The following is a 72,089-nucleotide window of genomic DNA, read 5'->3' on the forward strand; positions in this document are numbered from 1 at the left end:
GTAGAGAAAAAACTTTGATACTCTGGCGGAGTGTGATGTATCATGCACTTGCACTTAAAAGTTGCATGTGGCATACAAGAAAGTTAAATTAAACCGTCCAACTACGATTCAATAGGCTTACGTATTTATCCATCTTTTTGATTGGAGGACATTTATTGGACAGTTAAAAATGAAAAATAAAAAATAAAATAAAATCCTGTGGTCCTGTTTTGAACAAGTTTCTGATAATCAAAGGTTAAGATTGTTCAAACAATGTGGATGTGGTAAAGTGAATGTGAGTTACGACAGTAGATTACATAGTGGTAGACTTACAAGAGTTTCAACACAAGGTCTGTAAAATCCCACTTATCCAAAACTTCCATGGATTTGTGGGGACCATGGATTGGTGATCTATACCGTTGATCTGATGGGTCACGCTGTGGATTAGGGACAACCTAAGATCCACTTGATTGAACTGCCCTAACCCTTTTAAACGCAGGCCCAGAGAAGATAGCAATGAGCCACATTCATTGCTACACGAGTTCCTTCTAGGTAGATTTTTGAGAATGGCCTTTCCAAGTGGACACCCATTTCCTACACTGGTTGCAGGGAACCTGTGTAACAAAAAGCTGTGGGGCCCATCGTTATGTCTGTGTGACATCCACTCGGTCCATCAGTTGCGCGAGATCCACTCGGTCCATCAGTTGCGCGAGCTGATGTTAGGATGTGAGACCAAGAATCAAACAGATCCACGGCTCTGAGTGGCCCACACTACAGGAAACAGTGGGGACGGAGATGCCCACCATTGAAACCTACCTAGGACCCAAATTGATGTTTATGTGCCATCCAAACCGCTAAAAAGGTGAGTTCCACCTGGATGAAGAGAAAACACAAAAATATCGGCCTGGTGACAAAAAGGTTTCTGTTGATGGCACTCTCATCTCCACTGTTTCATGTGGTGTGGCCCACTTAAGTTTTGGATCTGTCCGATGTTTGGGCTTACATCCTAACATCAGCTGGTGCAACTGATAGATGGATCGGATTTCACACGGATATCAGTGGTTCCCACAGTTTTTTGTTGCACGGGCAGGAGATTAACATCCTTTCCAAGTCTTCATATCAATTAGGATCAAGGAGCTGTGGGTCCCACCTACTTGAGGCTGGAGGATATGGAGCATACGCTCTTTGTTAGAAAGAGAGCGGATTAGGACCCCGGCCTCACCCAATATGGTGCGGCCCTTAGCGTGGGGCCCACCTTGATGTATGTATTATATATCCACGCAGTCCATCCGTTTTTCCAGATCATTTCAGGGCATTATCCCAAAAATGAAGCAGATCCAATTATCAGGTGGACCATACCATCAGAAACAATGGTGATCGACTGTCCTACCATTAAAAACTTCTTAAGGCACACCTTAATGTTTCCGTAGTGTTTATTTACCATCCAATCCGTTGATAAGGTCACATAAGCCTGGATGAAGGAAAAAAATATATTTATATCAGCTTGATCCAAAACTTGTGACCCATCAATGGTCAATCGCTACTGTTTCTTATGGCATGGTCCACCTGATAATTGGATCTGCTTCATTTTTGGGATTATAACCTAAATTGATCAGGAAAAACAGATGGACAGTGTGGATACATACTAGATATATCAAGGTGGGCCCCATGGTAACCCCACGGTAAGGACCGCACGTCATGGGTGAGGCCAGGGTCTCATCTAATCCACTCTCTGCTAGAAACTAGCGTCCTGATGGATCAGGGCGTATAGCATCCTGATGCTCCCAGTATGTAAAATGTAGTCCCCTGGTTTACTCATCCACACCTCTCATCTGATTGGCTGCACTATATAAGTGTGACCCAATTTCTTCCCCATTGAAGATCTCAACCTTTCAATCAACGGTCAACAAACAGATGATTCATTATCATCATCTAAGCCTCATTCCAATTAATTGGGATCTGCCTCAAATAAGAATAGACTGTTGGAAAAAAAAAAAAAAAAAAAAACAAGAAGTCAGGCGCCAATTTGGTATTGGTTAGCTAGGATTTTCCAATCTAGATTATTTCCGGCGCTAGGGCCAAGCTGAGGTTGGCCATGGCTAGATCCCAGAGCCCTAAGCTCTAGCCCTGGCCCAGCCCCAGAGCCCTAATGGGCTAAAGAGGCCCCGGCCTAGAGCTGGGTCAAGGCCAAGAGAGGTCAAAGAAGGCCCCGTTAAAGATAAGTTACATGTACAATTGGTGAGTGCGTGCTTATGAACCATCATGCTCTTCTACTGAATCTAAGTTTTTTCTGTAGCAAATCTGTCAAAATAAGATCATTCATCAACCAAGTGTATATACCCCACCCAACTATCCATTATGTGCATAAACTTAAAATAAGTACATGAATATATTGTTCACCATTTTGGATCCTTACTCTTGCTCGGGTGGTAGACTCTCAGGAGTTTCAACACCCGGTCAAGGGTTCGAGTATCCATAGGTGGTGAAATTCCACTAGTGTGAGTGTGTGGGGTGTGTGTGCATGTAAAAAAAAAAAAAGTAGTAACATTTAAAAATATATATATATATATATATATATATATATATATATATATATATATATATATATATATATATATATATTGTTCACCATTTTAAAAAATGAGGCCCACAAGTTGAACAGTTTATAAGTGCCTGGATATCATCCATCACACTCTACCCTACTTATGTGTTATATAGTACATAGGTACAAAAAAGTATAACTATGCACTATACTAGTAAACAAACTCCATAGTCTATACCTGTCCTATACTAGTATATGAACTCCATTGTCTATGTCAGTAATACCTATGTACTATGTATACACGAAACAGGCAGGCTGGGTGGGGCAGGCTAGGCTATTTATTATTAGCCTTAGCCCAGCCTGGCCTGAACACGAGGCCTAAATTTCAACCCTTGGCCCTTCAGGGCTGAGTCACCCAGGCTGGGTCGGGCAGCCTGGCCTATCGCCGCCTCAAATCCCAATGGATCAACATCCTGGACCATTGATGCTCATCAGGACTGTATAAGGCATCGTGTATTGTACTCTGGAATACAGGTGCTTGTCTTTTATTTCCAGACAAGACTAACCATAATGTGGTTGTGCTTCCCAACAGCCCGGGCCTCTACTACATCAAAACGGTTGCTGCTGTCTAATTGGGTTAAGGGTGGGTCATTAGCACAAGAGATTCACATTGGGCATTGATTAGTATCATATTCCAAACACCATTAGAACACAAATTTTCTCTTTTGACTTTTTTTTATTTTTTTCAACCAAGTGGGTCTAGCAAATGTCAATAGTCATTGAGACAAAGCACATGATTGCATCACCTAGTTATAATTTTGATGGTTGTTGATCAAAGGTTGGATCAATGCACACGACAACCTGCATGTTTATACATTGACAGAAGGAAAAGTTCAGAGGAAGCAATTTCTAAAACATAAGAGATCAATAAGAAGATTGTTCTTTCAAAATCATCAGCATTACCTTGCCTTGGCTTCTACCAGAATGGAGATATTCGACTGCATCTGCAACAGAACTGATGCCCGAGAATTTCCGGGGATCTAAGGACACCTGTTTCGAGAAAGATAATGTTTAATTAAGAATTTCAATAAGCAATATGTTCTACCGTTGACATCTATATGAATTTTATAAAAAAATTTAAGAACTCCAGACGAGCTTTTAGAAGAACGGAAGGACAGATCGCACGACTATTTTATAGATGATAGGACATCTCTTTTGTTATATTAATGGCAAGCCTTTTTACCTTGAGTTTTCCTGAAGAGTACAGATCGAAAAGCCTATCCAGATGCTCTTTCCAAAGGTGACTATATTGGACCAGGAAAAATCCCGCCTGAAAATAATGACTTGTAAAACAACAATAACATATCGAAATCCTTCAATAAATTGAACGGATGAGTATAGCCATATCAGGATTGGGTTCTGCAATTTGGGCAGAAACCATCTGGTTGGGGTTTGGAGCTGGGGTGGCAAGGAAAATGGAAACCACAATAAGCGGGATTCTGTCTTCCCACTCACTCCCCCAAATCTCAGGTAGGATAAGAATGGGTGTGGAGAGAGTCCCAACCGATGCTAAAGGTGGGAGCTACCAAAAGCACCGTAAATGAAAGAAATTCATAAAATCTAATGATATGTTTTACATGATAAGTAATGACATTAGGTTTCTCTATATCAGTCGATTCATATAAAGACTACATACCACAGTTTGGCTTTTTGCCAGAATCTTTTCACACAGTCCAGTATAGTTCGAAGGCTGCCACCCATGCTCTCCTTGATACTGAAACCAAAACATATTAGTTGTTGGAACTAATAATGATATTCCGAAATAATAATAATCTTGAATCATCTGATCATTTCCATGATGGAAGGGAGAAACATCCTTGAGGCTTCAAGATTTGAACGCCTACATCAACCTAATCCAGCTCAGGCCACATCAGGCAGTCAAGTATTTAAAAGCAACAGACATTTCTTATAAGAAGTCCATCACTCAAACAAGCATTCCCATTCAACCATCTGAGAATTGCCAAGGCCAGCTTTCGTTGTTCAGGTGCAACAGCACATTCTATCTGACCGCGCAAACATGCCTCAGAATAAGCATTTCAGACTGACAGCATGTTTTCACCGAATCTCTGCAGATGTTCTTTCCGACAAAACAAATGGCACAGACTAGTTTCACTGTTCCCTTGCATGACTGTTCCGCAATATTATCATGCAAAGCAAGAGCACATAAAATTAGAAACACACACATCTTAAGCTGCATCAGCTAAGACTATAAAAGTATCATATGTGGATTTTATATTCCAGAAATTATCCTACTCTACATGGAATCCAAGGCAAAAGAAAAGGGGAAAAAACAATAATTAATGATGATTTCCCTGAGAACTATTGAAACATGGATTCCAATTTTGAGTTATTGTTTGGATAGCAAGTGGAAGTCTAAATTCCCCTCACAATACTCACTTAACTTCTTGTGCCATGAATCCAAATTATGGGAAAATTATAACAATTGCTTGGTGGAATCCACCCCTTCTCTGGGCTCCGCCATGCAGGAGGAATTTAGCAGATGAAGAGGTTGGGGAATTTGTTAAATTGTTGTCCCTTCTTGCTCTCGTGAGGTCGGTGGTTTCAGAATCGGACTCGATGGTGTGGATGAAAGAGAGATTCAGAAAATTTTCTGTTAGATCCTTTCGTAAGTTTTTGGAGGGAGGTGATACGAGTGATGGGATAAGTCCGACGGCGTTTGTATGGCATTATGGAGCGCCTTCAAAGGTGGCGGCCTTTGCATGGCTAGTAAGATGTAGCAAGGTCTTTATACTTGATAATCTCAGGAAAAGGAAGATGATTCTCCCGAATGTCTGTGTGATGTGCTTCCAAGATGAGGAGTCGGTGGATCACCTTTTCATTCATTGTGCTTTTGCGAGGCAGTTGTGGCAAAAAAATTTCAACCTTTTCGGTGTTCTGTGGGTCTCGCCAAAATCCATTGGACAGTTCTTCCTCTTGTGGCATGATGGTATGCATATGAAGGCCTGTCGAAAAGTGTGGTGACTGGTAATGCTGGCCTGTCTATGGTTTCTATGGAGGGAAAGGAATCATAGATGCTTCAGGAATTGTACGGGGCGAGTAGAGGAGGTCTTGCAGACAGTGAAATGGCATGTAATAGAATGGGCAGTGGCCTCGAAGGCTGTAGTTTGGTTCCTGGCAAGCTGGGTTGAGTTGTAAAGGCTTTTAGGTTTTGTATAGTTTTCCTGCTGCTGTATATTCTGGCTTTGGCCTTTTCTTAATAAAATTTTCTCATCGTTAAAAAAGAAAAGAAAAAGAATCCATCATTTCTTTGCAATCCAAACAACACAAATCATCATATCAAAGGAATCCTTCTCCTTTTTGGTGTTTGGCAAGGAATCCATGGTTTCCAAACATGGGCGTAGTGTTTCGGTACTTGACTAACTATAGTTAAATTGGACCGCAAGCCATGAAAATGATGCGTTATCAACTAAATCATATGAATATAAAAATATTTTCAATTTTTGGATTCTCTTTCTCAGAATTTGATTTGATGGCTCTTTTCAAAGAATCTAACATACCAGGCATGAAGTAGCAGTTTCAAAGTGCTACTCACATAGGGACAAACAGGTATGCCTCACCTGGACACAGCCCACCACGGTTCACTGATATGACTTGGACCATACTGAGTCATATCAGAGGATTTTTTGAACCACGATAACAGGACAACATTTGTGCAATTCTCTGACACTAGATTAGATATATTTGAGGATGCAGGGAAAACCATAACAAGCATGGCTGTAACACGAAATGAAATACTTGGTTTGGGTACAAGAAATGAATGCATCTGAAATCCATAAAATAACCTGAGAAATCATCCCAATGACAATGAGGCGTCCATAGACAGCCAATGCATTTAAGCATAGGTCAAACATTTCTCCACCAACAGATTCGTAGATGATATCCACACCTTTTGGAAATTCCTTCTTCAAAACCTGGAGTGATCAAAATTTACAACCATAAATCTCATATCTTGGAAAAGGGAAACACATCTAGTCAGTAGATACATTTTACTGGCTTCTGCCAAAAGATCCAAACTAGCAGCAATTCATGTAGATCCATATTTTTGAGTAGTGCCCATAGCTTAATTCACAGATATGGGTCAATACCACACTAAGCTATGGCAGTGCTAGGAAGATGTGGGGCCCATATGAGTCAGAGTATGTTACCCCCAGGGCCCTAAAATCAGGCTAATCAGGCTAATCCGTGCGTTAGCTGGGGCACACCTAGAGGTGGGCATTTTTTAACCGATCCGGTGAATCCGACTCGATCAGACCCGATCAGACCCGTTCCGAACAGAACCGACGGCCTGGATCGGGTAGGATCGGGTAAGATCATTTAGATCCGACTAGTTTTCGGATCGAGATCGGATAGTGGTTAATCCGGACCGTTCCGATCCGAAAACCCGATCCGAATAGATCCGGACTGTTCCGATCCGGCCAGATCCGGAGTAAAAAATAATATTTTTACTTTTTCTTATGGTGTGGTCCACTTGAGCTTTGAATATTCATCAATTTTGGGTTCAACAGCTAAAATAATCTGAAAAAACAAATGGACAGCATGGATACACCACATGCATTCATGGTGGGCCCCAACAGAGTTCACTGAGATATGAAAATGGGTTACTTGCACGGCACGTCAACAGGCGGGAGTAAGCCAGTCCGTTTCTGTGCAAGGACGAGACCGGCGCTCCTCGTGCTCCGAGTTGTACAAACGGTTCAAAGGAGATTAAAGGTATATGGGCCTCACAGTGATGTATTTATTATATCTACACCGTTCATATGTTTTTAGAGATCATCTTAGTATATTATTTAAAAAATTATTAATATCCAAAGATCATGTGGACCACACCACAAGTAGCAGCCTCAAATGATTTTCACCATTAAATATTTCGTGTGGTCCACTTGATAGTTATATCTGTGTTATTTTTCATTGTAAGCCTTATAACGAGCTTACCAAATAGATGAACGGTTTAGATATAACACATACCCCATGATAAGACCCACATAACTTGCTAAGTTCATTACAGCAAGTCCCACTCACTGTACATATATAAAAAAGAAGCTGGGTGCTTTCGTGCAGTGCACGTTATTTTATACGTTCGGTAAAAACATAAACACAAAAACGGATAGTTTTTGTATAGCTATGTGGGGCCCACCTTGATGTATATGTTTTATCTAAACCGTTTATCCATTTTGACATATCAATTAAGGTATTGAGAAAAAAAATAACATATATTAAAGGTTGAAGTGGGCCACATTATATGAAAAATTAAATTAAATTCATACGAATCCGAATCGTACCCAACTCGATCAGACTCGGTTTCTCTGACCGAGTTGGACTCTGTTCGGGTCAGACGAATTATGTATCGGATCTGTTCGGGTCAAGTGACCCGGATTTGATTCCGGATCTGATCGAGTCCGGGTCCATCCATGGCCATTTCGGATCTGATCGGGTTGAACCCAATCCGCTCCGATCAGGACCGATGCCCACCTCTAGGCACACCACAGGGAACAAGATGGAAGAGAAACTTCCCCCCTTGATCTTCATGGAGGACCCACCAAGTTGTGTGTATAAAATCCAGGCCATTTAGGCACCTTCATCTGGTCTGGATGAAGGGTGAAAATCAGGCTGTTTTACTTGTGTAAATCAAGGGTTGCCACACCATCTCACACTGTTCCCTGTTTTGTGGCTCACTTAGGCACACCATCTCACACTGTTCCCTGTTTTGTGGCTCACTTGAGTGTTGGATCAGGATGATTTTCGGCACCTGAAGGTAATATGAGGTGAGGCATCTGATGGATGGGTTGATGGCCTCCATTCATCACATGGGGCCCACATCTTCTTGGTATCATGATAATCTTACGGTGGTAGGTACCAGTAGCACTCAAGCACACACCTTGAATGAAATAATATAATCATGTCTCATGGCGTCCTAGAAGGAGACATCCAATGTGATCATAGTAAGTTCATAACCTCAACATGAAAATTTTGCTCATTGATAATGGAAATATGAAATATGCAAAAGCTTGTGATTTCAACATGAAAACTTTGCTCATTGATAATGGAAATATGAAATATGCAAAAGCTTGTGACTTCAACATGAAAATTTTGCTCATTGATAATGGAAATATTAAATATTCAAAAGCTCGTGACTTCAACAAGAAAATTTCTTATATTTAAAAAGGAAAAAGTTCTTGATACATTTGGTCTATTACTTGGAAAATAAGGAAATGGCATGAACATTAGACCTAATGTGCAAAATACACATACATCAGCGTTGATAAACAGAGTGTAGATAGGATCTCAACAAAGATGAGTGTTGAGCAAGAACTTTCATATTCGCTATGTATTTCAGCATTAGGACATGGTAACCAAGGTGTTCCAAAACGGTAATGGTGGCCGTAACGGCCACCACCGTTACCATTATGATACAGGCCGTTACGGCCCTTTTTTTTTGCTTTTTGAAAAAACTGTTATAGGACCGTTACGGCCTTTTTTTCTGTAACGGCCGTTTTGACCCCGTAACGTGTAACGGTTATGACCATTACCGTTACAGCCGGTACATAACCAGTTTTGAATACCTTGATAGTAACATCAGAATGGATGCATACCAATGCAGCATACGCACTCCAATTTCATTGGGATCATCTCTTTATGATGTAAATTCAGGCTAGTGGACCATGTATTATTCTTTTAATATCTGAAGAAATTTCATTAATGGATTGCTCACTAATGTTACATTTCTTGATAATATTTCTTTGTTGATATTTTTTTTTTAATTAGAAATGAGACGCATAGCAAGATACAACTCACAAGAGGAAGCAATTAAGCAATAACAAGAAAAACCACGTCCAATCCCTAATAATCATCGTTTCCAAAACCCAAGAGTTCCTTCAAAGACACATCTGAAAACTAATAACACAACTCACTCTATTAATCACCAGGATGACCATTTTGTAATAATAAATTCATCATAGTAAACAGGGGAACAGGAAACTTAAATGGGAAAATATCATGAAAAAGCACTGGGTGAATGGTAGGGCCATACAGATTTGACATCTTCCTTCCTATAATCTATGACACGATCGACTCCCAATGCCTTCAAAAGTGCAGCCTTTTGTTCACCTCCACAAGTGGCAACCACCTTATTTCCTGCTAATTTTGCAAGCTGCGTTCACGATATCTCAGTATTAGAAACTCTCATACAAAACATTAATGGAATAAAGGATTGGTTATGATTAACACTAGCAGTGGCATTCATTCATGACAGTTATCAAAAGGTTTAAAAAATTGAAATACAATAAAATTGTCAATATGATAAATAGGTTACATATCAAATGTATAAAACTGTAAAAAATACAAAAGCATTAAACTAGGAAAAGATACAACAACTTTGACTGTTTAGAATCTCCGATCCGCAAAAGAAGTTCGCAGCACCAACAACACTAGTCTCTATCCACGGCCATATCAAATGATGCAATATCAGACAATGAAATCATTTTTAAAAAGGTGGATATCTCAATACATCTTCCAGTGGATAAAATGATAACCTTTTCACCTTACTCAACAACAACAGTCTTTGTCCGCTACTAGGAAATAGATAATTCTGGGAGAAGTAAAATATAAGATGAAAGAACTTGCAAAGTACAATCATCATAATCATCATCATAACCTTGTCCCAACTATATTTCGGGTCGGCTTAAAAAATAATGTTCCACAACAATTTGAAACAGGAAATCTTGATTGCTTGGCAAAAGTTCAATGACTGGCTGCCTACCAGCCACCTGACATCTATCTTCAAAATACTTGTGAATTTGTCATTCTTGACTAGCCCCTCCAACTAAATATGACTTAAGGTGTTTTGGACCTTCAAAAGATAATCAAAATATTTCAGAAAGATGAGCAAAAATGTGATTAACCATGATTCAAATCCGTTAATGGTCTTTGCATGAGGAAGATGGTCATTAAAGACAGTGAAGAGAATTTGTTGACAAAAGGCCCAGGATGTTAGTGATCAAGAAAAAACCAGAGATTCCTCTACTTCCTCTCCTCCTTCCTCTAGCTCCTGCTCAAGCTTCTTCCCCTTCTCCTTCTGCTGTTTCTCCTTCTCCTTCCTCATGCTTCTCCTCCGCCTGCTGCATTAAAATGGATCCATGGGATACAATGAAGAATGCTTCTGGTTGCTTTAAGATACTCTCGAACATAAAGATCACAAGATATCTGCTTTCTTGGATGTATGAACTTTGTGATATGTTCTCATAACATAAGAGAATTTGTATGCAAACTACAGAAGGCATTTTTCTAGGATATCCAGATCACCAAAAGGTTGGTTAGCGATGCTATGATCCAATGAAGAACCATCATTCTAAGTCTAAGCATCCATTCACTTTTGAATTCACTCCATTTTACTTCTCATGCTGGTGAACTCCTACAGAATCAAATACATCTTTTGGACAAATGTTAAGGGATGGTGTACCACACAGCAACTCAACCAGATGATGCTCATGTCGAACCCTATCATGAATCAGTATGTCTTTTTTTCCTTGTTGATAAACTCTGAAGGTGGTGTTGACTTCCTCAAAGATGACATGACAGTAGTTAGCCTGCAGGGCACTGCAGTCCATGCACTCCAATGAATTTATCTTGACAATAGAAGTGGTTGTCCAATGAGGAACCTTTGAGTTAAAAGATGAAAAGTTGAATGAACCAGCTAAAAAGCTGCTAAAAAAAGCAATCAAACCCGACATTATTGCATAACATTAACAGGCTAGTGCTTTATGAAGAATGGTAGAGAAAGTTAACAATTTCACAGTATTCCCAAGCCCTCATTGAAATTGACGGCAACACTTGCAGATCAAAACAGCTGACATCATGTATATGCATTTAATTTCTTCTCTTTTTGTTCTTGGTACTCCTATCACCACTTTTTTCGCAAATGATTCAAGTTTCTCTTGTGATTTAGTAATAGAAATACCAAGATGGCCTAGGATGTGCATTCCAGGTCTAGCTATCATCCCAAACCATGGCAATGCTTCCTTGGCCTAATGCAAACCAGTTTAAGAATGACAGCGTGATCTGCTTTCACCATTTAGCCAAACCTTACCAAGAACATGTCAAGAGTAAAAAGGAATAATATATATGGAAAATGTGATGGAAACAAATACAAACACCCAAAAGATCTGATCACTAATAGATCTTGCTGATTAAAACAGACCTGAACTGCAAATTGTCCTGTCCCCCCTGCGGTGGAAACAAATACAAACACCCAAAAGATCTGATCACTAATAGATCTTGCTGATTAAAACAGACCTGAACTGCAAATTGTCCTGTCCCCCCTGCGGCAGCTGTAACAAGAACTACCTTTCCAGAATCCATCAGTGCTGCCTACAAGTTGCACAGATTACATAGTCAGAAACAAGTATTATTGCATACTAAAGACGCAGAGCAGTTAAATGAGGAGATATATGATGGAGAAAGCTGCCAACAGTGAAAATTTTAATGAAATTTGGGACATCTCTTCTAGTACAAACATTTTGTTCTCCATGTTGGTACAGCGGCTAAGATCTTGCTAATGTTTTAGTAAACGAAAGTGTTAGCCAGCCAGCCGTGTATTGGGATTCATTCCTAACCTCTTTAAGCAAAAAAGAAAAAAGAAAAAAAAAGGTCCTCTAAGAAAAAAAAAATTGCAACAAAAAAGAAAACAAGAAACTACTGTAAGCATAGCAGGTGCTTCTGTACAAACAAATATCATGCACTTTTTTTTTTTTGTTAGCTTGTTAGTACACAGCACTGTCAGTTCACACATCACTGTTAGCCACCCCCACTAGGGATCAATACCAAGACCTCAGTGTTGAAACGAGGTATCTTTCACTCAGTCTGCCACTTGAGCTATGGATCTGGGTGTAACAAATATCATGCACTTAATGACTGTTTAAACCAGTAAAAGTGACTATCTTACTGAAGACAACATACCTTCTCCAAAGCAATAGATGCTGTCAGTCCAGATGTCAGCATAGCCACAACCTCTGGATCTGGTCTAGCCACCGGAAGAATGTGTTTTTTGTGAACCTACACTTGGATGTACAATATAGCTGTCACTCAAAGAATCTAATAGACCCCCAAACAATGACATGACGGAATTGAACCCCAAAAAAAATGAAATGTATTTTAAAAGGAAACCATGTGGAATATTAAAACGAGATCTGCCGGGAGGCATTTACCATTGTAAATTCAGCATAACTTCCAAAAGTCATGATTGCAACAGGAGTGCCAATTCTCAGGTCATTGACCAAATCCCCTACCGCAGCAATCAAGCCAACAGCCTGCAATACGGTAGTGTAGTGGGCTTCAATTCACTGTAGGCTACAAAGTTGGTATCGAGTCTATCGAATAAAGTCATCTACTACAGAAAGGATTTTATTTTTATGCAGAAAGCTATTTCAAGCTTTATGTAAAGAGACAGCATGGAAGCACTGGCAGGGCTCCGGCCCATGAATGACTTAACCAAGAGTGAAAAAGCATCCAATTCAGCAGAAGGCAGGTTATTAAGTTACGAAAAGGACAGTGACATTCACAAATCTTTTCTTCTGCCATAAATTTTCGAGATGGATGATCATGAAAACAGTTATACTCCCAATCCATTGAAAACAAGCTGAAATGAACTTCAGAATAGGTTACTCTACTAACGAAAATGAGCAAGTGCTATGAATTAGGGAAGCCTTTTCCACACACTACCAGTTTAAGGTGGAGAATCACACCAACAATGCCCAAAAGTCGAGTGATTCCATTTTCAGGATCATAGCTCTTATACTGGTCCCATCCCCTTCAATAAAGGGACATTTCTTTTTTATGAAACAGAGGACCATTAACTATTGCTCACCAATCCTTGAATTCGTGCATTAATGAAAAACATGAGCAGACAGCAGACAGCAGACAGACACAACTCAGGCATCTTAAACACATCAATGGAAAACAATCTGCCACCAGTGCCGAAATTCCACCCTTTTAGCTGCCTAGTCATTTGAACAACAGAAAAGGTCTACAGTAAGTAACACTCCAATCTAATATATGACCGTTTTCTTTTCTTCTTTTTTTTTCTTCTTTTTTTTTTTTTCTTATTTGCTCAATATTAGACTAGATAGAATGAGGGAAATATAAATTCCAATAATATATAACTTTAACTAAAGTTTAGCAGATAAAAGGAACCAAAAACCAAGTTTCAACCATCTATTCTTCGCAAGCAAGCTGTAAGATAGTTTCTTCTTTACTTATCTGCGAATCAAAGAATAAAAGCAAGAAGCAGCAGGAAACAAATATGATTGAGATGGCTCTCAAGCATTGTAGTAAAGAAAAAGAATAACAAATAAAAGTAAAACACTAAACTACTTCTGAGACTGATACAGGAGAAAAGAAATATGACGGTTCAAAAGACTCGTCTAATGCTATTAGCATTAAGTTGGGAACTCAGCATACATATATGGAATTCAAGATGGAAATTACTAGTGCATGATTATTCAATCATTATCACTGCAAAATATCAAACGTATTAAAATGGTAGCTGAATATGAGCAGAATCACAATACGAAGCCGAGGCATTAAAATTTTTCTCGGCACCTCAAAACCAGCATCAAATGGAAGACGTGAGGCTATATCTTTACTCCCGCCACTGAAGTAACGCCCAGATGAAAAATTTACCTGACAGCCGCCACATCTGCCGTGTTACAAAGACTAAAAAATGAAATGTATATATGAACTGAAAAGAAAAAAGTATAATAACAGCATACATGCATCTTGACATTTCAGATCCAGATAAAATGGAAAGTAGATAAACTGAAGCTAATAAGAGTTAGAACTGCAAACTTACATCACTAGCATTGACGCCTGCATATATGATTTTGACAACAACATGATGTGGCTTGATAGGGAGGCTTAATTGTGTATGCACAATTTCAGTAGCATTGCGGAAATTGTGACTGAGGGTATGAACAACTCTGGAACAAGTAACAAAAGATACAACGAAGAAATTAATCAACCAGTCCTTTAAATTGAAAAAAATGCAAAGGCAATGTCAACGTCTATAATATTAAAGAAGAAACTACTGAGAAATTCATGTAATACTAAATGAACAAACTTTTTCAGGGAGGACAGTGCAAAGACTCCAAAAAAAAATGAATAATTGAAGCTGAAAAAAAAAAAAAATTGGACAAAACTAGCAAGATGGTTAACACATCTCATAAAATACAAAATCCCATCAGAGCCTATGGCGAAGTGCACGACAGTACAAAGCAGACAAAATGTACATATTTCCTATTACAACTTAAACCGACCCTGCAAATAGAAAATTAGTAACATATTTAGGATATATTTCTCTGAATTTTATTGAGTCTGATCAGGAACAGCAAAACCTGAGAAAGCAATGAATAATCCATATTGCACATCTTCCAAGGAAGCACCCGAGCATCTTTCTGCTTCCTATCTCATGTGTTAAATCAGTAGCCCATATTGCATCTTCCAACAAAGCAACCAAGTTGAGCTGTTGCACATTAGGTACTTTACTATTCAGTAAATAGTGAAAACCCTACAAACCATTGATTGGTGCACATGGTGATGGATGTGGACATCCAAACAGTAGGCAAACTCTTGGATGGGCCATACCCAAGAACAACACTAATCAGAAGTTCATAATTATTTTACCGAATACCCAATTTTGGACCATCAAAAAACAGTTTGGAGCAGCTGTCAGGAAAAAAGAAACAAAATTTCTATGGGCAGGATGGTTAGACATAGCTGATACCACAATTTTGTAGCATCAATTTCTGAGGTGCCTGACCAATTGGTTGGGTATCAATTTATGAACATATTACCCAATATATGAGTTAATAGGATTTGCACCACTCACTAGATGGTACTCAATGTGCACCAGATCCAGCCCTGAGCAACATATTAGCAAGTCTACTTGCCATCTCAGATTTCCATGTCAAATACAACATCTAGTATCACATCTATTCAGTTCAGTGCACATCTCTGTACATTGACAAATCATCGCAGCCTAATTATTTCTCATTAGACTTGAAAATTTGCATTTCTTCTATGTTTGATTCCTATTTCCTTTAGCAAATGCCTCTAACCTTTAGAGAAAAAGTAATCAGAAACATGCTAGGACATCAAACAAATATCGCCTTGTAGAAGTATCCTCAGAATTGGTGAGAATTTCACATCGTAATGGTACAAGTTAAAGAGCAATTCAAGAACCATACTGAACAAAAGATAAATACAAATACATGCATAATTTTATACAGTAATTCAGCATCAAACCTATTGGAAATATCAATCAAATTTAGGAGCCGGAGTTTACCTTGGAACAACCAAGGAGAATATCTTACGCGTGGAACCTAAAAAGTGATTTAACATAGAAGTATTTTCTTACTCACATTTTTCTGAAAGTGTGGGGTATTTCAAGACTAGATTTTGTAGTATATGAGAAGCGTTGTTTCGCTTGTGATGAAGTTACTAAGTACTTTCTTTCTTCCATGGGTGTGGGCCAGTACTCCATTCCTCTACGTTCTGTAATCCATAAGCACTTGCCAGCCTTGCTTTCATCTTTTATAAGCTCAAAAGCACCTAAAAGGAAAAGACTATTAGGCCATCATCTGAAAGATTATCAACCGCAAAACTAAACCTAATCACCAGATAGTCATTTTGATCGAGATGATCAACAATATTATACTAAAATAAAATAATATTACTATTACAGGTATTTTATATTGATTTTAGTGTGTGTGTGTGTGTGTGTGTGTGTGTTTGTTTTCAAACAAGTGCATGCATGTCCAAGACGGGCACAAATACTTATGTGATCTGATCTTCAACTCTTAGAGATTGACCTCTATGATCAAGAGATCCACAGATGTGTTAAATAACCAAATGGTCTCAACAATCAACCATTGCACTACAACACTAGTCTCATGCAGAACTGGCTGTAAGATAAACCACAATCAAGAAACTCCCAAAGTTTTGTGGTAGACCAGACATTAGGATCACAAAGAACTAGAGGAAGTTTCACTAAACTCAAAAATGAGTAGAACTTGTGAATAAGAATGCAAATTGACACAAGATCCATAAAGAGAACTTCAACAATCATGATTGTATTGGAAAACACTCATCAACAAAAGCAAAAGCTTCATAATTTTCCAGAGAAAATGAAAAACAAGATATCATCCTTCATTTACAATCTTTCATATTTATAAATTACAATTAAGAAGCCTCAAAACCCTAAACTAAATTTAAATCCTGACTTTGATCTAATTTGAATCCCAAGAAACTATCAAAATTCGTAACTCCCTGCAAACCCATAATTCCCACTATCCAAGCAAACTTACATTTTCAAGTCCAAAATAGTCCCCCAATTTTTTTATAGAATATACTAAAATTTTATAAAGAAAAGGCAAAATACCATTAAGGCAATGGATAGTAATTACCAATTACAAGAGGTCTCAAAACCCCATTTTTAGCTACAGTGTCTGCAACAGCTCTAGGTGTAACTTAAAAGAAATAGTTGGGCCCTCATTAGCCCTAGAAATAATTTCATTAACAAGGAAACTTCTCTTACAAGGGGCCCTGAACTATGAAGAGGCCCAAGAAATGGTGCTTTTTGACTCTCCTTCAACCACGACCTTTAAAGGAATCTGGACTGATTGTGGTTGGCTTCCAAAATAGTCCAAAATCAACTTTCCAAAATAGTCGATAGTGGTTGGCTTCCAAAATAGTCCAAAATCAACTTTCCAAAATAGTTGATAGTGGTTGGCTCACAGTTGACGTATTACCATGGGCTGACCATGATGTTCAACTGCCAAGAACCTAGTATTTCATAGGCATGGTCCATCTAGTATTTCATAGGCATGGTTTGATGGACCACCAGCAACTTCTGTACTAAAGCACATGCATGTACACAAGCCCTTGAAACACACCTAACCTGCAACCATCTGTACATACCAGATCTAGTTACCAAATACCAATCCTTCATCCTATTAAGGTAGTTAAGACTCTGCTGCATGTGACGACAGAAGCCATGGGCAAAATCTCCATGCAATTAGTTTTACAGATTTCTAAAACTATGCATTATTTAAGGACATAACAAGGGTTTTAACTCAAGTTAAAGAGCATTTAGGTAATTTGAAGGTGAATCGGTGTGCTTTCAACCAAAAAAACCTATTTTCTAGGACGAAACCTTTGATACTCAGCAGTGTGTGATGACTGATACACAGGCACAAAGAAATTGTGCACTTAGCATACAACTAAAACATTCAAATTTTATGTAAGTAGCTTATTGGTGGATATTTAATAGATGGTACAAAAAAAAAATTTAAAATTAAAATTAAAAACCAAAAAATAAAAAAATCCGATGGCCTGAATTTACCAGTATGGACGATTAAAAAAACGGTAGTATGCCATATTTTCCCTGCCAGAGCATCCAGTATCATACTCCTACCAGAGTATCAAATAACACCATTTTACAATACCATCTCCAACCCTCTCTCCCACATCTCGCAAACTGCTTCCTCTCTCTACATGTGCTATATGTGCCATATCAGCTATTATTAGTTAGTGTTATCAATTGATGGGTACACATGATCGCATGAATAACAATAGACAATACCATGTCAAGTTCTATTCAAATTGGATATTCTTAGCAGCTAAATTGAATCTCAAGATGAGTGAGAGAGTTGCTACAATCTGATCTTCTTTCAAAGGTTGCCTGCCCACAACTTAATATTTCCTGCGATGACATAGTAGATTGGGGTAGAATATAGGAAACTCGTGAAAATCCAGTAGGAGGTAAGCTATAAGGTATTGAACATAGGGCATACAATTGAGTATGAATCTCACTACATATCTAGGGATACGGATACCAATCTTGAATGTGATTCAGTTTTGGATGTTTGTGAATGGTTCAGCCAGTGCATGGTCACCCAGATAGAATGTGTCTCATGACTTGAGTGCACATCTAATAAGGAATGCCTTGTTGTAATATGTAATAGGATGATTTTGTCATTGGTGAAAAGTGTAAAGGGAATTAGTAATAACCCTTAATTTTTGTACACACGCACACATGCTTTAGTTCTTATATTTGTAACTCTATACTTCAACCTGAGTAATTGATTAGCTGAGTGGTTGAGACTCTCTTGGTTGTAGTAAGGATCGATACCCGCTATGCCACTCTTTTGCAAAATTTACCTATCGAGACAACTCAAGGATATGAACACAATTATCCATGTACTCAACTTTCGCCGTATAGTGATTTTTATTTTTTTTAATCATTGTTATAATAGGATTTATGCATGGGGCCCACATGAATAACAGTTCAGATCTACCATGGGTCTAACCCATGCACACTTGTAACAACAAGTGCGCACATACACAATGCACTTTAGAGCACCTTACACATGAAAAAAAATCACATCTTCAACAGAAATGTCTTTTGCTTTTTACTTGGAAAACATGTTGGGCCCACTGGTATGTGTGGGGCCTGATCCGCACGGTTTATTGTTTTTCCAAGGTTGATATTGGGTAGACTTCCAAATATCAGACAAATCGGACGTGCGAGTGGGTCGTATCAGAAGAAACAATATATCTTTATTTTCTATCATTGAAATTCGATTCGGGGCTGGAGTTGGACTTGCCAATGTCCCAAAAGCATCTTTAATGAATTTTCGGATCGGGAATTGATCTGGATCCATGCAGCATCTGTGTGGGGCCCATCTTGATGCATGTGATAAATCCATGCCATCCATCTGTTCTTTCAACCCCTTCCCCCATCCAAAACCCCAAAGAGATCCCTCACCAGGTCTATCAGTAATCGAGAGCTCCAACTTCTGGCGTCAAGTGATGGCACGCATTATCCTGAATCGTCTTATAAGCTCTGTAGACAGAGAAACCGGGGAAGTTCGGTGCCCTAATGAGAGTTATATCTTGGAATGTAAGGGGGGTGGGATCAAAACAGAAAAGAAGATTAATAAAAGATACAGTGGGGAGAAGGAATCCAGACATCCTCTGCATACAGGAATTGAAGGTGTCGCAGCCCAAAGTTGGTTTGCTGGCTTCTTTGTGGAAAGCGTCAGACGCAAAATGGGTGTCCTTAGATGCCAAGGGTAGTTCAGGAGGGATCCTTCTGGGTTGGAAAGCTTCTACGTGGGACCTTCAATCCTCCTCCCTAGGCGACTTCTCGGTGACGGTGATTCTAAAAAACAAAGCATCAAATTTCCGGTGCCTCATCGCCGCCATTTACGGCCCAAATATTGACTCCAATAGGTCAACTTTCTGGGAGGAGCTCTCCTCCATCAGGTTGTCTTTCTTAGGTCCGAGCTGTATAGTAGGGGACTTCAACATCACCAGATTCATCGCGGATCACTCCCGCTCAAGAAGGATCTCGTCTGCTATGAGGTCTTTTTCAGATTGGATTCAAACCCAAAAGATGATAGATCTGCCCCTGCTGGGTGCAAAATTCACTTGGACAGATGGGAGGAGTTCTCCAATTCAGTCCAAGTTGGACAGGTTCCTCCTCTCTCCAGAATGGCTGGAAGCTTTCCCCTCGGTTTCTCAGCAAGCCCTCCCGAGAACAACCTCTGACCACTGTCCGATTATGTTGGCCATGGAAGAAGTCAACTGGGGCCAAAACCATTCAGGTTCAACTCCTCCTGGCTCCTAATCGACGGCTTCAGTCAAATGATTGCTGATTGGTGGGAGGGATTCCACGTGGAGGGGTTTGCAGGACATAGGCTCCTCTGTAAGCTCAGACTTCTAAAAGACAATCTAAAGGGCTGGAAAATCTCCATGCTAGGCAAAAGAGAAGTGGAAATGGAGGCCATGATGTCAGAATTGCAAAAGATTGATATAGAATCCGAAGCCATCCCTCTGTCCTCCGATCATTTGGGCCGCAGAACCAAAATAATTCAGTCCATATCGGCCAGGGCCATGGAAGTTGAGACCTCTTGGAAGCTCAAATCTAGAGCCAAATGGATCAGAGAAGGAGATAAGAACACCAGATATTTTCACAGCATCGCCAACATGCAGGCCCAATCCAAACAAATCGTTAGCATCACAGTTGATGATGTTCGGGTAGAAGATAAAGATCTCATAATAGCGCAGGCCATCCAACACTTCCAATCCCTGCTCTCGGATGAAGGATTAGCTAGACCACAGCTAGATCTTTTGGATTTTAACTCAATCAACGAGGCTGAAGCAGTGGCGCTCGAATCTCCCTTCACGGAGGAAGAAGTTAAGCTGGCGGTTGATTCCCTGGGTGGTGATAAATCTCCTGGCCCGGACGGCTTCCCAACTATCTTCTTCCAAAAATTTTGGGATCTCCTCCGCCAGGATGTGATGGAATTCGTGTTTGAATTTCATCGAAGGGGTGGGCTCTCCAAAGGCCTTGGTGCCTCCTTCATTGCTCTCATTCCAAAAGCGGTAGGAGCAGATTCTTTCTCCGATTTCAGACTGATCAGTTTGATAGGGGGCCCTTACAGAATCCTAGCTAAGGTCCTTAGTTTCCGGTTAAGGATAGTCATGGGCAAGATCATCTCAGCTAATCAAAGCGCATTTATCCAGGGCAGACAAATTATCGAATGTTCTCTCATAGCCAATGAATGCCTCCACACGAGCCACAGATCGGGGTCGAAGAGCATATTCTGCAAACTGGACATCAAAAAAGCATACGACCATGTCCATTGGGGCTTCCTCCAATATATGCTTCGTCCTATGGGTTTTGGAGCTAAGTGGAGAAGCTAGATGGGAGAGTGCATGGGCTCGGCCCATTTCTCAATTCTCCTCAATGGTTCTCCCAAGGGTTTCTTTAAGTCTTCGAGAGGGCTGCATCAAGGAGACCCCTTATCTCCATTTATATTCCTTATAGTGGGGGAAGCGTTATCCAGAATGTTGCACAAAGATCAAGAAGAAGGAATTCTGCGGGGCATCTCTATGCCAGGTCTATCTACCCCCCTCTCACATCTAGTTTGCCGATGACACGTTGATCTTTTCGGAAGCTTCCTCCGAGCTGATGGAAAATCTTCACACATTGATCCGTTGTTTTGAGGTTATTTCGGGGTTGAGAGTAAACTTAGCTAAGTCCAAGATGTTCGGGATCAACACGTCGAAGGAAGAGCTCTCCTCCTATGATGCAATTCTCGGTTGCTCCTCAGCCTCCTTCCCTACCACATTTGTGGGCCTCCCTCTCTCCTTAAGCCGTCCTCCTAAACTCCTTTGGGATAAGATAGTCAACAGATTCGAAACTTATTTAGCCAAGTGGAAATGTCAATACCTCTCTCCGAGGGGCCGCCTCACCCTCATCAAAGTTGCATTGTCCAATCTTCCTCTGTACTACATGTCCCTGTTTAGATGCCCTTCCACTGTTTTGGCATCCATTGATAAATTCAGATGTGACTTCCTGGGGTTTGGCAAGGAAAATCAGAAGAAGATCCATTTCCTTGAATGGAAAGAGGTTTGTAAGCACTTTCGGGATGGAGGCGCTGGAGTCAAAGACCTGAAAAAAATGAATCAGGCCCTCCTAGGTAAGTGGATATGGAGGCTCGGATCTGAAGGAGGTTCGATTTGGAACATCATCATCAAGGGCAAATACGGCTCCTCTCTTGGAGGGTGGTGGACAGGTGACTCTTCTCGCTCGAGGGTTTCTTTCTTATGGAAGGGTGTTCTTCGGCTAAAAGAGCCAGTTCTTAAAGGGATTGCTTTTGAGTTGGGAAACGGTGCTCGAATCATATTCTAAGAAGACCTATGGGTGGGCAAAAGGGTTCTTAAATATCGTTTCCCTAACATCTTCCAGCTTGCTCCAAACAAGTCAGTATTAATTTCCGATTACTTCTCGACGAATGCTGGTCAGGTGGTGTGGAACGTGATATGCAGAAGAAACCTTCAAGATTGGGAGATCGGAGAATATGTGGACCTCATCAGCAGTATTTACTCCTCGTTGCCCAGTCAATCCCCCGATTCGCTGTTATGGAAGTGGGAAAAATCAAGCAAATTCACGGTCAGTTCTCTCTACGCTCAGCTCTCCACGGTAGCTGCTCCTCCCAGGAACGGCTCCCCCCTTATTTGGAAGCTGTCAGCTCCCCCTAAATTCATTTGTTTTGGATGGCTGGTGAGAAAGAAGCGTATCCTTACAGTAGATAATCTCAGGAAGAGGGGGATGCATCTTGTCAATATTTGTTTGTGCTGCATGAAGGAAGAAGAAACGGTAGATCATCTTCTTGTTCATTGTCCGTTCATTGGCTATCTATGGTCGGAATTTTGCAAGCGTTTCAAGATCAGCCAGTGCATGTCCCCTTTGACTTCCTCCCTTCTTTCATCATGGCTAGGGGTCAGGCTAGGCAAGCAAAAGACATGCATTTGGACATTAACCATTTTAGCAGTGTGGTGGGTTGTCTAGGAAGAAAGGAATGGCAGATGCTTCAACAACACATCCAACTCCGCGCTCTCGATGGCTTCTAGGGCTGAATCTCTTCTTATAGAATGGCTAGCAAATGTTTCTTTTATGAAGGATTATAACCTTCTCTTTCTTGGGCCTTAGTTGAGTCTGCTCTCTCAGCAAATTCTTCTTTCTGCTTTTGTATCTTGTCCCCTTTTTTAATACAAACATCGTTACTTCTGGGGAAAAAAAAAATCTATAAGGGACTTGGGGTTGAAAGATCAACTCAAACCAAAACTCAAGTGGACCACGGTGTATCAACCAGTGGAACGGCCACTATTAGGCCTTCGCGTGAGCCACAAAAGTCTTATTTTGGGGTGGTTGTTAGGCTCACCCCTCATGCGAGGGATACCCATCTCATCAATGGCTTAGATCTATATGTGGGACCCATTTTAAAAAAAAGAAAATTTTCAAATCTCGGTTCAAATGTTGGAAACGGAGTGTAATTTCCAGCGTCTGGAAATCGTCTTGGGTTTGGGGTCGTGGACCCCACAATGATGTATGTGTTGTATCCACCCCGTCCATTTGGTTTGGGAGGCCACTTTGGCTTGAGGTGTAAATTCAGGCCAAATCCAAAGTTTGTGTGGCCTACACTGTAAGAAAATAGTGGTGATTGAACGACAATCTTCTAGGATCATTGTAGGTCCCATAGATTTCAGATTTGCCCAAAATTTCTACCTAGGGTTCACCAGAGTGGCAGTGACCCTATGATCGGTTCAGATTCTTGTGGTGGGACCCACGTTGAAATTTTTTTTAAAATAATATTATATATAATATAATATTAAAAAAATCAAAATTTGGTTTCAATGCTAGTGACCATTCAGACGCTGAAACTGTTGGTTTCCTATTCATTTGGGCCTAGTGTGTGGGCCCCACTTTAATGAATACGTTAGATTTGTGTTGTCTATTGGATAAGCCAGTCGACTAAGGGCCCAAGTCCAAAAGATAATGTAGATTTACCATTTAAGTGGGCCACTTAATCAGGGGGCCCATAACCCACAGGTCCCAGGATCGAAATCCGACTCCTTTGCACCTGTTGTTTCAATTCTAAATCATTCATCTCAATTATAAATAAATATATATATATATATATTACAATAAATAAATATGATATAGTGAATATAGACAAGCAGTTGGTTAAATTAATAGACTATTTTACAACCTTAATCATCTCCAAGAAACGAATAAACCGCTAATAGTCTTAATCTGATCTTGACCATCCTTGACACCCACGATTTAGGTTGTCCAAACTAAAGACCGAAATCAAATACATCTTAACCACATATAAAAATGATTGAACCATTGATCGACAGTCGAGTTGTGTTAAACAAACCATATTTATCCAAAATGACCTTCACTTTCACACCGTCTGTTAATTATAGGTGTTCGTTGATTTCCTCCATCAAATCACACTTTAGTTGTTCTCGCTGAATCTTCAGGTGAGGGATCCCAACTTGACTCCTCGTTGAATCAAGATGGTTTATTTACTGATACATGCCAACTCTTACGCACATGCCTTAGTTTTGATAGCATTATGCAATTTTAAATTCATATCTATTTCAAATATGCTAGATTGATGGTTTATCCTCCTCTTAATTATACTTGCATATATATATTTATATATATATATATATATATATATAGAGAGAGAGAGAGAGAGAGAGAGGAATGCTCACTTGCGCACCAATTCTCACAAGAACTCATGAGAACTTTTTTAGAACTCATCTCCCGTGATATGAGCGTAAAATCTAAACCGTCCACAAGATGCAACACCCCATGAAATTTGAGCCCAACTTTCACCCCGAACCAAAACTTTGGTGGGCCATGGAAAAAGGAAACAGTTTCCTCCCTTGATTTGTTGCGCTCTTTTGCCATAGCCGACCAAAGTTTTGGATCAGGGTGAAAGTTGGGCCCTAGGGGTTTCATGGGGTGCTGTATCACATGGATGGTTCAGATTTTACGCTCATATCACGAGAGATGAGTTCTGAAAAAATTCTCACAAGTTCTTGTGAGAACTGGAGGGTTCTCCCAATAGCCCAATCTCTGGATCACCATTTTCATAACGGGTTTTAAGCGAGTGCTTGCTCCACTTTTCTTTTTGATTTTCTTCTTCTATGTCACCCCAGTAATAGTCATCACAATCACACACATCCCACCAGATATGTTTGTTGTTTTGGCGACATAAGTTAGTGTAGGAAACACTAAGAGGATGGTCGTCTGTTTTATTTGTAGTGAGTATGAGGTTGCATTCAAGAAGTGGTGTGGAGAACACATGTTCTTCATCAATGGATGTGGGAAAACGAGTTTCCACATACCCATCTTGCCTAAATATGTAGACTGGTTGAGTATTTTGGATAACTTGGGCTACACTCTGAAGTTGTTCATAAGTTGTTATCCATCTGGAAGGAAGGATAGCATTGAATTGGTCATTTGCAAGCTGCCTAGGGACAAAAGTACACTTAGGAACACTATCCGGGCCATCAACTTTAAGGAGGAGAGCATCCGGTGACTAGCCAAGTCCATTGAAAGGAAGACAAGCATGACTTTGGAGTCGGAATGCCATTTGATAATGAAGAGTGGTGATGTGGTTGTCATCACTCATTTCTATTCTAACAATCTGAACTTGAGCTTTTAGAGCTTGGAGGAGGAACAGATCATCATGCATACATGGCACTATCATGTTGATCCCGGTAACATCGCTTCCAAATGGTTGATTCTAGTAGTATTACTTCCGGATGTGGGCAAACGTTTTTCCTACTCATGTCTACCGATATGGTGGATGCGAGCAAATGCATTTCCTGCTCATGTGGGTAAATTCATTCCCTACCCATATTGCACAAATATATCCATCCAATCAAGATTACTATGTATGCATTTTTGGTTGCCTATCTATGATTTAATGAGGTGGAACCTCGGTGGGGACTACTCACTGGGCCTAGCCAGTTCACCCTCTATTTGTGGGAACCAAACAAGTGTAGCCGAGGAAGAACCGACAGCGCAAGATCAAGAATACGCGACCGAGCATGTGGATGACTAATGCAGGGGCATTTTCACATCGGGCTTGAGTGGGGTGGCCTATAGGATGCAGGGGCACACTGGGGGTGAGCGGCCCATGTGAGGGGGGTGGCTCATGTGAGGCTAGCCCCATTCGTGTGAAGTAGAACCCATGTGAAGTGGGGCCCACGATGAGGGTTCGGCCAAGGTCCTAACCTATGTGATGTAGAGCCTGGGCTATGACATAAAGGGATTGATTCGCCACTCTCTATCAGTTCGAGCTTTTAGAGCAAGTGGTTAATTATCCTAAATCGAAGTGGTATCAAAATGGGAGGTCTTGTGTTCGAGACTCCTCACCGGAGGTGATTAATGCAGGGGCATTTTCACACCGAGCTCGAGTGGGGTGGCCTGTGGGATGCAGGGCACACTCGGGGTGGGCGGCTCGCATCAATAAACCCCGTGATAGGTGGCCATACCTATCGGAAGATGAATTAAATGCTTTGGAGTAGCCTTGCATTTATTTTATTTTATTATTATTTTTGGCATATTCATTGTGGTTTGTAATAAGACCTGATGGATGAGTCATTTAACAATTTACTATGTTTTGGTTGTTATTAATCGTTTATTTGTCAAAACTTAGCAAAATTCACCCTTGTTATAATAATGCTTGTGGTTTCACTTTGAAGGTGACTAATTCGACTGTTTATGCACACACGTATGTGTATAAGTCACACCTCAGAGCTCGGGTCTAGAGTGATGTACTCGGTTCCTGAATATTGGGTCATGACAGAATTTGTCTTCTTCTTTTTTCTACTATTGTATATATGTGAAGTGATTTTATTGGGAAAAGTGTGAAAACAGAAATAACCCATTTTTTACCACCGTTTCCATCTTCTCCTCTTCCTTTTCTTTCCCTCTTTCTCCTCCTTCCTACTCAAGGAACCTCAATCGCAACATGCCTCTTGTGATCAGAGTTCCCTGATGATTTTTCATGGTATTGATAATAAGACATTTCTTCACATGTATCTCCAGATTTATGCACCAATGGGATAAGCAAAGACACAGGGATGCAACCTGCTAGATGTTGAAAAAGAAAAGAAAAAGAAAAAACAAGCAAAGAAGCATAGTTACGTACCATCCACAACCATTTCCATAGGTATGAATCCCCCACTTGATTGGATAAATTTGGGATCTACTTTCGCTGACAATTCAGTGTCGACAAACTGCAAGTAGCTCATATGTTCAGATGAGTGATCATTCAAATTTTTTTCTTTTGAAAGGCAGTGATCATTCAAATGTTGCGAGATTTTAATCAAGAAATAATTAATTTCAGTTGCATGAATCACAGAAATGCAAGCAGAACATCATATTGCTTGCAAAAATAGATGAAAGATGTGCCACTGTGGAGGCTTAATGTGCAGAATACAGCTTAACAAAGCCCCCTCATGAACAAAAGACGGGAATAAATTGGAAATGAATGAAATCCAGCTTGAGAAAGTGAAACAATAAATTGCCTGCAAAAAAAAAAGAAAGAGAGAGACATTTTAATTGAACAAAGACCAAGTCTTGCACATGTGAACCGAACAAATACTAGTATTACCTCAGGGCAAAGCACATTGATGCGAATTCCTTGACGCCTATAGGGGTAAAGTGATCTGGTAAATAAAACGACACCGCCTGTGAAATATACGCTCATGATTACCAAAAACTCAATACGGTAAACAGAGCAAAGAAATATCAGGTAGCAAAAACCGAGAAGAAATCCATGAATGATGGATGCTTTAGGATTTGAGTAAAATAATATACTAAGCGTAGAATAGCACTTTAGACAAAGAAAACTGGCAATAAGGAGCTGAAAGAAATCACAAACCTTTGGTAGCAGAGTATATAGGGTCACCGTACATTGGATAAAGACCTGAAGCAGACCCAATGTTTATGATTACACCAGGCTTTCCTGCAGTTTGCATAGTTTGAATCTGAAAGACATTACATCAATGATTTAACAATTCTCAAATGGAACACTCAAATGCAGGAAAGGATATAAAAGTTCGAAGACTTGCTAGGAAACAGCAAGTGCAACAACCAACTGATTTGGAATAAACATGTCTTGATAGAAACTCTTTATACAAAACAATTTTGAGAAGTGCGATGGGCCAAAATAAGCAATTAGAAGAATATAACAAGCTCATACATATCTAAAGATTATCTGATTACTTGAAAATGGAGTGTAATGCATTGGCATAAATTGACAAATTCAATGCCTGAAAATTCCAACCCCTTTGTCCAGTAGCACAAGAAACTCATGCAATAATCTACTTGGGCAGAAACAACACTGATTTGCAAAACATGCTGAATGTTGAGTTACAGGCTTACATCAACCAATGAACAGTTTGAAACAAGAGCCAAAAACAACAATAAAAATCACAAACTGAAGGAAGAACTGACCATATTGACTAACAACAAGTAAGAAGGAACAGGTTAAATATTATCAGATATTGGAAAACCCATGGACATGATACAATCAAGACCAAAGAGGAAACGATCAGGGTCTACTGCAACTTCTGCAGCTTCAATGGGATAGAGAGAGATGGAGATCCTTCAAGGGTCTACAATACAATCAAGCCCGCGGGTTTGAAAAAATTACTCAAACAAGATGGACATGATAGAAAAAATCTATGCTACTATAAACAGAGGGAGCTTCAAAGCATTTTCAATTCCCATTTTACTCCACAACATCTATTATCTACAACACTACTAAAAGAGGGCTATTGGTAAATTTACATGCCCTCTTTTATTATTATTTTACTAAGTATTAAATTTGAGAATTGTGAGGCCCACCTGGTATGTGTATAACATCCAACCCGTCCAACATATTGAATCCAATCATAAGGTGGGTCACACCATAAAAACAAATATACATCACTCAAAAACATCCAAATTCACATGTAACTCATTTGATGATTTGATTGGCCAGATTTTTGGTTCATTTGATCAACATAGTGGGCCGAATATGTTGGACATGTTTGGACATTATACACATGTTAGGTGAGCCCCACAATTCTCAACTTTACTACTTCTTAAATAATAGAGAGAGAGAGAGAGAGAGAGAGAGAGAGAGAGAGAGAGAGGACATTTTGATAATTTGTTACCCAAATATTTTCTTCACCTTTCCCTCATTCAATAGGAAGTTTATCTTCATATTCAAATTATTTAAATTTTAAACATTTTAAAATATGGATCTCTTAAATTTTAAATATTAAATGTCAGCATTCCTCTCAGGCTTCTCCATCTCTCCATTCCTCTTCCTCTATGTAAGTTCACGCCCCACTGCATGAACTTAGAAGTTTTAGGCATAATTTTACATGGTCCCCTCCCCATTGGTGTGGCCCATCTGAGTTTTTCATCAGGATGATCTTTTGTATGTACAGTGTAAGTAAGGTTCTCACCTGATGGACAGAGTGAACTTTACATATACATGTCATCATAGTAGGCCCCACAAAGCTTGGTGTTAAACGCGCTCGTAAAACAGGTGCTGTCGATCATTCTGGTCCTTTCTCCTTCAAAAATGAATCAGAATCCACTGCAACACCTGTTCTATGTATATGTAAAATCAACTCCGGTCATGGTGTGTTCCTTGATGCTATGTACTGGGGTCCAAGAATAATCCAAATCCACAACTCAGGTGGGCCACATCACAGGGAACAACAGAGATGGGATGCCAACCATAGGTTTTTGTGTATGGCCACCATTTTGTATATTTTTCATCAAACCTATTCATCAGGTGTAACTCACCAGGATGAAAGGAATATACAAACTCAGCCTGATCCAAAACTCACTCAGGCCACAAGGATTGAACTTACAGGGTTTATGCACAATTTTACAATTTTTCCTATTGATGTGGGCCATGTGGCCCATCTAAGTTTTTTATTGGGCTGATCTTCTGTATTTGCAGTGAACAAACGGGTAGTCACCTGATGGACAGAATGGATTTCACATATACAACATGTTTGCCCAAAAAGCTGCGGTGTTTTAGTGCTGCGTTAAACAAATTCTGATCCCTAAAAATCACCAATACAGTGGACCAAAATCCTCTACACCATCTGTTTACACAGAGTGTAAAACAACCAAGCAGGTGGGTCCACCATGTTGGATATAAAATCACTAGGTCTATCAGGTTCTATGTTGATTGTAGAACCTGGGAAAAAATCACCAAGATCCATGACTCAGGTGGGCCACATCATAGGGTACAAAGGAGATGGGATGCCAAACATAGGTTTGTGTGTGGGACCACCATGGTGTGTATCTTCGATCAAACCCATTAAACTGGTGTAACTCACCAGGATGAAGGGAAAAGACAGAGATCAGCCTGATCCAAATATCATGCGGGCCACAAGGTGTGAACTTAAGAGGTTTAGGGAGCAATTTTACATTGTTCCCTTTGGTGTGGCCCATCCAAGCTTTCTTATCGGGCTGATATTTTGTATGCACAGTTCAAATAATATTTCTCACCAGATAGAAAATATTTACATTTAAAACATGGTGAGCCCATAGAACTTGGGTGTTTTACACATGGTGAAATCCACTACGTCCATAAGGATATGTTCCATGATGCTTAGGCCTTGAAGCCAAAAATCAGCTAGACCCACAACTCAGGTTGGCCACACAACTCACCAATTTATGCTATTGTGGTTTTTTTTTAATATTTTAATTAAAAAATTAAAAAACTTAATTATGAAAGCTTTAATAAATTTATCTGCGTCAGGGAGCCCACTCCCTGATTAAATTAGAAACCTTAAAAAGAACCCTCCACTCAAAAGACCACTTATTCTCAAAACAACGATTATTCCTCTCGCTCAAAACTGTCCACAATACCACAAGTAACTCCGACTTAGTTACATTAATAATTCAATATATAATAATATAACATTATTATTAGCATTAATGGGTACCCAGTACGTGAGTCAAACCGACTTTTAGATGGATCTAAAATGAAGAATCAACCCATTAAAATTGAGTCAAGTACCTCCAGTACCCATATTCAATGATTCTAGGTACTTGGTGACAATCTTATTTGCATTTCTGTTTTCCACAAACTCACATCATGGCAGAAGGAATCATAGTCCAAATAATGACATCCTGACTGTGAGGGGCTTGTGATGCTCGAGCAACCCTTTATTAACTCCCCCAACGAAGAAATTGAACCCAACTTAGTCCAAAGAAATCAAAGAAGTTGTTCCACACTTCCTTATGCCATCTTACAATGGAATATACACACACACACACACACACACACACACACATACAGAAAATAGTTTCCACTTCCTCCCAACAAAGAAAGAACATACTTTGAAGGCATGGTTCCTTTTCATAAGTTGTCCGAAGTTATGATTTTTACTAGCTGTAACCATCAAAGCAGAAACTTACACTCTTGGACACACCTTTTTGCATGGCTAACGATGTCAGGTGTCAGAAAAGAACGCCGAAATTTTATTTGATGAGTACTCGCTATGCAAAGTGCCCTGCCAAATCCTGCAGTCCTTGTTCATATTGATAGAAACCTCCTTAAGCATGCTCATAATTTCTTTGAGTCTCTTTATTTCCTCATCAGTTCAAATTCTTTTTTTTTTTAATCCATAAAATAGGACCTCGAAATATTCATTAAAAAAATCTTGATCCAGACCCCTTTTTGCATGGATATGGAGTAAAGAGATGGAACAAACTGGTTTACCTTGCCAACCCATAGATCTCCCCAGAAGTGCACTTTGTCACCCAATCCAACTGGAAGTGAATTCTCCTTCTAAGTAACTCTCAATAGCCCTTCTTTTCCCCTTTGATCCAGACCCCTTTTTGCATGGATATGGAGTAAAGAGATGGAACAAACTGGTTTACCTTGCCAACCCATAGATCTCCCCAGAAGTGCACTTTGTCACCCAATCCAACTGGAAGTGAATTCTCCTTCTAAGTAACTCACCATGTCAGAAATATCCCTACCAGTCATCTCAAGAGCTGCCTCCAATTTATTGATAGCTTTACGAAGCTACGAGCCAACCTCTACATGCTAACCTGAGGAATCATCCCCCCTTTGAAACACTGTATTTCTCCCTCCATAAGGCATTTGGCTCCTCTCTGAAGTTGCACCACCATTTGCTAAGAAGGGCCCAATTTCTTTTCACAATCTGGCCACTCTGATTCCCTCTTCTTTGGTTTTTGAACACACCCCCAGTTTATTAAACTGTGTTTGATCCCTCCGCCTAAACAATAGGAGGCTCATTTTGAGACAGACAATCTTAATAGCCACCACAATCAGCATTGTGAATAGGGAAAGAAAATAAATAAGAAGATTAGCCACAGTGGACTTATGAGGGTAATTCTACCACTAAAACAAAGGTAATTTTCTTTCAAGCTACAAGCTACTTTTCCATTCTCTCAATGGTTGGATCCCAAAAGGAGGCCTAGGATTTCCCCCAATAGAAGCCCAAGATATATGAAAGGAAGTTATGCTCACTAACAACCTATCCAACCCACCAACAAATCAATCTCGTCAGGATTTGTAGCAATCCATGTGCACTTTTATAAACATTCAACTTTAGACCCAAGACGAATTCAAAGTCATGAAGAATGCCTTTCATATTCTTCCCTTGATCGAGTGAAGCATCGTATAAAATGAGTGTCATCCACAAATTATAAATTGAAATAGTAACTTTTCCATCTTGAGCCCTTCTTTTCCCCTTTCATCATAGCTTTCTTGCGAGATGGAAGAGTCGATACTTATCTCTAGGCGGTCGTCTTTTCCATCTATAATCTTCCTATTTATTTTATGCCGCTCCTCAAATGTCCCAGCACAGTGTTGGCATCGCTCGAAAAGTGCAGACGCGACTTCTTCTGGCACGGTAATGACATCAGGAAAAAATTTTCATTTGATGAAATAGAAGGATGTGTGTAGGCGTACAGCAGATGGAGGGGCTGGATTAAGGGATCTCAAGACTATGAATCAAGCCTTGCTAGGCAAATGGATCTGGAGATTGGGGGCGGAAAATGGCAGTTTTTGGAACGATGTTATTAAGCGCAAATATGGGAAAGTGAGCGGGGGCTGGTGGACTAAAGAGTCCTCCACTTCTAGGGCGTCTGCTATCTGGAAGGATATTCTAAAAACTAAAAGGGAGGTGCTCAGCAGTATTAGTTTCAAGCTTGGAGATGGGGCGAATATTCGGTTTTGGGAAGATAACTAGGTGGAGGATAGCCTTCTTAAAGACAGATTCCCGCAGATTTTCGCCCTCGCTCCAGCCAAATCGGTTCCCGTGGCAGACTGCTATGAGATAGCTGGCAGCAACATTGTGTGGAGCATCGTTTGCAGTCGTAATTTGCAAGATTGGGAAGTCTTGGAATTCGCCGAGTTACTGGAGTGCATCTCTGTTTTCTTTCCTTCCAAATCAACCCCCGACGAAGCATTGTAAGATGGGCTGTTTCTCGGTATCCTCTTTGTACAGACTCATCTCTTCTATCAGATTTCAAAATCAACCCAGAGGGGAGGCTTCTTTTTGGGAATATGCTGCCCCTCATAGAATTGTGGCTTTTGGTTGGCTGGCGGGGAAAAGGAAGATCCTGACCATTGACAATTTGCAGAAAAAAGGGATGATCCTTCCTAACATTTGCTCGTGCTGTATGCGTCAGGAGGAATCAGTGGAGCACTTACTGGTGCATTGTTCCTTTATTTTCCACATTTGGGCCAATTTCTTACGCTGTTTCAATATCAGCTTATGTTTTCCTCAGAGGGTGGATTCTCTCCTGCAAGCGTGGCATGGTGTGCATATGGGCAAAGAGAGAACAAAGATCTGGAGGATGGCGGTGCTTGCCATCTGGTGGTTTGTTTGGGAAGAACGTAACAACAGATGCTTCAGGGATGCTGCCCATACCGCTCAGTATGTGTCCTCCAAGGCGAAGAAGGCCCTGATAGAGTGGGCCACGCAGGTTGACGCGCTGAAGAACGCTGATCTGCGGTTTTTAGGGGCATGAGCTGAGCTATTCTGATCTGCTATCTCAGCGGATCTTTCATCCTCAGTTTTTTCTATTTTTGCCTTTTCTGTTTTTTCCGTTTTCTGTTTCTTTTGTTTTTCTGTGTTCCAGTTCTTTTCGTTCAATGAAATCACCTTTCATCTTTCAAAAATAAAATAAAATGAGATCAGAGGAACTTTCCCATCTCGAGCCCTTCATAAGCTTAAGATCTGATGCATGACCTAGTAGCAATCTCAAGATTTTGGCCATGAGAAACAGAGAGGGAGATAAAGTGTCTCCTTGATGAAGACCTCTCATCATCGTCGTCGTCTAAGACTTATCCCAATTAATTGGGGTCAACTACATGAATCGTGTTCTGCCATTCCACTCTATCGAGGGCCAAACCTTCAATTGGCCCCCTTCCACTTGGTCTCCTAAATGAAAGCTATGTTAACTCCTCTACGTTTCATCATATCTACTAACTCCATCCTATGATCTATCAATGTTCCTATATTCCAAGAGGCAAGATGAATCCTATTCTTCTATATTAACTTCTTTAACTGTGCGCGTCCAATGTGGTGTGGGAACCCTTGCCTACTTCTCTCAGCAACCGGGCGTTGTTGCAGCACGCCCCTTCTGCGGATGCCCTAGCTAAGCCTTGCCCATTTCTCGCTATACTTGGGTTCCAATGCAGCGCATCACTTACAGGGAACACTCTGGCATGAGTTTGGAATGTCATATTATTTGGATTCATGATTGAAGTAATGGAATAAGTTTGACACCAGCTGCCAACTTAATGTAACCCTCCTTTATCCGGGCTTGGGATCAACAATGAGAGCACAAAACTCCACAGGCCCAATGTAATAGACTATTACATAGGTTGATTGCAGTCAAGAGCTATCTAATAGTCTCGCACATAGGTTGACTACAATCAATGAGTTTGATAAAGACCTCTCAAGCTCTTGAAATAACCAATGGGATAGACATTTATTATAGAAAAAGGTGCCTTTGGGATACATTCCTTTATTAAACCTCTCCACTCACTTCCAAAGCCCTTTCTTTCAAGGGAGCAAGAGATACAGCTCAAACCCAGATCGTAAAGAAGACAAACAAGGAGAATTGTTGTGTCAACTTGCATAAACTTCCGAGTGGTCTAAACTTTTGACCCTCATTTCTTTCTTAATATTGTGAAGGGAAGTAAAGCCCATTTTGGCTCCCTCTATTGATAAATCAGGGGCCCTCCTGCCGGCCAAAATGAAACAATCTTTCAGAAAGTAGTCCCATCGCCCTCGAGCCTGGTGCCTGACAAGAGGAGGCGGGGCTCCTGACCTTCATGCTCTTAACTTTACAATCGATGCACTTATTGACTCTATAATCAATGCATTCATTCACCACAAATAAGGATGGTGATGGGCCAGGTGAACCAGCCCTATAAGGCCAGGGCTAGGGCCTCTAAACTTGGCTCATGGTCGGGCCCAGGCTTGAAATCTAGGCCTGATGTCCAATTCAGGCTAGGCTCGAGCTAATGATGAATGAACAAGTCCAATCATCAAGTGGACCATTATTGTACAAAACACTGGACAATTTAAAGGCACTTTTGAGTGGTTCCCACTCGACATACATGTATAGTTTGAAAGTAGTATTAGATCCAAGGTCATGTTTTAATGATCGAAACCATTTAGACTATGGGACTCATACCTCTAAAACTTTTTAGATTGGACTGTTTCAAGCCTTTGATCATTTCATTCTTTTCCTTGTAGGGCCAGCTCTAGCCCAACACAAACTTGTTGTGCAAACTTGTTTGTGATATTCCAAGTTCTAAGTGTGTAGTCATGTCTCTTTCAACATATCCTAAAGTTCTATTGAAAAAACCCATCATTTTCCCAATGTTTCCCTCAAATAACAATACATGCCATTTCCCATGTGATACATTACCAATAGTTTCAATATCCCAACAGTTTGATACATGCATCGATAACGATATTTAAATCACTGCTTGGTAGTATGATAACAAATCACATTACTCCAACTTGCCCTTGCTCTTGCACTTCCAAATGAGGAAGAATATGCCTCCTCTAAACTTGACATGGTTAAATATGAGGTTCCACTTTTTCTAGATCAACTACTACACCTTCAGCAACAAGAGCCGCCACCTCCATATGTATAACAAAGGGGCTTCTCCCCAAAAGACCATTGTGACAAATATTGCAGAGATTATAAAAATACTGCAATATTTTCATAATAAATAAACTAAATGATATTGATAAATAAGAGGAAGATGATGAACAAGAACATGAGAGGAGAACATGAGAGGAGAGTTAACTTTCCCCTATCCTTAATGCTGTATTAATGGAGATGATTACAAGAGGAATAGAAGTTGAATTACAATAGAAGACTAATAGATAAAAACGTATTAGGAAAATTAATCTAAATCTTATGTAGTGTTCCACATAAGTACACAAGTCTGTGTACACCACAGGTGTATACTAAACTGTGTACACCAACAGATATTATAGTGTTAATGTCATGCTACTTTTCAAATCCTAGCAGTTTTCAATCTTCTACGATTTTATCACTAGATTTTAATGATATTAATACAAAAGTTATTTAAATTTTCACAAATTTCATTATATTCATACATATATATTTTAAAAATATATATTAATCAATAATAAATAAATTTTAAATAGTTTGTTTTCAGAGAAATTTTCCCAATAATATCCTGAGAAAACCCAGAAATTTTCCGAACTGAGAAATTACCAAGAACGAGATTTGCCACTATTCAAACAGCCCACACTTCTTGAACTGCTATTTTTTTCCACCAACATCTCTACAAATTAGCACTCACAGACCTCAATATAAATCTCTTATAAAGATCAGCCTTGGTGGAATCTCTGATTGACATCATAGTTTTTCAGTCTTTTTATTCTGCTGCCAGTGCCAAGGAAATCATTCACTGCTGCCAGTTCGGCCAGAGAAAAAAAACCAATTTGACTTGCCAGTTGGCAACTACAAGATGTATGGACATGATTTCTTGCAAATTGAATATAGTGATAATCAACTAGTAAAACCGAGTACTATAAATACTTACCGCAAGGCGAGTGCAGTCAATAACCGCAATGAGGTTCACACGAACAGCCCGTCTCCATGAACCTTCGCCATCAGTTTTGTCATTATAAAATACTACAGAGCTAGCAATACCAGCACTATTGATACAGATATCTAATCCTCCATATGTCTGAACGTGCTTCTCAAAAGCAGCAGCCACATCCCCTGCTCAATACAAGTGTGCAAAAGTACGATCAATGGCAAACATTGGAATGGCACCGAGCATGACATATTGGCATTTGTGAAAGCAGAATAAAACATCATGATAAGGGAGGGAGAAACACATAAAAGTAGCAAAGAAAATATGCCCCAATGATATTACAGTGAAATATACCAGCTGACACATGCACGTGCCCTCTTCACAAATATAGTTATTCATATGTTATGGTTTATCATTGAATGACAGCTATACCACACTAACAATGCATAGAAGAGAGGATAACAAGGATAACTTGAGACAGAACAGAACCTAGGACCCAATTTTTTTATGACATAAAATTACTATTTGTCAGTCTACTGCAAAGAAGAGACGGTATTGCAACTTAAAGGAGCACAGCAAAAACTAGGCTGAAAACTGAGAGCTGGTGATACAATTCAAGGATGAGCAGACTACAGATGTTGCTACTGTGTATCCATGTGAAAAGGGAGCAGTTCAGAGGTCAGCTCAACACATTGAGAGTGAATTCTACATCCCATTACAAGGAAGCATTTGTGAGTCAGTCACCATCTAATCTGTCTTCTCTTCATCAAAAACCATCTTGTCCCAACTTTCTTCAGAAGTTTGCAGCATAATATTAAATTCATGCCTTAACAGTGAGAGATCCCAAGCAACAGCACAAAAGAGGTCAACTTGCTTTGGTGCTCCCTGCCTGGTTGGAAATTCAGCTCTTTTCATGGCATTGAGAAAGTGCCATTTTCAGGCATACAGATGCCTATATAACTTCCTACTTTCCTATTCCTTGCCAATAAGGTGCCTATATTCCTTAGGCACCTATTTGCTTAGTTAAAGTGTATTATTGGTATCTTCCCACCATATTCTTCTGATTATCTTTTCCAAAGACGTGCTGAATTTCTGGACATTAAAATGCAATTCAGGGTACTTTTTCTATAACTAATTCAAGAAACATGTTGCTGTCCTGACCGAAACTCCCAGTGTTTTTATTACTTGCGTCCAGCATATTTTACAATAGGAAAATGTAACGCTCTCATGGACAGATCTTTGATTTCACATAAAATTTTGGTAGTGGATTTTATTTTTTTTTTCAGATTCTTCAGAACAGAACCAGGCCATTTGCATAAATAAATAGCAGCTTCTGGCATCTTTTATTTATTTTTCTTTTTTTATACACACACACCCCCTGCATCGGCACTCAAACCCATGACCTCGGTGTTGAAATGCATGCCATCTCCCACTGAGCCATGGGTTGGATCCCAGCATCTGGCATCAAGTATCCTAACAACCAATCTAATACAGAAGGCAAATACTAAGTAAATGAAGTTCTTTACATTAGAATAGAAGTGAACTTACTTGTATTAGTTACATCACATCTAATAAACAGAGCAGAGGGAAATTTTAAATCTGAATGAAACTTTGCATTTTCCTTTTCATTGAGGGAAGCAACTTCTTTCCCCCTTTCTTCAGAGAAATCAACAACAGTCACAAAAATTCCTTTCCTTGCAAGAGCCAAACTAAGAGCTCTACCTGCACATCAACAACCATAAAACATAAAACCATGAACTTCCAATTCCATCAAAATCTTAGGGAGACTTCAAAACTATGGCCCAAGAAATGACAACTAATCAACGTTAATTAGACTGTTTAGTTATCTGTTATGGAAACAAGCTCGGTGATAACATAACAAATTGCTTTTTGCAACAGCAGTAACTAATTCAATATGCACTGACTGCAGAACTATAAACCTGACCATGCTACAACATCTAAAGAACCTTAGTGTAAAAATTCTCAAAAGTGTGGTGTAGCTTACAGCCCATTTCAATGTAACTCACGAGTAAAATGGAATTTATTCTTTTACATGTTTGGAGAAGTGCACAAAAATGTAAACCAAAGTGGGTCGGCTTCTATTTGTCTGCCTTTTCACCACCCCCCCCCCCCCCCCAATCACAACAGAAAAGGTTCCTGCCCTGCCACCCACAATTCCCAAGACAAGAACTAATCACCTACAGGCAATGGTACCAACACTTGTGGCACATAAAATCTTTCCCACCAACTGCAACTTGTGTATGACATCAGTAACACAACGATGATAAGCCCCACCATGAAAATCGTTAATCCACTCACTAAGTGTACCACACTAGTAGGTTGAATCAGACCATGGGTTGTCCATTGATTCCAAACACTTGGCTCATATAATGTGGTGGGCCTACCAATTTCATGGTATGGATGTCCAACAAAAGTTGCATGTTGGTGGTCAAGATGGTATCACACAACCAGTAGGTGATCATCTCTCTCTCTCTCATGTAAGTGACCAGTTCTCTTCCAAGAAGCTAATATACCCCTACATATCCGTTAAAACAAGGTATTGTGAAAACTTATAAGTTGGTTGTATTCAGTGATCAAATCATTCAAGAACCACACCCTCTACCTAGCTTATGCTGTTTGGATTTAGTTCTTGCATAGCGGGTGATTGGACACAAGGGGGAGATAGAGATCATCGTCTTCTTCCTCTATGATAAACCTCAAATCCACAAGGAACCTTGAATCTACAAGGTTGAAAAATCTCTAAAAGAGAATATTGTTGAGAAATATGAATAAAGTCTATTTAAAATACTCATAACATGACTTGTATAAACCCTAGGTTTGTAAATTTCCCAAAATAGTAAACTTCTCAAAAATAATAAACTTACTAAAATAGTAAAGGCATCTAATCTTACGCAAAGTCTCCTAGAAGAATAAAAAGCAAAGATGTCAATGCTTTCTGTTGAAAAGTGTTGAACAATTTATGTCTTTATTTTATTTTATTTTTTGGATGTATTTGGACTTTGGCCCACTTGGGCCCTTCTCTATGTAATGGGCCTTGGGCCCTCTTGTTTAACAAAAGCATGCTGAACGTCTACGATTTCCATAAAAAAATCCTGCTGTCTCTCTTTCAGCATGTTGGACTTTGGTCGCTGATCCAAGGTCCTGTGGTTGATGATCGTGCTTCTCCATGGTGTAGACGCATGATGTAGACATTTCACATGGTATCTGAGAAATGATTCAATCCAAGATAGCTGCTTCATCAGATCTGCTGGACAGTGAAAGTGCTGGATTTTCTCCTCTTCATATGGTTTTATTTGGTAAGGAAATTCCCTTTATCCCTTCGTTCCTTTGCCATTAGAACTAGTTGGGTTCTACCGTAGTCTTGTTGATGTTGTGATCAGCGTGCCATTTCTTTCTTTTCTCATTAGATCAGTTGGATCCGCTGGCCACTTGGGCCATTATCATGAGATGATAATATACGTTAACGATGGCATGTTATCATTTTAAAACCTACTGCTGCTCCACTTCTGTTTGATCAGACATTGACAACTATTTATGATCAGCATGGATTGATCAGTGTTGGACCAGTTCTTTCATTTGAATCTGCAAGATCTGCTGGATGTTGGGCACTTTGAAATGTTTGTGAATTTCCATTCGCTTTCTTTGCTGGAACTTGCCTTCAGGTGTGCTAAGATCAGCAAGTGCTTTGAACAATCCATCTTTGATCAGCATGTTGAAGAGTGTTTAGCTGTGTGAAATCCCGGTTGTTTTGTGTTGTTGTCCTATATTGCTGGCGTTTTTCTCTTCTTTGGGGGGGGGGGGGGAGAGATTGAATTACATAGACTCCAAATCTGATAGTAGGGCAGACAAACAACAAATTGCCTCAATTAAAACCTGAAGGCGTTAATAACTATTTGCCATGGGCCTGTTCAATGCACATAGTTCTCAATTCTAAGAGAAAGTTGAAATACCTTACAGATGTTGGACCCTCAAAGGAGACTAACACCAACTTCTAATGGAAAGAAGACTGCCAGGTCATGAGTTGGCTCTTCCATACTATGGAAGAAAATGTTTATCACAATGTGATGTATGGTGAGACTTCTAAGGAGGTTTCAGATGCCCTGCAACAACTCTACTCCAATAAGAAAAATATTCAACGGCTGTATGAAATTTTCAAAGATTTCCAAACTATGAGGCAAGGAGACAACCTTCATGATCACTGCACAGTCTGCACTACCTTTCAAGGATTATTTGATGTGTAGAAACTACATCATCCATTCACAACTGATATTGCCCAGCGACAATGTCAGTGTGAAGAAATTGGAGTCACCCTTTTCCTCGCCGTAGTTACCCATATCTGGACCCTATCAAAGTTCAGCTTCTTGGGAGCGAACATGTACCTGCACTTTCTGATGTCTTTGCCTGTGTGTTGAGGGTGTCACCTCCCTCCTCATCCATGTTGTCCCCATTCAATGAGAACACCACCTTGAATTCTCATGGTGGGAGCAGCAATGCTCGTGGTGGCCATACTAGAGGTCATGGGGGCTGTACTGGAGAACATGGACATGGCAACACTAGTGGACAGTAGCACTTTTGTGTCTACTGCAAGAAAACAAATCATACGATGGACAAATGTTGGGACCTTCTAAGGAAGACCGGTGCACACTCATCTCTGCATGCCAGTCAAACTCCTAATTCAAGTAACTTTGTGATGATCTCTCACATCGATCTCTACTACTTTGTATCTCATATCTTATATCCCTTATTCAAACCTAATCCTTATCCCGTATCTTATATTTATCCCTAATCTTTCTCCCTTTTATATCTCTAACTCTCCCCGTATCTCCCAACCTCTCAAATGAGTCTTTCCTTTTGTGAAAGGTATTGCAAGAGGAGTTCTACTCCAACTCGGATATTAACAAAAAGGCACCCTACGTACAACTGAGAGGGGGGGAGGGGGGGGATTTTGGAGAGTTTAGATTCAGTAAGTTTATTGTCCTTCTTTCATTTTTATTTTTATTTTTATTTTTTGTGCATTTAGTATAATTTGACTTAATCTATGCAATGAACGGTGTAGATCAGTCACACGTTCATTACATTAATCTGTGGGTAGATATGATGTAAAGACAATGGAAAGCCAAGATTCCATGTCACAGAGATCGACTTGTGTGCATCTGTTCGAATCAAATTAGATATGTACGGATCATACGATCCCTAAAGTCAAAATATACAAAGGCCCCAACTTCCAGATCGATCTAACCATCGGATAGGCCACACTGGTCAGATCTGGAAGTGTTTAATAAGGAAAAGTCATATTTCTGCGCAAGTGTTTGTATCACTTGGCATCGAAGGTCGAGATGTGTCATCGGTATATTTATGGTTAGATCCACGCCATTCATCCAATATGTAGAGGCAAAATATGTCAAGACCTCAAGAATTTGGATAATCCAATCATCGGTGAGCCACCCCGATCAATCATTTGCCATTCAATTTCAGAATCTTTAAATTAAAAAAATAATATATATATATATATATTCTAAATTTTGATAATTGAATTTAATGAACATATTATAAATGAAAATTTCAATTATTTGGTAATTTAGGGTTTGGCTACCTAGGATGTTAATCAAAGGTGGATATAATTGATAGGATTTCTGAATTCAAACCAACCTGATTACCTTGTGAATTCTACACTACAAGAATCATGTGAGTAACCCAACGTGTCTCATGTTTATAGGAATTAAAATGGGATTGCTTGATGTGTTGATTTACTTATATGTGTGGTTTGACTAATGATGATATGTATGAAACTCTATCACATGTTAATTTATATTCTTATATTTAAATTCTAAAAATATGATTTGAAATCACATATTTACATTTTGATTTAAACAAGTGTATATGAACATTTATGAAAATGATAAATTTATATATTATTCACTGCAATTACATAATACATGGTCAATCCTAGGGGCCCTCCCTAGAAGAAATGTCGAGCTTAGTAGATGCGGACCATGCCCATATCTACCGAAAGGTGGAAGCCTACCCAACGGGTGGATGCGAGTTGACGATCTCCAACCTAAGCAGATAGATGATTCCCCTCATCTGGCGCATTCATACATCATGTGTATACATTTTTACATTCAATGCTTTATACTATTTTAATTGTTATGATTATGAATCATGCCAGGTTATTTCACTAAGCATGTCCAACTTATCTTTTTATTGGTAGAAAAATCATATAGATGAGCCGTTAGCAAATGATGTGGCGCGGGAACCGCAAGGAGCCACTGCACTTGAACACGACCCACGTGAAATGTAGCCATACTTGTCTGAAGATGAATTGGCAGCATTAGACCATTCTTGAATATTTGATTTATTTGGTAGGATAGTTTGATTGGTGCACAATGCATATTGGCATCGATTGTGGGGTTTTAAGAAATTGTTTAGATTTATTTGATTGAGACATTGTGAGTCTGGAATAAATATATTTATATTAAAATAATATAACAAATGAATGATGGTTGAGATTTATATATATATAAATATATTTATATTAAAATAATATAACAAATGAATGATGGTTGAGATTTATGTTATTTGAATGATCGTGAAGATTTATATATGCCTAGTTTATTGGTGCTAAGTGTTATATATGCATGATTGGAATTTGATGAAATTGGGTGGAACTTAGAATGAATGTAATTCTCCCCTCTGATTAAACTAATCAACAGATAAAGTTAGTACACTTTGTGTACGAGTTACAAACCGGAAACTCAGGTCTGAGGGTGCACACTCTGTACCCGAATTTTGGCGCATGATAAAAATAGCAGCACTCAATGTTCGTGAACGTGAGAGTATCCCTCTGTTGCGTTGGCATGCACAGTTTGGACACCCGTTTCTAGACTCCCCCAAGAAACTTATTCCTTTCCTATCCAATGTGGACTCAATAAATGGTGAGGCTTGTCAGTTAGCAAAGCACAATAGATTTACTTGTCTAGACCAATTAATCATAGTCATGCCCCTATTTCATTGGTACATTCTAATGCCTGGGGACCCATCCGGGTGTCAATTTTAAATAAATTCCAGTACTTCGTTATGTTTATTGATGATTTCTCACACATGACTTGGGTATTTATTATGCATGATAGGTATGAAGTGTTTGCTATCTTTAGATCTTTTCACGATGAGGTTAAAACACAATTCAAAACTAAAATTCAATGTTTTCAATCGAATAATGCTTTAGAGTATTTGTCAAACACCTTTGCGAGTATTTTACATCGCCAAGTATTACACATCAAACGTCATGTGCCTACACACCCCAATAAAATGAGGTTGCTAAAAGGAATAATCATCACTTCCTCGAGGTGGCGAGGTCTCTGTTGACTCACATGAACATTCCAAAACGTTTTTGAAGCCGTGTTGTCCTTACCACATGTCATCTCATTAACCAGCAGCCGTCTACCATTCTTCATAGCAAAACCCATTTTTCTGTGTTATTTCCAAATGAGTCACCATTTCCTTTACAGGGTCGAGTATTTGGTTACATTGCCTTTGTCCATAAACATGGTCCCTCGTCAAATAAGCTAGATACTCATGCAACCAAGTGTGTTTTTCTAGCTATTCTAGAACAAAGAAAGGTTACAAGTGCTTCAATCCTGTAACAAACAGCTTACACACTAGTGTTGATGTAACCTTTTTCAAATAAACTCTATACTTTCCTATGTCTCGTGAGGGGGAGTGGTTGTTTACTCCCTCTAGTACAAGACCTCGTCCATTGGATTCTATCATCTATGTGCCTTGTACTACTGACACTACTCCAACGGTCCAAGGTGATGGTCCAAGACTGTCAGATTCACATTCTCCACCCCCGCCTTCAAATGAGGTCTTTGCCTCAAGACATTGATCATCTTATCACTCTTCGTAAAGGTACCCACTCTTGCACTCTACATCCTATATCTAACTTCATATTCGACCGTTGTCTCAGCCGTATGTGATATGCCCATGCCTTAGCTCTGTCTCAAGAGGTGGTCCCTACTTTGCACCATGATGCACTAGCTCATCCTGGGTGGCGGAGAGCCATGGAAGAGGAAATTGAGGTTATGCACCGCACAGGCACATGGACCCTTGTCTCTCTGCCCCCTAGAAAGCAAACAATTGGTTGTTCGTGGGTTTACACTATTAAATATCAACCAAATGGCTCAATTAAACGTTTGAGTACGACATCTTAGAGTAGCTTAGTAAGATTCCGGCATAGATTTCCATCTGCGAATTACTCAAGACTAAGGCTACACACAAACTGCTTGATTGGATTATGAAGAAACATTTTCTCCAATCACCAAACTAAATTTGATGCAAGTTTTGATTTCTATGACAACTAATAGGACATGGCCCCTGTACTAGCTAGACGTCAAGAATGCCTTGCTCAATAGCGACTTGATAGAAGAAGTATACATAGAGCAACCTCCTGGGTTTGTTGCTCAAGGGAGGAATGGTAAAGTGTGCAAGCTTCGAAAAGCTATTTATAGACTATAGTAATTTCCTAGAGCACGGTTTGAAAAGTTCAGTCAAGTGTTGATAGATTTTGGATTCCATCGGTACCACATGGACCACTCGATGTTTGTGAAGTAGAGCTCCAAGTGAGTTGTGGTATATCTTCCATGTAAACAATATAATTATTATTGGAAATGATGAGGCAGGTGTTTTGAAAGCCAAGAATCACATCGGGTCATTTTCAGACCAAGGACCTTGGCCCTCTTAAGGTATTTCCCAGGAATTGAAGTTGTCAATCCTTTGTTAGGATCAACTTAAAGGAAATAAACCCTAGAGATGTTGGTAGAAATTGGATTAACGAGGTGCAAACCATGTGACACCCCAATGGATCTAAAAAGAAAACTGTCAAAAGATATAGGTGATTTGCTCGACAATCCAGGAAAGTACAGGAGGCTCGTTGGTAAGCTCATTTACCTAACAGTTACTCGACCCGATATTTCGCTTGCAGTTGGTGTTTTGAGCAGATTTATACATTAGTCAAGGTTCCAATACCAAGACGTTATCTTGCGAATTCTTTGGTATATAAAAAACACCACAGATTAGGGACTCATTTATAGGTCTAATCATTGTTGTGAAATCGTATATGCGATCATGTGCGATCGCATTATTTTAATTTTTTTATTTTTTGAAAAATTTATGTGTGTGTGTGTGGGGGGGGGATTTTCAAAAAATTGTAAAAGAATATAAGAAACTGAGGAGAACTTTTCTAAGTTAATAGATAACTAATTTTACATATTTAAAATATATTTGAGAGAGATAAAATCAATTAAACAGTGAATTAAACATCAAGTCATCCACATTTAACAATATAGTTAACAAGAAGTAACAACAAAATCAACAAGCTATTTATTTATTTTGGTAGAAAATCAACAAGCTATCTTCCTTGAAACTTAAAAGTGCTTGAATCTTGATCTTCCAACTTCCAAGAGAGAGGGAATGTGAGAGAGAGAGAGAGAGAGAGAGAGAGAGAGAGATTAAGATCGCTTGGAAGAAAGAAATACAAGAGAGGGAGATTAAGACCACTTGTAATTAAGAAATGTAAGAAAAAAATAGAGTAAGAGAGTTTTGGAGTGAGAATATTACAAATGGAGGAGATTTGGAAACCTTTTTATAGACAAAATGTTTTTTTTTTTTGCAAAAAAAATAAAAATTCAATGTGTCATGGCCAATATGTGATCGCATATGCTGTATGTGATCGCATATTTTCGCATATGCAACATATGTGATCGCAAATGCGATCTGCATATGGATATGCGCATATGCGATCGCAAATGACAACAATGGGTCTAATGGACATCTCACAATTAAATCCTACGCCAATGCAAATTGGGTCGGTTCGGTGACAGACAGAAAGTCCACATCTAGTTACTGCACTTTCATTGATGAACTTGGTACATGGAAGAGTAAGAAACAGGCAGTGGTTGCCAAATCTAGTGTAGAGTCTAAATACAGGGTTGTGGGCCACACCATCTGTGAACTAATTTGGGTTTGGTCTCTTCTCCAAGAACTTCAGCTCTTCTATGATGGTCTAATGACTTTTTACTATGATAATCAAGCAGCGACTCACATAGTAAGGAATCCGATTTTCAACTAACGGACAAAACTCATAAAGGTGGACTGTCATTTTATTAGAGAGGATCGTTTCCAACGAGATCATCACAAAACATGTTTATTCTAAACCTACTTAGCAGACATCTTCACCAAGCCCTTATCTCATCCACAAATTGTATACAGTAGTGCCAAGTTGGGCTTGATTGATATATACACTCCAGCTTGAGGGGGAGTATTGAAAAGTCCTGAACAATTTATGTATTTATTTAAATTTATTTTTCGGATGTATTTGGACTTTGGCCTACTTGGTCCTTCCTTTATGTAATGGGCCCTGGGCCCTCTTGCATTCTCAATAAAAGCATGCAGGAGGTCTAGGGTTTCCCCTGAGACGTGTAGAAAAGAGTGGACAGAGTGTGTTGTCCACTTATGCCCACAACGTGTTGGACGCTCGCCGCTGATCCAAGGGCCGTGGGTGCTAATCATGACGCCTTCTCCATGGTGTAGGCGTTTCAGATTTTCGAGACACTAAACCCTAAAACAACTAAAAATAGCAAAAACTGTGACTTACTTGAGATAATAAATTTTGACTTAGATTTTACTCCTAAAATGACCTACTTTGGCATAAATGTTTGGCCATGACTAGAGCTTGTCTATAGCTGTCCAAAGACATTACATGCACAAAAGGATAACCAGTTGCAAAGTTATGGCAGTTGGAAGCTTGCATGCTAGACCCTGTATCAAACTTCCTTGCCCAATTTCCTTCGATATTGACCATCCATGAGATAGTCATTGACTTTGTCCTTCATCGGTTCTCATCAAAACAAGAGCTCACAACCTCTCCATGTTTAAATCTTTCAAGTCTAAAGCCTCAAAATAAACATAAATGGATTTAAGGGCCTGTTTGGTACACAGGATTAAATGGTATGGAATTGCATTAGGTGAAATTAACACAATTGTTGCACTATTGCACAATGATTGCATGTCTGGAAATACCATGGTATTTTGACCGTCCAATCCCCCGTTTTTCTTCATTTGGAAAAAACAGATATTAAGTGAAACATGCGTTTGGCAGACCATAGAATTGCAATCAATGGACCAGATTTCACAACTGAAGTTAATCACATGTACGCGTATGCAACTCGAATGTCACATGTAAAGGGCGCATATAGAGGGACGGCATGGATAAAACGCATGCATCAAAGTGGGGCCCACAGATGTAATGGATTTCGAAATCCACTAGAAATCCCGCAGCAGTAACTACTATTGGGACTGGATGATATGATCCCTAGATTAATCCAATCATTCCCGTTGTTTCCAAACACCGAATGGGATTTGCATGGGACCAAATGCAATTCCATCTCACCTAATCCCATGTTCCAAAGAGGTTCTCGCCTTTTAATGGTTTCGGTTTGCCATCAGTTTGTTCAATTAAAGGCATAGATTCAAAAGTTCAGAAACTCGATACAAAGCTTTTGAATCCAATCCATCTTTGTTTGCCGAACTGCACATAAAACATGTGTTCTTTACAATTCTTTTCGTGCCCAGACTTCTGATCCGTTTCTTGAACTCAAGTCATGTGAGATCTAAACTAAGCAAATTTCAGTGAATTTCATGACTCCCATAGCAGTCGACAACAACTGAATTTCATGACTCCCACTTTTATGGCCCACCTGATAATTAGTTTGGCCTAAAAATTAGCTTAAATATTCATCTTGATGGTCTTAATAAAATTACATATTTGATCCCATGCATTTTTATATGATCATAACATTTTGAAACAATTCCCTAATCCAAGTTCTGCTCGATGTGAATATGCAATTTTTTACCTGTAAGTAACTTACAAGATACCCAAACAGAAAAACTAACTTACCTGTAAGTGACTTACAGCTTACATCCAAACAGGTTACCCGTTAGTAACTTTCACCTGTAAGTGACTTACGGGTAAGTCACTTACAGCTTAAAAGAACTTACAGGCATCCAAACAAGCCCTTAGTGAATCCAACCGTTTCAAATTCATAAATACGGTATACCCCAATCCGACCAAAACACAAACAAATGCTAGATGAGAAGCGAATCGATCCAAACCACCCAGTTCAGAGAAAAACTCCACAATAACCGACCAAAATTGCATTCGACTGACGCAATTACACGTGTGTGGCCTAATTATGCCAACCAATGGGACCCACGTAAACTGATAGTCCAGCGGACTACTGTCCTTTTCCCCTTTCCATCATTACTATCACAAATCGCATAACATAGCTTCTTCAAGCTCTCCCGCGGATTTCCACGCAAAGTAAAGAACCATATGGATTGCGAACAATATAAATAATGAAATCCAACATTCCGAACAATCGGATCCTTGAAAAATCAGACACATGAAGAAACGTGAATCTATTGCAAGTGATACAGATCAAATGCTGTGGATTTACCGATTCCAGAGGCTCCGCCTGTGATCAGAGCTGATAGTCCAGGTCTGAGCTCCATCTCTCTCTCTCTCTCTGGGGTTTCAAGCGTCCTGCAAAATGAAGAAGAAAAGATAATTCCATATACTTCAAAATGGTAGTATATTCGTCATTTGCTTTGCACTGTCCGTCATTTCAATCAGGAAACGACGCCGATTGCATACGTACTTGAGTAAATCCTATTGGTCCCACCGTGACATGTCTTTTATTTATCCATGCTGTCCATACGTTTTCCAGCTCATTTAGAGCATAAAACCCACAATTGAAGCATATCCAGAGCTAAGTGGGCCACACCACATAAAACAATATGAATTGAATGCCTTCTGTTTGAAAACTCTCACAGGGTGAAAGAAGTTTTGGGTCAGTTGATATTTGTGTTTTCCATGTCTATGTAACCTCATGAATGGATTGAATGACAATTAAACATCTTTGTAACCTTATACACAGGTGGTGACAACTAAGCATCACTGAAAACTATGGGAAGGTCTCAAAAATGGATTTCATTATTCCTACTAATTCCAGTAGTGTGGTCCACTTAAGTTTTTTATATGCTTCAATATTGGATTTGTGCTTTGAAATGAGTTGGAAAAATGAATTGACATAATGAATAAGATACATGCGAAATTGAATTGTGCTCTCACCGAACCGAATAAACTCAATTGGGGCCACCTTGAATGTATGTTGTCTATCCATGCCATCCATCTATTTTTTTCATCTAATTTAAGGGGATGAGCCCAAAATTAAAGCATATCCAAAGATCAAGTGGATCATACCACTATATATGGTGGGGATAATGATTTCCACAGTTGAAACGTTCTAAGCCCCATGGTGATGTTTATTTGTCATCCAACATATTCATAATATTATATAAACATGGATGAAGGGAAAACACAAATATAAGCTTGACCTAAAACTTCTGTGACCCCAAGAATTTTTCAACAGTAAATATTCAATTCAAATGTTTCCCACGATGTGAACCATTTGAATATTGTATATACCTTATTTTTTGCCTAAGGATGTAAACTTATTTTGGTGCACCAATGGACGGAGCATATAAAATACATAAATCATGGTAGACTCCATAGAGTTTACTTAGTACACTAAGCATAGACAGTTACTCACTACACACAATCCAATTCAGATACATACATCTAACGAGGGCCGATAGAGATTCCTCATTATGCAATCCACTTCTCAAGTGCCCTTCAACGCAACTTACCTACAACCAATAACAAGCAACGTGGGTGGGACCCTAAGTGTGGGGCCACCTCAACATATGCATTGTATACCTATCCACACTATCATTCTATTTTGCCATATTATCTCAAGCATGATCCTAAAATATAGCATATACAAATTTCAAGTGGAACACATTATAAGAAATGGTGAGGATAATGACAGGGCCAACCATAATTTTTACTTTCCATTCAATCCGTTCATAAAGTTACACATATCTAGATGAAGAGGAAAAACAAATATCATTTTGATCAAAAACTTCTATGATCCCAAGAGAGTTTCAATGGTAGATGTTCAATCTCCTACTGTTTTTCGCAGTGTGGTTCAACCAATCTGTGGATCTTTCTTATTTTTAGGCTCAAGCCTTATCACGAGTTTCCCAAATGGATGGACGGTTTGGATATAATACATACCACACGTCTCATGATGGGACTCACATAACTTAGTAACGACAACACACTAGCTAAGTCGGTGGTGTATGGTACACCGCACAATCCGTTTCCATCAAAAGCATGATTTACCTAACAATCCGTTTCCATTAAAAGCATGATTTACCTAACAATCTTTGGACGCGGATTGCGTCCTACCCCCACCCGGACAGTAATCCGTCCGGGCAGGGCTCTGTGGGGCCCACCGTGATGTAAATGTTTTATCCACGCCGTTCATGGATTTTCTCAGATAACTTTAAGGTATTAAGAAAAAAATTGAAGCAGGTAAAAGGCTTAAGTGGATCACAAAATGGGGATTGAACGTCCACCATTAAAAACTTCTTGGGAGCTGGAGAAGTTTCGGATCAAGCTGATATTTGTTTTTTCACTTCATCCACATCTACATGACCTTATGAATAGGTTGGATGGTAAAAATAAAAAATAAAAAATCACAGTGGCCCATAGAAAGGTTTCAACGGTGGGTGTCATTGTACCTGCAGCTTCGTTTGGTGTGGTCTACTGGAGCTGTGGACCTGCTTCATCTTAAGGATCATACATCTGATAAAAGCGATGAACGGCATAGATAATTTACTTACATCACTGTGGGCCCCACAGAGCCCTGCCCGGACGGGGGTAGGACGCAATCCGCGTCCACAATCTTTACACCGAGGTGGACTGGGTACTACCCGTGTCTGTACCTAGCTCGGAACAGGTTGGGGCTACGAAGAGTCCACGGTCATGCATGGATTTATCCACACCGTCCATCCATTTTTCCCTATCATTGTGAAATATAATTAAAAAAAATGAAACAAATCATCCAATGCTCAAGTGGAGCACACTAAAGGAAGACGGTGATAATGATATCACCATTGAAATCTTTCTATTTGCCATCCAACCTATTCACAACATCACATGGACCCTAAAAAAATGCATAAAATAAATATCAGCTTGATCCAAAACTTTTATGCCTTCAAGAAGTTTTTAATGGTGAGAGTTTAATCACCATTGTGCCGTCCAAATGAGCCTTGGGCATACCTCATTATGCTCTAAAAGAAGTCTTCGATGATAATTCACCATTGTTTTATATGATATGGTCTACCGTTGATTTGGATATGCTTTTTTTTTTCTTTTTTTTTTGTCTAATTTCGTGAAATGATTTTTTTCAAAACAGATGGACCGTATGGACGTAGAGTACATACATCAAGGTGGGCCCACTGCAGTACCTCAGTGCCTTGGGTAAGGCAGGCCGTACCACCCCACTCACCGATCTGATACTCTGGCAGTGGCAGTGTGCAAAGCTTTGTACGACTGATTTTGTAGTCTGCCGGGAACGCGACTTAGCTGCACGGAAAATCAGTGATGTGAGTGCAACGCTTCCACCCATGTACAGATAAATGGGAGGGGTGGATTGAAGTGGATTGGATTCGTCAGTGACCCCTCTGGCATAAGTGTTGGAAAAGATCCGCAGGTCCTTCTATGTGTTTTATCCACGTTGTCAATTTATTTTTTAACTTATTTTAGGATGTCAGTTTGAAAATGAGATAGATTTGAAAAAACCTAATTATTAGGTGGGGCAGGGATTGGGAAGGATTAAGTGGGTTGTGATTAAAAAAATCTAATTATTAGATACGGCAGGGATTGTACCATGTTACTATGGGATAAGCTTAATTCCATGCTATGTTTGTAATAGGGTAGTACATTAAGTACATATACCTACTATCATTTAAAATTATTGAGAATAGAAGACAAGTTGAAAAACAATGAAGATGTTTAAAAACGTGAACACCTGACAATGGTGATTGTATTCAAGCAATGGTGATACAAATTTCTAATACGGAGGACTGATATTTAAATGTACAAAAAACAGGCTATACGAAATCAGCAATGGGAATTTTCATGAAACCTGTTGATAGCAAGAAATCCGGAACTGCATCTCTTCAAATTTCAAATTTCAAGAAGTCAGGGTGTTGATTGCATGAAGTCTGGGCGCAGCATTTGGATTGCATGAAATCAGGGGATTTGATTGCATGAAGTCTGGGCGCAGCATCTGGATTGTATGAAATCAAGGGATTTTTGAAGTCTGTTGATTGCAAGAAATCCGTTGATTGCATGAAAACTGATTGCAAGAAATCAGGGGATTTCAAATTTCAAACACCACCGTTGACGCCATCCAACGTATTGTCCTGCTGAGTTGTGCTAATACCCTCCCTCAAACGGTGCCGGGGGAGTTTGGTTAGAAACTAACTGAGACGTCCCTTAGACATTGGTTTAGTGAAGAGGTCTGCTACTTGATCATTAGTGGAAATGTGTTGAGTGATGAGAAAGCCAAGTGCAACTCGTTCACGTACAAAATGATAATCCAACTCAATATGTTTACTACGAGCATGAAACATTGAATTAATTGTCATATAAAGAGTACTAAGATTGTCACAGTAGAGGATCGGAGGAGAGGCAAGTGGAATGTGAAGATCTTTTAGAATAAATGTCATCCAAGTGAGTTCAGCTGCAGTGTTGGCCATGGCACGATATTCTGCTTCGATGCTGGATCGAGATATGGTATGCTGTTTTTTTGCGCATCAGGAGATGAGATTTCCTCTAAGAAACGTGCAATATCCAGTGGTGGAGCGCCATGTGGTGGGACAGCCCGCCCAATCTGCATCTGAGAAAGCACATATATCAAGTGTAGTATTGGAAGTAAAGTGTAAACCTATGTCAATAGTCCCTTTGACGTATCTTATGAACTATTTTTAAATGCACGATAGTAGGAGCATGCATGAATTGAGATATATAGTTAATACTGTATGAAAGATCGGAACGTGTGAGAGTTAGATACTGTAAAGCACCGACAAGTCTTCGAAAATAACTTGGATCTTCCAATAAAATGTTATTAGATGAGGTCTTGGTCTTTGCTTCAAGTGGTGTGTTCATGGGCTTACAATCCACCATGTTGGCTCGTTCAAGGATGATAAGGGCAAAGTGTGACTGCGACAAGTGGAAGCCAGCAAGTGTTTGAGAGATCTTGGTCCCAAGAAAGTGATAAACTGGTACCAAGTCCTTCATCACAAATTCGAAACTCAGAGGCTGAATGAAGGTTGTAACGAGGGCAGTAAAGGATCCTATGAGAAATATATCATCTACATAAAGAAGAAGAATTAGTGAACCAAAATCAGAATGAAAAATAAATAAGGATATGTCTGTTAAGCTGTAAAAGAAACCGTATTTAAAAAGAAAAGCACTAAATCGATCAAACCAAGCACGAGGTGCTTGTTTGAGACCATAGAAAGCCTTTTGAAGCTTGCAAACATGTGTTGGATATTGAGGGTCAATCATTCCTGTAGGTTGTTCCATATAGATATCTTCCGAAAGTAGATCATGCAGGAAAGCATTTTTTACGTCAAGTTAACGTATGAACCATTTCTGAACAAGTGCTATAGTGATGACCAAACGGATAGTTACAGGTTTTATTACTGGAGAAAAGGTCTCGGTATAGTCCAACCCACTAACTTGATGATACCCCTTTGCTACAACATGAGCTTTGAGACGATCTATTGAGCCATCTGATTTGAGTTTTGGCTTAAGCACCCATTTAGAGCCAATAACATGCATGTCAGGAGTGCGAGGAACTAGTTGCTAAGTCTAATTTTTATGAAGAGCCTCAAGTTCCTCATCTATTGCAGCCTTCCAGCCAGGGTGAGCTAAGGCGGATCGAATATTATGAGGTTCACGAGGGATATTGGATGAAGATGTGGAGAAAGTCAAGGCATATTTTGAATTGGATTTAATAATTCCTCTATGTGAGCGAGTAATCATGGAATGTGAGAGGGGTACTTGTACATGTGGAGCTTGAATTATTTCAATTTGGGGCTGTGAGACTGTTTGAGAGGGCTCAGACTCAGGCTGTGAAGAATGTGTGGGTTGCTCATGCATCTCGGACTCGAGTTGGAGTGACTCATGCTCAAGGGGTGCCAACTGCATCTCGAATTCAGGTTCAGACCTGAGCTGCTGGGTCCCATGTTGACTTGTATTTTCAGTTGGAGAGAGAGAACGTGCAGAGGATTTTGAATCTGGAGGGGATATTGACACTGCCGGTAAAGGATTCAAACATGGTGTTGTAAGGGTTGACAATTGAGTCTTTACAACAAGATTGAAATCAGTAGAAGGTAAACATGAATCAAAGATGCTAATGACATGTGGTGTAGGAAGAGTAATGCTTTGATTCTGAGTACGTTTATAAGGAAAAAATAACTTATCAAAAACCACATGATGAAAGATTAAAAAAAAAATTTGCTAGAAGGATGAAAACACTTGTATCATTTATGTTTATCAGTATAGCCGGCAAAGATGCAAAGTACGATTTTTGGATCAAACTTGTGTCGCCGTGTATCCCAGGTGTAAGGAAAACATTTAGACCCAAAGACACGAAGTGAAGAATAATCAAGATGAGTGTCATACAGTGCAAAGTATGAAGTTTCAAAATTAAGAGTAGACGAAGGTAACCGATTAATAAGGTAGACAACGGTAGTGAAAGCTTTAACCCATAAAAATAAATGGGCACCACTGTGAAATAACATCAACATACCTAGTTCCCGTATTATCCTATGTCGCCTTTCAACCATACCTGTTTGCTCTGGAGTATATGGGCATGATACTTGATGAATGATACCTGTGGAAAGAAAATGAGATGATAACTTGGAGTTTATGAATTCTCCTCCTCCATCAGAGTGAAAAATCTTGATTTGTTTATTGAATTTTCTGATAACATATTGTTCAAAGACTAAATAAGCATTAGCAAAATCAGATTTATATTGTAAGGGAATGATCCAAGTATACTTAGAAAAGTCATCTGTCAAACATGCATAATATCTGAATTTTCCAATTGATAAAATAGGAGCAGGTCCCCACAAGTCACAATGAATTTTTTTTAAAATACCAGAACTAGAATGTTCAGAACAGGAAAACGGTAATCTACTAAGCTTTCATAATTGACAACTATCACAAATGTGTTCAGGTTTTACAGCGCTTATAACATCAATCAATCCTTTATTCCTAATAACTGTAAAGCAAAAAACTGAGGATGTCCTAAGCGTTGATGCCAAATGTCAGTTGAGTCAGATTTGAATCAATGAGAAAAATAGAGCTCTGGCAAAGTGGGAAGAACATAGAGATCACCCTTGCGCCTCCTTGTGATCACCGGTTGTCCGGTTTGTCGTTCTTTAACACAAAAGTCAATATTAGAGAATTTACAATTAATAGGAAATTGAGCTGTTAGCTGACTTACATAGAGCAATTTTTTTTAAAGTCAAGAACTAGTAGGATATCGTGAAGAGGTAAGGTATTATTTTTTTGCTTAATGTTAGAATCTGTAATACCAAGAATTGGTAGAGAAGATCCATCACCAATAAGAACTAAATCTGCACCAAAGTAGTTGCGAATATTGGTAAACATACCTGGCTTACCTGTCATGTGGTTAGAGGCTCCTGTGTCTGAGGTCCACTCTGTTTTAGTGATGGTGTTATCCAAGGTGAGAGCTGCAAGAGCTTGTGGTATGTCATCATGTTGAGTTGGTTTTTTGGACACCCACCAACATATTTTTGCAATATGTCCCACCGTGCCATAGTACTGGCATTTTTCTTCACGGTAAAGCTCTCGTTCTGCAGGAGTCATACGACGTTCTCCAGGTGGTGGAGGACGTCTTTGTTGAGAGCCCAAAGTGGGGCTAACAAAATAAGCATGGTTTCGTTCTTTTGGTTGTTGTGCCTGAAATCCTCTCCCAGTTGATATGAATTTTTGTTTGTTGTCATGATATCCTGAGGAGGATTGTTGGAAGCGCTGTTGTTGTTGCCCATAAAATGACATTTGAGGAGTGAACGAGTTTGGAACATTTGTATGATTAGAGAACCAACTGCGTCGCTGATCAAAACTTTGAAGTTGTGAGACCAGATCAGCATATGAAGGCCTTGGTGGCTTTAGCATGGTAGTGGTGAAAGTTTCATATTGAGGGCCAAGGCTAGTGAGAAGGGAGAAAACTTTTTCTTTGTCTGGGACAGGTTTCCTGATAGCTGCAAGACTATCGCATAAACCCTTGAAGGTGCGAATATGTTCTCTAATGGGTTTGTCATCTTCTTTGCGAGGATATGTTACCTGTTGTCTGAGTGTGAATTCACGTTCTTGTGAATCTTCCGCATATGCATTCTTGAGTGCATCCCAGACAGCATGGGCTGTGTCTAAGCCAACAACGAGGCCAAATGTTTCTTCAGAGAGTGTTCCAATTATCCACCCACGAAGAAGACAATCTGCCTTTCGCCAGGCAATGTATGCTTCGGTTAATCTTCGTGCAGAACTTTCTGTATCTGTAATGTTATTTGAATCTGATATGGTGTATTTGGTGGGGGCAGGATCTTCATTGGTAAGGTGGCCGACCAGTTCTTGGCTTTCTGCAATAGCCAAGGCTTGTTCATGCCACAAAGGATAATTTTTAGGACTGAGTTTGAGGGTAATAAAGTTGCTAACATTGAGAGATAGTGAAGTCATGGTTGCAAGGAGCTGCTAGGTTGTGCCGTGTGGTCACACAGGGCTTTGACACCAAGAAGAAAAGTTGAAAAACAATGGAGATGTTTAAAAACGTGAACACCCGGCAATGGTAATTGTATTCAAGCAATGGTGATACAAATTTCCAATACAGAGGACTGATATTTAAATGTACAAAAAACGGACTGTATGAAACTAGCAATGGGAATTTTCATAAAATCTGTTGATAGCAAGAAATCTGGCGCTGCATCTCTTCAATTTCAAATTTCAAGAAGTCTGGGTGTTGATTGCATGAAGTCTGGGCGCAGCATCTAGATTGCATGAAATCAGGGGATTTGATTGCACGAAGTCTGGGTGTTGAATGCATGAAGTCTAGGCGCAGCATCTGGATTGAATGAAATCATGGGATTTTTGAAATCTGTTAATTGCAAGAAATCCGTTGATTGCATGAAAATTGATTGCAAGAAATCAAGGGATTTCAATTTTCAAACACCACCGTTGACGCTTGCAAGAAATAAGGGGATTTCAAATTTCAAACACCACCGTTGATGCCATCCAACTTATTGTCCCGCTGAGTTATGCTAATAAAAATAACACATATGTGTTATATCCAAACTATTCATCTATTTTGTAACCTCATTTCATAGCATAAGCTTATAAAAACGAGGTAGATCTAAAACTTATGTGGCCCCAAAAAAGTTTTCAACAGTAGGTATTCAATCCCCATTGCTTTCTATGGTAGGGTCCACTTGAGCTTTAGATCTACCTGATTTTTTGGCCCATGCCCTAAAATGATCTCGAAAAATGAGTGGACGGTGTGGATATAGCCCACACATTATGGTGAGACCTACACAACTTGCTAACATTGAGTGGAATTGTCACAAGACCACTGCCATTCCATCTAATCTAATTCAAAGCTTTTTCGTTATTCCCAAACATTGAGTGGAATTGGTGAAGGACCAAATGCAATTCCATCCCACCTAATCCCATATAATACCATGCGCCAAACGCCCTCTGAAGTTTAATAGGCTACATTATAAGGAGCAGTTAGTAATTAAATGTGAAATCGGATTGCGTGTTGAGTTACTCATCACACTCTTATGGCACTGAGTAAACTCAATTGGGCCCACCTTGAATGTATGTGATTTATCCATAGTCGTCCATTCATTTTTCTATCTAATTTAAGGGCTTGAGCCCAAAATTGAAGCATATGCAAAGATCAAATGGATCATACCACATGAAAGAGTGGGGATAACGATTTCCACCATTAAAAATTTTCTAGGCCCCACAGCTATGTCTATTTATCATCCAACCTATTTATAAGATCATATAGACACGGATGAAGGGAAAACAAAAATATAAGCTTGATCAAAAACGTATTTAGCCCCCAAGAAATTTTCATCGGTAGACATTCAATTCAACTGTTTCCTATTGTGTGGTCCATTTTAATATTCTATATACTTTGTTTTTGGTTTCAAGCCCTAAAATTATCTGCTAAAATGGATGGACGGATCAGATTAAATAAATAAATCATGGTGGACCTCACAAAGTTTACTAGTAGGCTAAACCTAGTGAATTACTCCCTACGCAATCCGCTTCCATTAAATGTTTATTATTAAAAGGTTCTTAAGGGCATGTTTGGGCGGTGGGATTAGATGGGATTAGGTAGGATTTAAAAACATAATTATTACCCATGGCGGGGATTGTTCCCTGTTGCCATGGGATAAGATTAATGTCATGCTTTGTTGGTAATACGATGGTACGTTGAATGGATATACCCACAGTCATTTGAAATTACTAAGAATAACACATGTGTTATATCTAAACCGTTCATTTGTTTTGTAACCTCATTTTATGGCATGGACCTTAAAATGAGGTAGATCCAAAACTTATGTGGCCCCAAAGAATTTTTCAACGGTAAGTATTCAATTTCCGTTGCTTTCTATGGTGGGGTCCACTTGAGCTTTAGATTTACCTGATTTTTTGGCCCATGCTCTAAAATAATCTCAAAAAATCGGTGGATGGTGCGGATATAGGCCACACATCATAGTGGGACCTACACAACTTGCTAACATTGAGTGAAATTGACACGGACCCAATGCAATTCCATCATCTAATTCCAAGCTTTTCCATTCTTCCCAAACATGGAGTGGAATTGGCACAGGACGAGATGAATCCCATCCCACCTAATCCCTTCCAATCCCAATGCCCAAACACGCCCTAATGGCTACGGTGGTTTTTAATCAAACTTTGTGCAACTCTATTAACAGGTTGAATGGCAAAAAAATATTATAATGTATCCTATGGAGTTTTTAACCGTGCGTGTTCATTGTTCAATCACCGCTGTTTCTTGTGACGTGGTTTACTTGAGAATTAAATATACCTAATTTTTGAATTTATGCCTTAAAATGAGCTTGGAAAATTGAATTAATGCATAAAAACACACATCATAGGTAGGCCCACCGACGGGTACCAAAGTAGGTAGGAAGGAGCCACTACTGAATTCCAGTCCAATTCAATGAACCTTAGCCTACACAGACATGGTTTGGGTGGTGACCCCAGCACCGGCCAGCTAGCCCAAACCATGATATATGTGTTTTATCTACACCCCCATCCATTTTGACAGCTCATTCAGGGCATGAGCCTAAAAACGAGGTAGATCCAAAGCACAAGTGGACCACACCACAGGAAAAGTGGAGACCACATGCTTACCATTGAAAACTTATGAGAAATTTGCGACCGTACGACCCATTTATGGCCCATTTACGAGACCAAACCCACCTTATTTTACCTTGCAAAAATAAGCCCCAGCTGTACGGATGGCTTGCCAAAGGTCGAAAATGCCGCCTGCTTTTTCCTTCAACCGGATCGGTGGTGCTCGAAGACGAGCGCTGACACTCCTCGAACTCCGAGTTGTACGAACGGTTCAAAAGATATCAAAGTTACATGGGCCCCACAGTTACTTATTTATTATATCCACGATGTTCATCCATATTTCGATATCATTTGGGAGTATTATCAAAAATAAAATAAAATTCATATCCAAAGATCAACTGGACCACACCACAGAGAGCAATGGGAAAATTGATTTTCACCGTTAAAAATTTTGTAGGGCCCACCATAACATTTATTTTCCAACCAATATATTCATAAGGTCACAAAGTCTTGGATGAAGAGGAATTTTATAATAATCCAAAACTTCTGTGACCCCTGGAAGGGTTTCAATGCTAGACGTTCAATCCTCCATAGCCTTTTATAGTGTGGTCCACTTGATAGCTAAATTTGTCTTATTTTTCATCTCAAGCCTTAATACGAGTTCGTCGAATATATGGGCGGTTTGGATATAACACATTCCTCATAATAGGACCCACAAAAAGCGGTGAGGATTACAACAGTAAAAAAATAAAATAATAATAAATAAATAGGTCAAGAACTTATGGCTTCGGTGTTTTCAATAGCTATGGATTATAACCGTAGCCATAGCCGTAGCCCCTGCCATTTCGATATGTCCTTTTATACGTATCGAAGGTCTTTCAATTAATCGAAAAATGTCCAAAACTATCCAGCAAGTTTGCCTCAAAATTCCTGCAATTTTCAATACATATCGAAGAGTATTCGATATGTATCGAATACTACGGATTATAACCGTAGTCGTAACTGTAGTCTGTGCCAGTTTATGAATTTTTTTTAATTTTTTAATTTTTTATTTTTTATTTTTTATTTTTTACATGGAGAACTTTATTCTACCTACAATTTTCTCTAATACATATTTATATAAATATGTATATATAAGCATATAAAAAAAATTCTCTCTTTCTTTCACTTCTTTCTTTATTCATTTAACAAGAATATCTTCTAAACCAAAATTAGTTACTTGATGTACCCTATATGATTTTGGGGTAGGAGAAGCTACTTTAGCCAACTAACGTAGTTATTTTTCAAGATCCCATCAGGTCGATGGTCGAAAATCCATTTCATTCACTTTGCGGTCAATTTCAATCAGTTCGTGGTCAATTTCATTCATTTCATTTACTTCACGGTCATTTTCATGCATTTCACGATCAATCCCGGCGATTCCGTTTTGATTCATGGTCACCGTGAAATGCATGAAAATGACCGTGAAGTAAAGCGAATCGACCGTAAAATGCAAGGAAATGATCGTGAAATGAAGGGAATTGACCGTGAATCAAAACGGAATCGTCAGGATTGACCATGAAATGCATGGAAATGACCGTGAAGTGAAGCGAATTGACCGTGAAATGCATGAAAATGACCGTGAAGTGAAGGGAATTGACCGTGGAATGCATGGAAATGACCGTGAATCAAAACGGAATCGCCGGGATTGACCATGAAATGCATGAACATGACCGTGAAGTAAATGAAATGAATGAAATTGACTACGATCTGATTAAAATTAACCGCAAAGTGAATGAAATGGATTTTTGACCATCGACCTGATGGGATCTTGAAAAATAACTAGGTTAGTTGGCTAAAGTAGCTTCTCCTACCCCAAAATCATATAGGGTACATCAAGTAACTAATTTTGGTTTAGAAAATATTATTGTTAAATGAATAAAGAAAGAAGTGAAAAGAAGAGAGAATTTTTTTTATATGCTTATATATACATATTTATATAAATATGTATTAGAGAAAATTGTAGGTAGAATAAAGTTCTCCATGTAAAAAATAAAAAATAAAAAAATAAAAAAAATTGCATGGACTTTTACGGACTACAGTCATGGCTACGGCTATAATCCGTAGCTATAGCTCCGATAATATCGAATAGACTTCGATATGTATCGAAAATTGCACGATTTTTATGCAAAGTCGCTGGATAGTTCTGTACCTTTTTCGATTAATCGAAAGACCTTCGATATATCGAAGTATATATCGAAAGACCTTCGATACATAGCAAAGGACATATCGAAAAAGCGTGGGCCTTGGTTATGGCTATGGTTATAATCCGTAGCCATAGATTCCAGGCTTTTTTTTTTTTTCCCTTGTTGTAATCCCCACCGCCTTTGTGGATCCTTTTATGAGGTATGTGTTATATCCAAACTGTCCATCTATTTGGCGAACTCGTTCTAAGCCTTGAGAAGAAAAATAAGACAGATTTAGCTATCAAGTCGACCACACTGTAAAAGGCAGTGGAGGATTGAACGTCTACCATTGAAACCCTTTTAGGGGTCGCAGAAGTTTTGGATCATTACGAAATTTGTTTTTCATCTTCATCCAGGTCTTTGTGACCTTATGAATAGATTGGATGGAAAATAAATGTTATGGTGGGCCCTACAAAAGTTTCAACGGTGAAAATCAATTTTCTGCTGCTCTTTGTGGTGTGGCCCAGTTGATCCTTGGATATGATTTTTTTTTGGATAATGCTCCGAAATGATCTCGAAATATGGATGAACATTATGGATATAATAAATACATAATTGTGGGGCCCGTGTAACGTTGATTTCTTTTGAACCATTCGTATAACTTGGAGTTCGAAGAGCGTCAGCGCTTGTCTTTCGAGCAGCGGCCGATCCGCTTGAAGGAAAAAGCAGGGGCATTTTCGACCTTTGGGAAGGCGTCCGTACAGCCGGGGCTTATTCTTGTAAGGTAAAATAAGGTGGGCTTAGTCTCATAAATGGGCCATAAATGGGTCGTACAGTCGCAAATTTCTCATAACTTATTGCGGCTGCCCCAAAGTTTATTTGCCATACAATCTGTCCCTTGCCATTCAACCTGTTCATAAAAGTCATGTAACATTTTTTTTTTATTATTATTTAAAAACACACGCACACACACCCCCACACACTCACGCCAGTGGAATTTCACCACCTATGGACACTCCTTGATGGGTGTTGAAAGTCCTAAGAGTCTACCACCCGAGCAAGTGTAAGGATCCATAAAAGTCATGTAACTTGGATGAAGGTAAAACACAAATATAGGCTTGATCCAAAACATTTGTGGCCCATTAAGAAATTTTCAACCATCGGCATTCAATTCATACTATTTTTATATTCTAGTTGAGCTTTGTATCTACCTTATTTTGGGGCTCATGCCTTAAATCCAGCCGACGAAATGGATGAACAGTGCGGAGAAAACACATGCATCATAGTGGGGCCTACATAGCTTTGACACCAGCTAGCTGGTTGGTGTTGGGGTCACCAGCCAAACCAGGATTCAACTTACATCAACTGGGATGGACCAACACCCGGTGGTAGACTCTCAGGAGTTTCAACACCCGGTCAAAGGTTCAAGTATCCATAGGGGGTGAAATCCCACTGCGGTGTGAGTGTGTGTGTGGGGGGGGGGGGGGTGTGCGTGCCTGGAAGAAAAAAAAAAAAACAACTGGGATGGACCAACAATGTAGGTCGGACCTTCACCATGAGGCCCACCCTGATTTATATGTTGTATATGCATGTCATCTATCTCTTTTATCATATCATTTTATGGCATGGCCCCAAAAATGAAGTAGATTCATATCTCAGGAGGACCACACCACATTAAACAATGGTGAATCACAAGTAAAAATATTTTGTGGGCCACAAATGTTTTGGATCAAGCTGATATTTGTGTTTTCCCTTCATTCGGGTTTGTGTGACCTTATCAACAAGTTGGATGGCAAATTAACAGGACGATGGACTCAACGACCATTGTTTCTTCTGCCATAGCTCAAAAATAAGATTGATTTTAATGATTCCAATCTCAAATTAGGAGACGTTTGTTTTTTAACACCCATATCCATAGCTCAACTGGCAGACTGTGGGGAGATACCTCGTTTCAACACTGGAGGTCTTCATATCGATCCTCAGCGGGGGTGGCTAACATGAAGTGTGTGTACTGACATGGATGTGTACTAACAAGTTAACCAAAATTTTTTTAAAAAATAAATAAATAAGTAAACAGAAGAAGGAGACGTTTGTTTATTGAATTTGTATGGCTGGACATTTTTCATTTTAACATGGATCATTCTATGATGATGATATGTTCAGTGTATTGTAGATTCATGGCCTATTTTTAGTGGGCCAAATGATTTGAATGGTTTTCTCTAGCATTCACAACCATTGTGTGCACCATGGACCATCACACTGCTCTAACATGTTAATCTTATTTTCATGCACTGGTAACGATGGCCCCATAGCTAACAACTGGCAAGTCATCATGTGGATCATATTTGTCCAACTAGTCCATGCACTGGTAACGATGGCCCCATAGCTAACATGTTAATCTTATTTTCATGCACTGGTAACGATGGCCCCATAGCTAACAACTGGCAAGTCATCATGTGGATCATATTTGTCCAACTAGTCCATGCATTGTCATTTTTAAAAAGCACATGTAGCACTCAATTTAATTGGATCATGCCGCGTGTGTGAGCAGAGACCAAGATTTAATACATGTATGTGTGAGTAGGATGTGTGGGCATGCTAGAGTCAACTTGACTTAAGGGTTGATCGAATTAATGGTGTCCCCTTCACCGAGACGATAGATTGAAGATAGGGATCAAAGATGTAGAGTCATCGACGATAGATTGGAGACTAGGATGAAAGATCTAGAATTCTTTCGACCATGAATATTGTGCCCTGTTCGGGTAATTTGCGAAAGGAAATGAGGTTAATCCTTTCGAATGAGTTCTTTTTACCCCGTAACAATAAACACAAGTTTTATAGACTTGAGGACTCGTTCTTTCACCAACATTTTAAGTTCATAATAATTATTAAATAAATGATACACTTTTAAATTAAACAAGACAAAACGATGCCGATGTTATTAGTATTTAAGAATGATGTTCATTACAATTGATAAGTTGTAAGACAACCAAATGAATAAACAAAGAGAATATAATAAATACCTGTTGCACTTATCGGAATAGGCAATCGAAGTAGGTGTGATCAGCTAAATTGGAACTTAGATGATTGGTTTACAGCTTAAGGTTATAGGAAGATCACTTCTACTTCTAAATTACTGTAGCGGGACCTGCTATTCAGGAGCTATGTAAACTAAGGTAAGCTATGTTAAGAAAAATAAAAAAAAGATAATTAAAAGATAAGTTGATATGTTTGGTATAGAGCCTGAGTATTGTTTATATTGGCTTCTCAGGAGTTAGTAGCTTTCGTAGTCTTTAACATCGTAAAAGAATATGGACGATCAACTGTAGATATCTCTTGAACTCATCGTCATTAAAGTATCCTATCGCGTGTGACCACATATATAAGAGATATATCATCTAATGTGTCAGTTGGAATCCTCATGTCGTGAACTCTCGCATTGAAAAGTTACTAGGGTCCTTATGTCAGTTTGCTTTGGCATCCGTATAGAGTTGCAAGATTCTTACATTTAATACCACATAAAAATATGTTTTTTTTAAAGAAAAATTTACATTTAATGTTGAAAGTAAAACTTGCTTAATCGAAACTCTTACTTAAAAGTATTTTTAATAGACTTCTAGCAGTGCGCTTGCTCTCGTATGAGTGTTTCTAATTCATCACTTGGAGTTATCTATAACTAACATGCACATGGCTGCCATGTGGCATTTTTTTAATCATTTGATTTAACCCCGTTGCAAGTAAATTTTCATAATCAATTAGCGTACATTATCAACATATAGCGGCATCTGATTGGTCAAAGTAGAGCCCTGAATATATGTGTAAACAACAACCAAAACCAATATCGTAGAGCACCCTCGACCGGTCGAGCCGAGCCGAAGCCTTGACCGGTCGAACGGCACCCTTGACCGGTTAAGCCTGACCCTCGACTGGCCGAGCAGTTCAGGACACCCAAAACCTGTGCTCGCTAGACTTCGAGTCGAACAAGCCTCGACTAGTCGAGCAGCTTCCTCGATCGGTCGAGCATACCAAGAAATAAGATTTAAGACACCAAGTGTAACATAAACAGCAACCAAAACCAATGACTTTATAGTAATACTCTCTCATCCAATATCCTTTTTATCTCCACCGTCCATTGAAAGCAACTGTACGCATGGATCCGATTTTTCCGTGTGTTTGATTTTCAATGCATGTATTCATAACAAGGACCCGCTAGATGGACACTGTACTTCATCTGGATGATCCTGACCAACAACGACGGGTGGCATCGAAATGGACGGTGAGAAGCAAAACTCCGCAACGGTCCCGCATTAAAATCCATTTGAGCATATCAATGTGATTTGGACCTTCCCCACTACAGAAAGGCCCAACCAACAAGTGGCTCCAAATCAATGCCTGTGCAGAAAAGTGCAGGTGCTGACGGGATGCCTTATCCACACAACCTTTGACAGATGCCCTGATAAGGGTGGGTTGGATTTGCTAGAGTACATCCGGATGTATTGCAAATGGATACATTCGGATTCTAACTATTGGATCGGTGTTTTTTTTTAAGTGATCCAAACCGTTTATACGGTGGGCCTCATCATGGATAGGGATTTTAAGAAAAGAAATACCTCTGGTGGCACTAAGAGGTTTAAAACCTTTAATTATTCACGATTTTACTAGACTATATATTTAAGGGCCGTTTGGCATTTCTAACGATAAAGCAGGTAGATATTTTTTAGCTCCTTTTGAAACCTATCTTGCACTTTTATCTTTTCTTTACAACGTATCCCTCTGAAGTGAGTCCATATGATGAAGAATCTATATTAAAGGTAAATATATTTGCCAGGACCTATGACTCAAGTGGTAGGCTTACAAGAGTTTCAATATAAGGTAATGGGTTCGAGCACTCATTTTAATATGGGCCTCATATAATGGATGGCCCATGTCAAAATGTGGACTAAAAGTATTGGATGATCCACATCAAGTGGGTCCTAGCTGATGGACAGTCTACCTCAAAAGGTGGAACCCTAATAATGAATGACCTATGACCCACATATAAGGTGGGCCTGCATGATGTACAACCCACTTCAAAGTGCGGCCCACATGATGAACACGTCAAATGTGGACTCCATGTAATGGGCTTTGGATATTGAAGGGCTCTATATGAAGGACAATTAACATTAGTGATGGACCCCACATGATGGATAGCTTACATGAATGTGAGCCGGATGGTCCACATCAAAGGTCGGTCTCTAATAATAAATGGTCCACATCAAAGGTCAGTCCCCAATAATAAATAGTCCACATCCAATGTGAGCCCCACACATTGAACAGTTCACTTTGAAGATTAGACCTACATGATGAACGGTCCACATCAAAGGTGGGCTCCACATGATAGACAATTCACATCCAATTCTCACATGAAGTGGTGCACGTTTGAGATTGAGCTGTTGTAATTTTTTTTTTTTAAAAGGACAACAATTATCCTTTAAAAATACTTTTTATTCAAAAGTTTTTCCAAATGTATTTAAAAAAAAAAAAATAGGCTTCTTTTTTTATTTAAAATTATTTTTTAATCAAAGGAGCTTACTTTAAAACAAAAGCTAGAATAAAAAATATTAATACTCTGACTCTTACTAGAGTGGATAGATTCCAAACAGGCTCTTAAATGGGGAAAAAAACATCAAAAGATTGAACATTATAAATAATCTGATGGTTGAAACTGACCCCATATCTAAAGTTTCAGAGATCTGTTAGATGCCTATATCAAATCGTTAGGTAGTAAAAACTTTATATGTAGATAGTAACGTTCCAAATGCTCATACCCTTTCATGTGGGGGCCCACCATGATAGGCACGGGACATCCGATTACGTCCATCATATGTCGCTTGATTGGGGCCTTTTTTTTAAAAAATCAGGCTATTTGAAAATATATCCTGGACTATGTCATATGAAACCATTTGAATTGCATGCTCACCGTTAAAAACCTTCCCGAATTGACCTATAGTTAAAATTAAAAAATATCCAACGATTCCTTTTTTTTTTTTCACAAACAAGTACCCACAAATCAGAGGTTAGTATTGTTCAATTAAAATGACATGGGGCCAGTGATTTTGTGTCAGTTGGCAGCATGATTTAGTTAGTCTATTTGAGTTAATATCTGCTACACCTGGATTTTGAACTGTTCGAAATGGGTCGAGCCTATTTAAAATTTCAATTTTGTCAGGCCTGAGCCTGGCCCATTGACAGCCATCGAAGGTTGCTGGCTCTACATCCATGGCCACCAGTTAGCCAGCGGCTGCCATCGGAACAAAATAGATTTTTATTTATTCTTCATTTTCAAATGCTGGGACATCATAACTCTAAATCGGTCTCCCACATTGTGTTGATATAGATTGTTTGCTATATGGAGCCTACTTTTTAATTGCACATCCTCCCAAAGTCACTTTGATCGGATAATCCTAGCAAATGGATCAATGGTAAGGATTTAATGAGGCTGTCCACGTTGTGGGGCCAACCTTTAATTGTCAATTCCTTCTAAAAAATTTCTTTAATTGGATAGTAGAACATCATATTAATGAGTTGGGAAATGGATGGTCCGTGTCATTATTATTCTAGAAAAGTGGGGCCCACCTAAGAAAATGAATAAATAGTTCAATATTGACTATGCTACAAAACAAATGGTACAACCATCTATCATATGGGCCATGACCATCTCAAAAGTCAATTCCACATGCCTAAGCAGTGGCTAGGAAAGTGGATGATTTATATTATTTATACTAAAAAAATCTGATCATTGATTTGACCATCAGTGATTCAAGACCCTCTCATATCACTTGAAAAGGATGATTCTAACCACCCTCTTGTTATATTAGAAAAATGTCAATACTTCAAGTTGAATAGTATGATCTTAGCCATCCTATCGCTTGGAATATGGACAATCCATACAAATTATTCGGGAGAAAAAGATCCAATCATTTATATGTCGCTGTCCACATTTGGTGCTGCAGCACAGTGATTGGTACTATAAAGTGACGAGAGAGACTGTCCTGAAATCACTCTGAAAAGGACGATCCTAACAACTTTATTAGAAAAGTCAGTACTGTCATTTCAATATAATAATCCTGACCATTCAATCACTTTAGAAAAGGAAAATGCTAGCTGGAGCCTGCCTAAAACTTTTTGTGTGCTACGTAATGTTTGGTATTGATCCCGAACATGGCAATGATCCAAAACTCAAGCATGCCTCGTTGCTGGAAACAATGTAAAAGTATGCCTAAAACCTCTACTTTTAAGTGGTTTTTTCATCCAAGTTTTGAAACTTCATGATTTTTGGAAAGTCCCTTTGGTTGATTTGCTGAATAAATTGGATGGCATATATAAATCATGGTTGGCTCTATTTACACGTCCTGGCGCAGTCCACATGATCCAATGGAATGTCATCATGTGCCAGCAATATATACAAATGACGGATGAAATCTCATGCGCACTCCAAGAATATCTTATGATCTACTTCATTCTATAGTACTTCGCTTATTAAAATGAGAACGGCTTAGAGTAGTATATAACAATTGCATGAGTAACATATGTGACCAAGTATCATACGCATAAAGCCCTGTTGATGTTGTATATCTCGCAATTCAGAATACGCACGACAAGGTCGCCTGGCACAATCATGCCGAAAAATAAAACATTCCTAGGACAATCGTTGCTTTCATGAAGGCAATGAAAGACAAAGGAACAAGTTCTTAGTGAAATAGAAGGAGATTGGGACATGAATGAAGAATCCAAATCCAGTTTGAATATGACCAACAGACTTTCAAGGATAAAAGCGACAAGGAAATCTCAACTCAGCCATCACTTCTCCAAGTTCATACAAGTAACACTTGATGAAGAACTCCAAGCCCTCGACGACACATACACACAACTTCTCTATACAATGCAACACGTTCTTAGTTTTAGTTTTAGTTCCTTCACTTCTGTCTAGCCTCGTTATAACAAGTTCGGAGTTTAACATAATTTAATCTATTATAGTATGTCCTAAAAGTTGTAAATATCTATAACATTTATCATCGAATCCTTGATCAATCGAGTCCATACTTAAAAGATTATATAGGTCACATCCTGTTAATCGCGCAGCTCAATTATTTGTGCATACAGAAGATCTTAGGTAATTTATATTTTGTTTTCTCTATATTTTCTTGTCCATTATAATTACAAGTTTTTAAATCAATAAATTGATAAACTTATTCATCCATAATTGCATTACGAAGAAACTAGAGAACCATGATGGCTTAACATTTCCCTTCAAAATTGTTAGATCACTGCAACATTGGTAGTTGGATAGTCAAATCAACTTCCGTAGATCTGATCATACTATTAATTTGGTACCTGAGTCGCAAGCGTTCAATCAAACTCAAATCAAGTATGATTCTAGCACGCTCAATACTATCCTAATGACACACATTTTACTAAATATGAGCCGTTCGTTGATACGTATGGTCTCTCATATTTGGTTAAACAACGACAAACTCCACATGCAACTAATGATGGGCGCCCCATCCCAACTCTTCCCAATGGTGTGGCCTACCTGACCTTTTGTTTCAGCTTGGTTTTAGGTTCCATATGTCATGCATGTTGTTCCCCTAGTGTCACTGACTTGGTACTAAGCCACGTTGATTATCCTAGAAAAAATAGGTTATTTACACGGGCCGTCTATCACCTTTGGTGTTGAGGTGTGGAGAGAGAAGCCAGCCCTGTAGAGCCCAGGGCATTTGATCCTAAACTACGCCTGAGGGTCAGGCCCGTTTCTCAAGATGGGTCGGGCCTAGCCCAATATCCACAGACTGGGCCGTTGACAGTAATGTAATATATCCACTATTCGACTCTGTGCACGCTAGAACACGTGTGAAGACCAATTCATGCGCACGCTAGAACACGTGCCAACATTGCACGTGCAAACTTGATCTGAGTTTTCCATGATGCAAGCCACACTGCCTGGATCATTCAACCTACAGATCTGGGCCGTTCACTAAACAATTGACGGTTAGGAAAGCAGTAATTTAAGCTTTTCAGTTGTTGCCTACACGCCTGAGGAGTGGACGGATCTGATTCGTGGACCTGATGATCACAGCAATGCGGTCAATTTCATGGACGTGCCATATTGAGTCCATCTGTCACACATCATGAGAATGTAGAACGGAAATATGTTAATTAGATCCATCTCTTCACAGCATGCGCGGCACAGTGACAGACAATCGGGACCGTCCATCTATTTTTACTGATCGCATGTGGGAAATGATTGAAAATAAACATCTATCGTTTGATTTTATTCATATATAATCAACGTAAGAATAATTTCTATTTTAGTAATTGAATTAATTAAGCCTAGATTCTGAAAAGAT

The 72,089-nt window shown here is 39.3% G+C and overlaps 1 protein-coding gene across 1 annotated transcript; it reads right to left on the bottom strand.

Moving 5' to 3' along the window:
- Positions 1–3,172: 3,172 nt before the first annotated feature.
- LOC131242466 (uncharacterized) lies at positions 3,173–49,816 on the bottom strand. Its single transcript, XM_058241113.1, has 18 exons — positions 49,659–49,816; positions 38,674–38,847; positions 37,129–37,310; positions 27,916–28,021; positions 27,646–27,722; positions 27,181–27,268; positions 16,012–16,201; positions 14,445–14,571; positions 14,195–14,275; positions 12,802–12,903; positions 12,554–12,649; positions 11,891–11,965; positions 9,630–9,749; positions 6,385–6,513; positions 4,218–4,295; positions 3,765–3,851; positions 3,485–3,571; positions 3,173–3,382 (listed from the first exon to the last, which is right to left on the bottom strand). The coding sequence occupies exons 1-18, from the start codon at positions 49,711–49,713 to the stop codon at positions 3,332–3,334; spliced, it is 1,905 nt and encodes a 634-aa protein (XP_058097096.1). The 5' UTR covers positions 49,714–49,816; the 3' UTR covers positions 3,173–3,331.
- Between the last annotated feature and the right edge of the window lie 22,273 nt (positions 49,817–72,089).

The sequence above is a fragment of the Magnolia sinica genome, chromosome 4 (genome assembly GCF_029962835.1).
Source record: "Magnolia sinica isolate HGM2019 chromosome 4, MsV1, whole genome shotgun sequence".
Lineage (NCBI taxonomy): Eukaryota > Viridiplantae > Streptophyta > Magnoliopsida > Magnoliales > Magnoliaceae > Magnolia > Magnolia sinica.

What these genes read in the sequence shown, in the direction of transcription:
- LOC131242466 (XM_058241113.1), bottom strand. Translation starts at nt 49,713, where the DNA reads ATGGAGCTCAGACCTGGACTATCAGCTCTGATCACAGGCGGAGCCTCT. An exon ending in TATGGAAATGGTTGTGGATG is followed by an intron (nt 16,202 to 27,180) that starts GTACGTAACTAT and finishes TTTTCCTTTTAG; the next exon opens with GTGCTTTTGAGCTTATAAAA. An exon ending in CAGGACAATTTGCAGTTCAG is followed by an intron (nt 9,750 to 11,890) that starts GTCTGTTTTAAT and finishes TCGTGAACGCAG; the next exon opens with CTTGCAAAATTAGCAGGAAA.